The sequence below is a fragment of the Furipterus horrens genome, unplaced genomic scaffold, assembly GCF_987537825.1.
Source record: "Furipterus horrens unplaced genomic scaffold, mFurHor1.1.pri manual_scaffold_6, whole genome shotgun sequence".
In the NCBI taxonomy this organism is placed as follows: domain Eukaryota; kingdom Metazoa; phylum Chordata; class Mammalia; order Chiroptera; family Furipteridae; genus Furipterus; species Furipterus horrens.
In genome coordinates, this window is record NW_028327176.1 from 26,306,535 (window position 1) to 26,369,582 (window position 63,048).

The 63,048-nt window shown below is 48.7% G+C and overlaps 1 protein-coding gene across 2 annotated transcripts; it reads left to right on the top strand.

The window, feature by feature from the left end:
* The first annotated feature begins 38,277 nt into the window (after positions 1-38,277).
* On the top strand, positions 38,278-48,257 carry PKDCC (protein kinase domain containing, cytoplasmic). Of its 2 annotated transcripts, none has more exons than XM_090281207.1 (7): positions 38,278-39,072; positions 43,327-43,449; positions 44,117-44,388; positions 44,998-45,077; positions 45,327-45,434; positions 46,860-47,099; positions 47,325-48,257. In XM_090281207.1, the coding sequence occupies exons 1-7, from the start codon at positions 38,449-38,451 to the stop codon at positions 47,408-47,410; spliced, it is 1,533 nt and encodes a 510-aa protein (XP_090137333.1). In that variant the 5' UTR covers positions 38,278-38,448; the 3' UTR covers positions 47,411-48,257. The 2 variants fall into 2 exon arrangements, with proteins under 2 accessions (XP_090137333.1, XP_090137334.1); XM_090281208.1 differs by having other exon boundaries at positions 46,926-47,099.
* The last annotated feature ends 14,791 nt before the right edge of the window (positions 48,258-63,048 follow it).

Below are 63,048 nucleotides of genomic sequence, written 5' to 3' on the forward strand. Positions count from 1 at the left end.
CCAAATGCTTTCTCTGTGCCAGGCAATTTCAAATTGTTTTATGTGAACTATTTCATGGACTCTCCAATTTGCTAGTGTACTCTCCTTTTACAGATAAGGAAACTGAGATATACATAGGTTAAGCAACCTGTCCAAGGTCATGTGGCTAAAAGGAGATGGAGCCAGGATTCAAACCCAGGCAATCTGACTCAAGAGCCTACATCTTAATGGGGCTTTCAAAGAATTGGGTATGGGAGCACCCAAGGTCTTGGAAATTAAGGGGCATGAGTGTTAGAACCACTGGTAAAGCAAAACCAGCAAGGGCATCTCCATCACTTCCAGGAAACATGAGAAAGAGGAAATTGTCCTTCTCACACACATCCCACAAATGCATACCGCCACTTCATCCCAGCAGTTTCTCATGCACCTTAACATACAGAAACACATTTGAAAAAAGATGTCGTTCACTCATCTACTCACTTCCTAGGCGTGTGCTTCAGAAACACACATACATCATGGCACCAATGCTTTCACACAGATGCACCAACATTCAGACTCATATCTCGGCACCACACAAGTGCACAAGTACATGCATACACACACACTTGTACATGCCAAGGGGTATACCAAATGCAGTTATCTCTTGATGAGCCCTTGGAACTCAGTCATGCCAATGTTTTTCAAATGTCAACTGCTGTCTGTCCTGATGACACCAAGCATGCCACAGTTGGATTTTGAAGGATGAAGGATAATGCATATAGATCAGTCAGCCAGGAATATAAGATGATCCAAAGGCCCCCAGGACAAAGTAGTAATAAATAAGATCATCCACCCACCACTTCCAATCCCCTATCCTAAGATCCCTGAGCTCTCACCTTGAGAAACGTCAACAGATTTTGCCAGTAACCTTTGCCAGGTCAAGATTAAATGTCAAACCTGGGTCTTTGGTCACCAATAGCTATGTGAGCATCCAGGATGAAGGCTGTAGGCACAGGAGTTTGGATCACTCTTGTTAAGAAAACTCGATTGCTGGGTCCCAGGGAAAGAAGATTTTTGATGGAAAATGCCAGGTTTCCAGTGACTCTTCTAGTTCTGAAAAGCTAATATTTCTCATATGGAGGCTCAGATATTTTCACAGGGTTTTCCATTTCAAGGCCATTTTGGGTTTTTTTTTAATAGGGTTTGATGTTCCCTGCACACACATAAGTTTAATAATTGACAGAGTGCCAGGCTGCCCACTTTGGCACTTGTAGGCCTGTCAAGCAGGACAGCGAGGCCACTGAGCTCATATGGCCCAAAAAGCCGGGACATTCTACTCTCTGGCAGAGACCTTGCCAATTGCAGGAAGTTGGGAAATAAAAGAAATGTTTCAAATAAAAAGATGTCAATTTAACAGGGACCTGGAAACAGATGTTCCTTGCAGAGCCCCAGAGCCGCCCACCCGCCCGCCCATCCATCCTCCAGGTTTTCAAAGTCACTTCTTGTCAGGTGCCCTGGTTAAGAGGGAGAATTAATGAGCTGTGCTCCACTTTACGGCTGCCGTCTGATGTGGCAGCCCTGTGCGAGCAGAGCGCTCGGCGGACTGGCCAGCCTGGCCCCCAGCCCTTCCTCCAGCAGCTCAGCCTGGATCAAAGAAGAGAGCAGCTCAGCTTTTATAGCAAAATGATTAAAACCACGTGGGGCTTGTTTCCTCACACGTGACCTCCTGGCAAAGTGCAAAGGGGGAAGCAGAGGAAAGGTGAACCCAGGGGTCTCCAGGCTCAGGGAAGAGTAGGACCCCAGATGTAGACACCATAGAAAATAGCACAGACAAGCGTATGTGCATGTACACACACAAATAGTGCCTTCTCCCTGAAAGTTGAAACCTAACCAGAGAATGAGCACTTGAAGAACCTAATTACCCAGGTTAGCTAAGACCACATAGCACTAGATAGATAGATAGATAGATAGATAGATAGATAGATAGATAGCTGAAAGATAGCAAGTTATTTGATTACTCCTAGTTGTTGTAGAAAAGTACGACTACATTGTATGACAAAGTAAATCTCAAATGTCCCTGCTGCATCTGGACAAATCATTTTTCATCCATCTGTATTCTTTGGCAACTCCACCACACCTGAAAACCACAGCTTGCTGGTGGAAGGCAACCTCACTTCTGACCACCCAGGTGACTTCCCTCCCCTGGCATTCATGCATAATTTCCTTCTCCTCCAATGAGGACTGGATTTGGTGACTTGTTTCTAGAGAAAACAATGAAGCAGAGGTAATGAGATATCACTTCCAAGATTTAGTTATTCAAAGACAGTGGCTCTTTTCTCAGATACACTTTCTCTTGTTCTAAAGGAAGCCATCTTCCATGTTGTGAGCTGTACTACGAGAGATCCACCAGGCAAAGAACCGAGAGAGAACTCCCACCAGCAGCCAGTGAGGAACTGGGCCCACAAGAGTGAGTTTAGAAGCAGACCCGCCCCCAGTCAAGCCTTGAGATACCTGCAGCCACAGGCAACACTTTGATTACAGCCACCTGAGAGACCTAAGCTGTGCCCAGACTCCTGATCCACAAAAACTGTGGGATAGTTAAGTATTTATGTTTGAAGTTGCTAAGTTTGGGGGTAGTTTGTTAGCCAGCCATAGTTAAATCATACACCTGCAAACCTGAAAATCACAGCTCCTTCAGCCTTTTTTCTTCTCCTGAGATATTCCTCGGTGCCCAGGTATAATTTACAGCAATCTTTAAATGGGGTTTCTACCATCAGTCCCACTACTGCCTTTACCTCTCTGAGTTCACCCCAGCAACCCTGGCCCCCTTGCTGTGCCTTGAACACACCAGGTATGCACCCACCTCAGGGCCTTTGCACTTGCCCAGGGCTTCCTTCTTCCTTCACGTCTTTGCTTGAACATCTCCTATTCAGCAAGGCTTTTCCCGACCACCCTACTTTAAAAGTAAATCCCTTCTACTCTACCCCTGGTGCTCCTTATTTCCCTTCCCTTCTTAGCCTTTATTATCATCTAGCTTACAATATATCTTATTAATTTTGTTTTTTATTTGACCCCTCCCCTGGATCAAAGGACACGGATTTAAGAATTCTTGTCTATTTTGTTCACTGCTCCATTCCCAGAATCTAGCCTGGCACGTTGTAGGCATTTGACAAGTATTCACCGAATAAATTAACAAATGGATTTCTAGATCTCCCATTTTTTAAATACCTACAATTATGTACCAAATATATGTTGTCATTAGTTCTCAGAACATTGCCATTAATTTTCATAACAACTCTACAAGGTTGACATTGTTTCTTGTTTTACAGAATTTAAAACCTGAGACCAAGGAATGCTCTTTAAGTTCCCATAGCTAATACACAGAAGTGCTGGCATTTGAAAGTCCTACATTCTATTTTTTTTAATTAAATTTATCAGTATGAAATTGGTTAATTATATAATTTTCAGATGTACAAGGTCACAATTCGACATCTGTGTACCTACATCCTTATCTCCACATTTTTTCCATTGCATTGGGTAATTCTTTACAGTTAAAGTACTTTCCAAAGCAATGACATCATCTAACCTTAACAATAACCCTGTGAAAAAGGAATTGTAATTATTATCTCCATTTTGACAAAGGTGGAAATCAAAGCTCAAAGAGGTGAAAGCATTTGCCCAGGTTGACACAGCTGGTAAACAGCGGAGCCAGAATTTCTTTGGTTCATTCAACAGGCACTGGCTGAGCAGCCCCCAGATGCCAGACACCATAAATAATAGAACACGGGGCCCCCTTCAAGTCCTCGGGTTCCACTCCCCCAAGTCCTTGGGGCTTTGTGTTGGCCACTGCCATGTGCTGAGTGCTCTTCAGGTTAAACATAGATCTCATAAATGATACCTTGTGCTGGTCAGACATGGCTTGAAGGAGGCTGATCTTAAGGGAGAAGACAAACAAGGGCTGAGATCTTTGGGAAGGGACCTAGAAGTGATGACAGAGGACTTTTTAAAGATAGAGGCAGAAGGCATTAAGCAAGAGAAGGTTAAGGTATCAGAGCTTTTAAAAATCCCCTTTTGTCCCCATGCCTCACTCCCCACCCCCAAGGCAACCATCTTAATGAGCTGGATGTGTATGTATCTTTGGGTTGTTTGTCCTTTAGCAAAGTGCTTATCTTTCTTTTGTGCATAAGTGTTTTTAGTTTATGCAAATGGTATTATGTTGTAGATCTCCTTTTGTTTTTTACTTTTCTACTCAGAACTATGTTTCAAAGTACCATACATGTTACAGAGTGTATATATAATCTGTTGCTCCCAACTGTTACATAATACTACTGTATCTAACCCATCCACTCCTCGAGCAATGACACCCAGAGGCTCACCACCACCCCTGCAATGCTATGATGCCCATCACCATATCCCGTCTGAGTGAGACTGCTGGTAGAAAGGGTATAAACAGTCTTAATTCAGTGGTGCCTGCTTACTACCCTGATGGAGCATGCACATTATTATTACACCTTCCTATCCCAGCCAGCACTCTGTGTCATCCAGCTTTCTAATTTCTGTCAGTCCAATAGTTATAAAGTGACGTCTCATTATTTATTTAATTTACACCTCTCTAATTATTAATTTACATCTTTCTGATTATTATATATTATTCAGCAGATGCAGCAACTCTTCATACGCTTGTTGGTGTTGAGGTTCTTCTGAGTTAGTTAATCAGATTTAAAGTGGAAGAGAGAAGATTAGTTCACTCAATTCACCAAGATTCCTAAAAAAGGGGCATGGGTTGGGAGTTCTGCAGGCATGGGAACCAGGGGTGCTTGAGCAACAACACCCCCAAGTGGAAAAGGCTTCAAGGTGAACAGTTTGGGCCTGAACTGTGGGGTTCTCCTTGAAAACCATTTTTTATTTCCCCCAAAACACAAAGACAGAATATGGAAAACAGATGACTCAGAAGGGGAAAATGGAATTAGCCAGAAAGATAGAAGCTGGGTTCAACATGTCAAAACATATTTCCTGGAAACTTAAATAAATTGGATTCTACTAAAAGACTGAATTTCTGTTCTTAAAAAGACACAAGAGACTGGAGAGGCAATCCAAAGTGAGGGGGAAATATTTACAGAATATATATGGCAAAAGACTTGGATCTAGAATATATAAAGAATTTCTTCAAATCAATAAGAAAAAGACAAACTATTCAATAGAACTATAAGCAAAAGACTTGAACAAGCACTTCACAAAAGAAGCAAGTAATAATATGAAAACATGCTCAACTTCTTCAGTAATCAGAAATACAAACTGAAACATCAGGGACATAACCTTACACTTCCACTAGAAAGGCTGAAATGAAAAAGACACGCAATGCAAAATGTTGAGTGGAATGTAAATTGAAACATCTTCTTTGGAAAACTATTCAACCATATCTTCTAAAGCTGCCCTTTGGATAAGCATACCCTTTGACCCAGCAATTCCATCCTAGGCATTCACCAAACAGAAATGCATTCACCAAAGTATATGTACAGGCGTGTTCATAGCATCATACACATAAAAACCCATTGATATTAGAATAGATAAATAATTATGGTATAGTCACATAATGAAATACTACACAGCATTAAAATGAAAGAACTACTACTTCACAAAACAATATAGCAAATTCCACAAACATGATGCTGAGCAGAAAGTAGCCAGATACAAAAGAGTAGCTATATCTACTTATATACATTGGTATAAAGCACAAAAACAGGTGGAACTAATCTATGGTGAAGTGAAGACAATGATTAGCCTTGAGCAGATATCAGCTGGGAAAGGGTTGGGGCACGGGCATTCTGGAGTGTGGGGGAAATGTTCTGTTTCTTGATCAGGGTGCTGGTTACATGGATGTGTTCACTCAGAAATTTCACCAAGCTATATGCTGATGCTTTATATTCCTTTATGTATACATTTCATGGTTCAATAAAAAGTTCAAAAAGTATTTTCTGAGTCCCTATTGCCTCTCCTTAGCCCCATACTAGACAAATACGGGTGGGCTATGGCCTGGGCAGGGGACACAGACTCCGGAATCATCACGCACATGCAAGAACAGATGCTCACTCTTTCTTACTTTGTAGGCAGAGAACAAGTGAGCACACAGCCAATAACAAGACAGGAGTGTCTCAGATGTGGGTAAGGCTTTTTCAAGAACCAAGCACTTCTATGTGAAATCTAAAATACAAAATAAATGAACAAACAGAACAAACTAACTCATAGATACAGAGAATATTTTGATGGTGCCAGATGAGAGTGGGGTTGGCGGGGGTGAAAAAGGGGAAGGAATTAAGATATACAAATAGCTAGTTATAAAAACAGTCACAGGGATGTAAAGTACAGCATAGGAAATACAGTCAATAATATTGTAATAACTAAGCATGGTGTCAGATGGACACTCGTCGTCGTCGGCAGTCGTCCGTCTCGAGAGACGATGGTGTAGCTTCTCAAGAGTCTATCTGCACCGCCGAGAATGGCTGTGCAGTCCGACTCGGGAGTGACACGGTATCTGTCTCCTCCCGTGTTGAATCGACATCTTGCGATGACGCTGGAGTGTCCTCTCCAGTGGAGCTGAAGCTACAGAGCCTGGGCAGGGTGATATGGAGGGTCTGCTGTTGCCCATGCAGCAGACCCCCCCTCTCTTCGCAGCTGAAGGGTCCAAGGGAAAGACGGAGTCAATACAGCTTGGCTTCAGGTGCGCCGCAGGAGTTGCCGGTGTTGACTACAACGTCAAACCGCCTTAGGGACTCCGGCTCCGGATTTTCTGTCGGGGTTTACTCCCTTAGCCTTTCCCCTGAAGAGGTATGCCGCAAGGCAGCGGAGGTTTTTTGGAGTCAGAGTTTTCCTTCTCTGATGTGCCCTGACTGGAAGATCGAACCAGCGACACTTAGCTCGCAGGCCGACGCTCAATCCACTGAGCCAAACCAGCCAGGGCTCAGATGGACACTAGACTTACCTAATTAATATGTTGTATACCTGAAACTAATACAATATTGTATGTCTACTATAATTAAAAGGGTCTGCTGCATGGGCAACAGCAGACCCTCCATATCACCCTGCCCAGGCTCTGTAGCTTCAGCTTCACTGGAGAGGATACTCCAGCGTCATCGCAAGATGTCGATTCAACACGGGAGGAGACAGATACCGTGTCACTCCCGAGTTGGACTGCACAGCCATTCTCGGCGGTGCAGATAGTAAGAAGCTACACCATCGTCTCTCAAGACGGACGGCTGCCGACGACGACTATAATTAAAAAATTAAAAATTAAATTTAAAAAAAGGAACCAAGCACTTTTATGTATTTTATCCTGCAGCTGACTATACTGAGATCCCTAAAGGCAGCGTGACTTGCCTAAGACCACACTGCTACTAAATCCCAGAGCTAGATCTTGTCCTTGAGTCTCCTGGCTCAAGGATCTTTCTCTCAGGGAACACTACCAGCTCTGTCTGAGCTGGAGCAATCAGGGGAGGCTCCTTGGAGGAGGAACAAATTACCTAGGGTGTTGAAGGATGGAGGCAATTCATGAGCAACGGAGGAAGCCGGAGCATATGCTATGGCAAGAAAATGCCAGGAGCAGGAGCTTGTCTGTTTAAGGGGAGCTCGGCTTCCTGCAGAAGAGCTATTGGAGTTCTCTTGGGAGACAGGCAGAAAGAAGGGCCAAGGACGTACAGTGGCACCCCCAGCCCTCACCCTCACGCCCCTTCTTTGAAGCCCTTCAGAGTCTGTCCTCCCAACAGCTCTCTGTGCCCCCAGATTTATTTTGCTTTCTTTCGCTAAATCAAACTTTATCAGACAGTTTTACTGTCAGCCGTTAAACCAAAATGTGTTTGTGCAACAGTAAACACCTTGTTACTGCAGGGAAGGATTACATAAACAACAGCAGAGACAGGCCTGACTCACTGTACCCAGGAGCCCCCGGGGTGCTGAGGGGCCCTCTGGGGGGCTGGAGGAGAGCCTTCTGGGGCATCCCGGGTCCCGAGGGCCAGGCAACCGGCCTACACTCTGGCCTGGGCCACTTGCTTTCACCAGAATGAAATGGATGGCAGATATTCCTCCAGTCAGAGGTGGGGGAGCCATGTAGAGCAGGGGCCCCCAACCTCAGGACTGCAGATAACTACCCGTCCTGGTCTTTCACAACTGGGCTGCACAGCAGGAAGTGAGCTTGAATGCAATGCACTTGAATCATCCTAAACCGTACCCCCAATCCCGGTCCATGGAAAAATTGCCTTCCACGAAAATGGTCCCTGGTTCCAAAAAGTTGGGGACCGCTGCCCTAGAGCATTCCGGAGGGGTACACAAACCCTCACCACAGCCCTGGTGGAGGGAGCAGACAGGAGGGAGGGAAAAAAATGCTAGGCAAGGGTGAGAGGGGTCTGGATTAGAATCTGGTGAGATGGGGCGGACAGAAAGCTGTGTGAGGGTGGGAAAAAAGGTGAAGACAAGAAGGAGTAAAGCGGGGAGAGGGTAAGGGTCTGGCCGAGGAGACAAGCAGTGAGAAAGAATGTGGCAGCGGGCTCGCTGCTTGGGCCTGAATTGTTTGCCTTGGAGAGGAGATGTTAAAGCCTCTTTTGAGGTAGTTGGGAGCATGGAAGTGTAGATCAACCTGGGATGAATGGCAGTAGGGTCACTGCGGGGGGAGGGAAGGTTGACCAACTGCAGGGACCAGTGGGCAGCATAAGCCAGCTAGGCTGCTCCTCTCACTGGGCATCCCCCAGGTTTGCAGACCTGAAGGCCTCCTATCAGGGCACCCTCCCCCTCCCCTCCCTCACCCCACTCTTTCCTCCTCTCATCCACACTCAAGACTCTCTCCTCAGGGCTGCCTGCTGAGCCAGAGAGCCAGTTGATATAAATTTTCAAGGGGAGCTTGTAAGACGGGATGGAAGGCTGGAACACGGGGTAGCTGGAGGTCAGATGCATAAAGAGTTTACATTTTTGTCCCTCCTGGGCACGGGGCACCATGCTAGGCGCTTCAGTACCACAGACACTATTTCATTTTGAGTCTCACACCCACACTTTGGAATAGAAATTATGACCCACACACACCACACTGCCTGTTCACATCCTCTTATACCTCCTACTCTACTCACAGTTGTCATTTTATTGAGCACTTATTATGGGCCCGGTACTCTGGCTATATTTTTTCATTTAATCCTCACATCCAGTTTATGAGATGGGTGCTTTCATTAAACTCTTTTACAAACGAGGAAAGCAAGACTGGGAGCGGTAGAGTCACTTGGCTGGGGTCACACCGCTGGTAAGTGGCTGAGTCGGAACTGGAGCTCAGCTCTTGCAAATGCCAAAGCCTGTGCTCCTCTTGTCTGTGTCTGTACTAAGAAAGTCTGAAGGAAAGGGCAGTGTAATTGGGGGGAAAGGGAAGTGGAAGGCGTTGTGCATTCACAGAAGGGTTTGCCCTGGCTGGACACGGGGCATGCAGAGGCCCCCACTGAAGACAGAGCAGCCATGGCCCACTCATGGCTGAAAGGAGGGGGGCTGCTCCTGGGCTGGCATGGCCCTATGCTTCTTCCTCAGAGACTAGGACAGAAGCCCTGGAAGCCACTAGCCATTCCAGGGTGAGAGTCCCATAGGCACTGACAAAATAGCCTGTTCCCTGAAGTCCTGGCCTGAGGCAGGGCTGAGGGGATGCTTGAGATCTGGAGGGAAGAGGGAGATACAGCCTCAGCCCTCCAGGTATTTATCTTCCTTTCGCCACCCCCCATGCCATCCCCCACCTTCTACGTACACATTGACCCCATCAGCTAGGCCACACAGCCTTGAAGCCTGAGGCTCCACAAGAGAGGCCTAACATCTGAGGTTACAGTGACCTCAGAGCCTAAGATCACTGGGGCTCAGAGTAAAAATTAGGGACAGTGTAAGTAAGGAACAACTCCTCAAACACCTGCCACATGTCAAACATTGTATTAGATACATATCCCCTGGGAGGCCTCATTTAATTCCTAATGTCAGCCTGCAAGGTAGAGATGGAGGCTTAGAGAGCAGACCCTGCCCCAGGTTACAGAGCAGGTAAGAAGCAGCACTGAGGTTTGAAGCCCGGTCTGTGGAGCTCCGAGCCTTCTGGGTGCCATCACCTCTCCCCACCAGGCAGTGCGATGCTGAGCGAGGGATGTGTGTGCAGGTTTAGTCACACGGATGTGTCGGTGAGAAAAAGATTCCAAGCATAGATGACATCAAGGAGGTTCTTCCATGAACTATCATTTACAGTCTCTCTTTTGGAAAAGAAATTTTTTTCTAAAAGGAAAAGTATAATTAGAGACCATCCATGCTGTCTCCATGGAGCCTGCCCCACCTCCCCACCATCCGCCACCCTGTCCGAGACAAAATTGAATGGAAGCTACCATCACGTCTGGAGTGAAGGATGCTGGGATGCCCGCTAGCCACCCAGTCTCTCCCATAATCCCACTGTATTTAGTGGCTTTTTTATAATGTTTTATGGGTGTGTAATTTACATAGTAAAAGTGCAAAAATTGTTAAGCTTGTGGCTTGATAAATTTTCACAAATCAAACACACCCACATAACCAACACTAAGAAACAGAATATTCCCATCACCCCAGAAACTTCTCTGCTGTTCTCTGTGAATAACTACCCCACCCCACCTCTCAAGGGCTGACTTCCAACACCACTGACTAGTTTTACATATTTTAAAACTTTATATAAATGGAATCAAACAGTATGTGCTCTTGTGTCTGAGCTTTTTGTTCAATATTATGCTTGTGAATCATCTGTATTATTCCATGTACACAACTGCAGTTCATTCATTCACGTTGCTGTATAGTATTCCTTCGTATCAGTATGCCACAAGTTATCTATTCTGGGTATTTGAGTAGTTTCCAATCACTTAAAAGGTTTGTAATGTCTCATGATTCTCCGTGACTAAAGGTCAGGCTCTCCAAAAGACTGTAAAAAGTAAGTTATGTTTCATTACTGATGGATTTGAAAAAACAAAAGACAAAAAAACATAAAAAAGGATGGTGAAGATTTTCCTCTCTGAAGTGAAAACATCACAATCAATTTCTATGACAGTTTCACCTCCAATTGGAAGCCTAGAGAAATAATAACTCAAAAACTCACTAGAAACAAATACATGGATGAATTTTACAAGGATCTCAACGAACCTTCTCTTGGAACAAATTACAATTTCAAGAAAATGTTCAGCTTGTGAGGCAGCAACTTTTCTGATGCGAGAGCATGATAACAAAAAAGCTTTGCCTAAAATGTCCCTCATGCATAAGAAGGGCTGGGAAGATCCTTTCAGCTGGCAAATGCATGTCATTTTTCCCCAAAAATATGGGAGACACAAATGTGACTTAGTAATTTGCCCTGCCATGACTTTCTCCATGAACTTCTCAGTTGCTATAAATTAAAGTACTTATACTACTGAAAATGCCTGAGGACTCATTTGGCCCCAAAGTATCACTGAAAATTTTAATGCTTACTCCAGACTTTTTTTTTTTTCTTTTTGCACTAACTTTGCATTACAGGGGCTGACATTTTTAACTGTTATCATTGCTAAACAAGACGCGAAAGCAATGAAGGAGAATTTGGAGATGCGTCAGGGCTCAAGTTACACAGCTGAAAGCAAGAGGAGCTTGGATTCGCTCACCTGTGACTGTGGCCCAATTTCTACATGTTTAAAAGAAAAGTCAAGTTTTCAAATACATATTCAACTTCTCCAAGTCAGTTTGTTAGGCAAAAATACATTTTCCCCTCGTTGTTTAAATCATTGTGGTCTTTCAAGTGTAAGTTCAGCCTGCTGAAAGCTTGCCACAGAAGGACCCAAACCACTTTATAATTTTCTCCGTCTAATTAAAAACGATATCCAAGATGTTACCATTGGGAAAAACTGGGTGAAAGATGCATGAGTCTGCAACTTCCTGTGAATCTATAATTATTTCAAAAGTTTAAAGTTTAAAAATAATAGTAACATTTAAATAGTAAACAGCTCTGTTGGGTGCCAGTTTGATTCGTTTAACCCAACTTTGGGCAGCATCTCAGTGCTCAGATGGCATTTTGAAGACATTGAAGCTGAAAAACCTTTCCTTTTCACAGGTTTGTTATCATTCCAGAGAGCAATATAGAAATATAACCTCCAAAAATGACTCCAAATTACAGACATTTGCAGCCATTCAAGACTTAAGAGTTTATAAAAATGTCTACTTTCCTCCCATTTGGAATTTTGGGTGGGGGGATAAAAGCCTTTTGGAAACTTTTCTCCCCAAAAATGACTACACTGAACAGCCTGTCCTTGTTCTACAGTCTATGTTCATTTTTGGTTCAATTTACATCTGGGAGCAGTTTTTTTTTTTTTTTTCCATAACTACATTTAAAAGACAAGTATGGAGTTACGTTAACAATCGTTCATTTAGGCAGTCCCAGTTTGCAATTGACAAGAATAAAAATCTCTAAATATTAAAAATTTGCTAAAAATTGTCAAAAATAGTGTTATCATTTTGTTTGGGGGACCACTAGCAAGCTACTGCCTAGAGATCCCTTAGAGTCCCTGCGGCCGTGCCTCCACTTCAGCCGCTCAATAGAGTCCTGAGTGCCGTTTATGTGCTGGGCACTGCCAAGAGCAGCAATTACGTTCAGAGACCACATTCAAGTTGGTCCAGGCCTTTGAGAACAACAACGGGATGTTCTTCTCCAGCAGCAGACTCAGATTAGCAAAATGCACAGGAGCCTCTATGGAAACAAGACTTGCAATTTATTACATTAATATAGGATTGACTCCTCACTCCCTGCCCAGAATACTAAACCCTCAACTAAAACTACCCGCTAGGTCTGCCAGTGCAAAAAAGTAGTGAACAGTTGAGGACCTGAGAGCCTAGGTTTGAATTTCAGCTCTCTCACTATGTGACCTTGGGCAAGATAATTAACTTTCCTGTGCCTCAGAGATTCTATCATCTGTAATATGCAGACAATAATGGTAACATGTATCATTGGTTATCATGACGATTTAATGAGATAATCGTGTAAAGAGTTTAGAAGAGTGTTGTCTGTGTTGTTCTCTAAGTACTTAGAAAGTGTTCTCTATTATTATTAAGTTGAATTATTCACCAGAAGGCTGCTTGGTGAGCCCAGAATCATCAGCAAGGGCAGTTGAGGCGATGGTTACCCTTTAGTTTAGGAGACATCAGTTACACATCCCGTGCCCTGCTCCACCCCTGAAACAATGGACACCTTCTGGCCAATAGGCAGCCTATTTCCCTGCCCTGGGCCAGGCTGGAGAAGCTTGACATGTCTTACTTCTCTAAACTCCTTTTTCTATGTGAACCACCTCTTTCCTGCTGACCCATTTTTCCTTCTGTTTAAAGAACAGTGACTGGTCTTTCCACAGTCCTAGTAGATATCTCCACCCCACCCCCACCCTCCGGGTGTTGATTCAATTAGAACCACTCTCCAAGCTCTGCCTGGGCCGCCCAAGGTCAGAGCCCATGTGCAGAAATCACATTACCTTCTCTATGAATCACAACCCATCATTTCTTATTGGTGTCAGCAAGATTTAAATCTTTGAATAAGAGCTACACATGCATTTTACACTTGTATAGTTCCTGCTTTATTTTCTTAGCATAATTAAGTTTAGGGCACATGTGATTTTATTTTAGTTCCCATTGCTTTATTTGCCTCTCACAATGGAAACTATAAATGTTTGTGTATTTTTTTAACATGACGGATTAACATGCTGAGGTAGCCCACGTCAACTCCTTTGATCTCAGTTTTCTTGCTTAGCTGAAAGTTCACTACCATTCTGAGTACCATATTTTCAGATAACTGGCTTTGGGACATCTCCTGGCCCTGGAATATAACTGTTGATTTGACATTTTCCCTCCAAATGGCAAAAGCACCTTATATGCAATATATGTCAGGCTATACTCATAATCTCACCCCTCCAAACAAGGTCTTCTTCCAGGGTGCCTCATCTGAATGATGACACCTCCAGCTAAAGTGGCAATTGAGTAAAGACTTGAAGAAGGGGAGAGTGAGACAAGCCTGGAACCTAGAACTCACTCTTTTTTTTTTTTTTTTTTAATGTGTTTTATTGATTATAATGTTACATTTGTCCCAATTTCCCTTCCCTCTGCTCCCCTCCACCCGGTGGCCCCCCTCCCTCCAGTTGTCCCCCCCTTTTAGACCATGTCCATTAGTTGCGCATATAGTTCTTCTCAACCTCTCTGTCTATTCCATTCCCTCCTACCATGCTCCTTAATTCCTATATCATCTCCCTCCCTCCCCCCCTTCCCCCTCCCTGCTGACCTCCCCCCAATATGCTCCCCATACCTATAGTTCTTTTTCCACTCTCGTTGCCTACTTAGTTTGCCTTTGTTTCAATTCCCTAGCTTCTGTTGTTGTTTCTTGTGATGCAGTTTTCATTTTAGTGTTCATAGCTTTGATCCTCCTTTTTCTAAACCAGTCCCTTTAACATCTCATATAACAGTGGTTTGGATCTAATGAACTCTTTCAGTTTTATTTTGTCCTGGAAACACTTTCTCTGCCCTTCTATTCTGAGTGACAATTTCGCTGGATAGAGTATTCGTGGTTGTAGGTTTTGGGTTTTCATTACTTTGAATATTTCTTGCCAGTCCCTTCTTGCCTGCAGGGTCTCCCTTGAGAAGTCAGCTGATAGTCTAATTGGGGCCCCTTTGTACATGATTCTTTTCTTCTCTCTTGCTGCTTTTAAGATTCTCTCTTTATCTTTAACTTTTGACATTTTGATTATAATGTGTCTTGGAGTGGTTCTCCCTGGGTCCAGTTGTTTTGGAACTCCCTGTGCTTCCTGGACCTGTAAGTCTATTTCCTTCCCCAAGTTTGGGAAGTTCTGCTTTATTATATTTTCACTTAATTTTTCAATTTCTAGTTCATCTTCTTCGCCCTCTGGCAATCCGATCACCCGTATGTTGGATCTCTTATAGCTGTCCCAGAGGTTTCTGATCCTCTCATCATTTTCCTTGCTTCCCGTTTCCTCTCTCTGCACTGGTTGACTATTCCTTCTCTGTTTTCTGGTTTGTTGATTTGAACTTTGGATTTTATTTCCTCACCATCTGTCTCGTATGTGGTTTTGTTCCTTTCAGTATGAGTGTTTTTCAATTCTTTCTCATCTTCTTCCAGATCTTTTGTTAATTCTGTAAGCCACCTGATAACAATGGCCCTGAACTGAGCCTCTGACAGGTTTCTTATTTGTTCATCTGTCAGGTTCTTTATCTGTTGCCTGGTGAGCTGTGCCACCGGGATTTCTATAGTTGTCTGCCTCATTTTGACAGATGCGTTTTGTTTTCTTGGGCCGGCTATAGGGGGCAGTGCCTGTGTACTCGTCACAACCCAGTAACCAGCGTCGATCGCAACCTTTCTCGCCGGCGCTTTGTCGTCACTGCCCAGCAACCAGTGGCGATTCGCAACCTATTTCGCAGCGCTGTGGCGGTTTGTGTGGGGGCGGGGGTCCAAGATGGATTCACACAGTTATTCTGCTAGGAGACTGGGATCCATCCTCCCTCCCTCTGGGCCTCACTGTTCGAGGCGATGTGGTGGCTGCTTCTCCCAGCGTTGGGGTCGCGAACCGCCCGGGTTTGACTGCAGCCGGGATTGTCCTCCCTGCCGCTGGGATTGTTCTCCCTGCTGCTGTCCCTGGTGCAACCGCAAACAGCACCACCCACTTTTGCTCTTCCTACCTGCCCAAAGGGTGCCGCTGGTTTATAACTTCATACGTTGGGCTTCCGTGTAGTTTTATTTTCTGGAATTTCTAGTTATCTTTTGTTTTGAAGTAGTTGTATTCCTCTCTAGTTATAGAGGGAGGCTGAGCATGTCCGTCTAAGCCTCCATCTTGGCCGGAAGTCTAGAACTCACTCTTGATACCTTCTTTCCCTCGCCAGCCATACGAGACCCATCTCCGAGATTTTAGCTCCTGAACACCCCCTGAATCCAACCACTTCTGTCTGTCTCAAATACCTCAACCCTAGTCAATGTCATTCTTGTTATTGAGCTAGACTGTACCAGTGACCTCCTGATTGGTCTTTCTGTGACCCTTCCTGATGCTCCATTTTTTCACTGACCATTATGGTTGAAGGAGGCAGGTTTTCCAGATTGTCTAGCTGTTGTTTCTAACTTTGGTGCACATCAAATCACCAGGCATCCTTGTTAAAAATGCAGAATCCACCTGTGAAAATTCTAATTCATTTGGTTTTGAGGGGGATTGCAGAATCTGTATATGTAATATACACCCCAAAATGATTCTGATGCAGCTAGTCTGTAAATTAGCATTTGGGGAATTATTGGCTCCAGCTCACCAGGACGATACCTGACCCATTTTACAGCTGGCCAAATATGTCTCCTAAATGAATCAGGAATGAGCATCCATCCAACAAGTTATTTCTTGAGCCCCCACTATGTGCCAGGCTGTGCAGGCAGTAGGGACACAGTAGTGCATAACATGGACAGAAATCCCTCTTTTCACAGAGCTTAGATTCTGGTAGTAGGAGACAAACAAAACAAAAATAAAATAAAATATATGAACTGTTAGATGGCATTAAGTGCTACGGAGAAAAATAAAACAATTTGTAGGATGGGAAATAGAGCTGTGGAGGGAGGGGCAGGTTGCCCTTCAGAATAGGATGATCAGGGAAGGCCTCGCTGGAAAAGTAGCTATTGAGTAAAGACGTGAGTGAGGGGAGAGTGAGCCATTCTGAATGCTGGAGAAAAGGGCTTCCTAGACAAACTCTAAAAGGAGCAAGCACACTTCACTCTTCTAGCGTTCTCCATGAGAAATATAGTCTCTGCAGATCCCGTGTTCATTCTCCTAGTCCTCAACTCCAAACTAAAGAAGATATTCCCAGTAAAATGTGGTACTTCTCTCCTCTGTGTCATTGCTTGAGTATTGCATCTGCCTGAATACCTGCTCTGGACTGGACCCCTCAGTGTGGAAACTTGTCTAGCTCAATTCTTCTATACTCCACCCTATCTGGAAATCTTCTGCCACAGTACCTAAGATATTGGTTCACATGTTTGCCTCCTCCATTCCCAAGACCAGACTTCAGGCTGTCTTCATCTATTATGGTATCCTTACTGCACAGCAAAGTATTGGGCCAGAGTAGATTCTTGATAAGTGTTAAGCTCAGAAAAGAAAGAGGGAGAGAGGAGGGAGCATGACCTAACTTTGTGGTAAATTCCAAGATAGGTATTACTTTATAGAAGGTCGGCAAACCAGGACTCCTGCCAACCAGTCCTGTGGAGGTTACACCTTCATCCCTCTACCATCCCTTAGCAGTCTCTCTAGAAATGACTTCAGGTGCAGGTGAGTGATCATAAGATATGGAAATAATAATAATAGTTGTCACCTGTCAGCTGTATGCTATGTGCCAGGCACGGCACTAAGTCCTTTACATGCCTTACTACATTATCTCTTTTAATCCTCACAACAGCTCTGTGATTACCCCTATTTTAAAATTAAGGTGTCCGGTGTCTTGCCCAAGGTTTCCCAGCTGGTGAGTGATGGAGCGAGGATTCAAATCCAGGGAGTGTGACATCAGAGCCCAGATATTTAATTTCTGTTTCTGAATCAACTGAGCAGTAATTACAAGAGGATCCAAGTTCTGGGTCGAGAAGCTGGGGAGAGAGCAAGTGAAAAAGCGAGGATTAGAAGGATAGTCTGGGCCAGAAAAACAACCTGTTTGTGAAGACAGAGGGTAGGTCAGAGGTCCAAGGCTTCGGAACCGCCCAGTTCTAGAAGGAGCACTGCCCAGAGCAGAGAAAATGAGGCTGAGAATCCTCTGAAGAAATCTGAGGAGGATAGCTGGACTGGAAACTGTGTAGGGCAGGGATCTGGAAATCAGGAGGTTCTGAGGGAGAGATGTCTCCTGAGTTGGTCACAAATGGGCCAAAGGCTGCTTGACCCCTCTGGGGCTGCACACTGGTCAGGGTCTCCTAATTTCATGGTTCCAGGGTCAACATTCATAGCAGGCTGCAAGGGGTGCTTCTTTCCACTGGGTGAGCAGAACTGAAAGGAAGCATAGTTGGTCCCTGTGTCCACAGGACTTTCTTACCTATCCCATGGAGTTCCTTTCTCCACAGCTGCTCACTGTCCTGCATGCTCCCCATCCCCAAGAAAGTTTCCTTCCATTGGATTTTTCCACTTCCTGAAAAACAAAATTTTACTACAGGGCCTGGGTCAAAAGATAAAAAGACACACCAAAAAAAAAAGGGGGGGGGAATGGGGAGAGGTGAGGGGTCCAGCCTGAGCCCAGGCCAGGCCTCTAATTCTGGAAGCTCTAGAGAAACTTGACACCATGGCCAGGTCCTGAGCCAGGGCGGGGGAGGGAGTAAACCATCTTCCCGGAGCAGGAAGTGAGGGAGAGAGAGTGAGAGTGCGCTGGGGAAGCGCTCTGTTTTCTTTGGCCTCTGCCAGCCCGGGGAGGGAGAGGGAGAGAGGCCAGAGGGAGGAGGATGGGGCCGGTGGAAAGATCCGGCCTTTGTGTCCTACCCTCCCCCAGGAGGTGGAGGCTGGGAGAAGGCTGGGGGTGGGGGGTGGGTAGGCCACCATTTTCCCCTGTCTGCTCCCTGTGAGATGTGAAAGGGAGCTGGGGCCACAGAATCCCAGAATCAGAGGCCAGTCAGGTGAGAGTGTAGGGTGTGGTGAGCAGCGGGAGGTCTGGAGGTGGGAGGACCGAGCATTATTGTATTGGAGGGATGGGATGAGCCCCAAAGCTTAACCTAAAGGCTCCTGGAGGTGCTACATTATCTCTAGCCTTGCTCTGGAGGCCACCCCCCAAAAGGCCTTAACCTCAGGCACTGCTCTCTTCAGCAAACAGGTAGGGTCATCCTGGGAAAAGCTGCAGGCTTAGGCAGGCCAGGGCACCGCCTCAGGAAACCAGGCTTGCAGAACCCCAATGTATCTCTTGAGTTTATGCTAGGATGTAGTCAGATACAGTCATTTCTGTTCCTAAGAAAAAGACTTCCTTACGAGCACCTCGATCCATTCCTAATCCTAATTCTCCCAGTAACTTCCATCCCACATGTCAGCCTAACCCCACAACCCATCCCTCATAGGAACCCCAAACCAGTCTCAACCCAAACACTATTCAAAATAGCTGAATTTAACCCCACACCTTTATTCTCATCCAAAACCGTACCATAGCCCAGCCCAAACTCACCCTGAGCTATATAAATCATAAGCGGGACTGCCCAGAGGTGTCTTCTGTGGGGTGGGAACTAACAAGCAGTAAGAGTTAACATGTACTGAGCATTTAGGAGGTGTTAGGCACTCTTAATGGCTTTTTCCATTTATTGATGTATTAATACCAATGAGTCAGGCATTACTATTACTACCATCTTATAGAGGAGAAAACCAGACCCAGAAAGATTAGGTTAATTGCTCTGGCAAAGTGCCCCAGCCCTGGATGTGACTGGTCAATCACTGTTTCCCCTCATCAATAGCTCAAAGAGTGAGTGTGGGGAACGTAAGGCTGTTCTCAAAGCCAAACCAAGCCCTGTCATTTGAGATCCAGATGGGGCCTCCGCTCAGATGTTGAGTGAGAGTTGACTCTGGGGTCTCAGAGCCTACAAACCCACTGCAGAGTGACTCAAGAATCGCAGTATAGGTGGGAAGGATCTGATGCAGGATTAACGAGCCCAAACCTTGTTAATTTTCAGCTCTGCAAGACCCCACCACCACAGCCCCCTCTCCATGACTTTGGGGGTGTTCCTCCTGATCAACCAACCCTAATGTGAGCTCACCTAATATTCTGATTCCTCCTGGGGAATGCACCCAAAGCCTTCCAGAGCTTAGTGAGGGGAGTCCTCACTCAGCTTAGTGATCCATCACACACACTCACACACACACACACTCACACGATGCCCTGTTCAGGACCCCTCCAGTCTCTTTTCTCTGCCCCAAAGCTGATGTTTTCTCCAGTCCAGTGAGGGAAGCCATGGTGGGTGTACTTCATTCTAGAGGACCTCATCTGGGGAAACACTGGCCTACAAAGTTCCCCGAACATCAGCAGGTCTGGCCAGACCAAATGAAGGCGCTGGCTCTTCAGCGTCCTCTATTCCTTCCTGGGCTTGATGCCGTGTCAGGGTTTTTATGGCCAGGTGTCTGCCCAACCGTGAAGGGCTGCATCAAGAATGCTTGGTGCACCTCACCTCTACCACCACCATTCTCAACCAGCCATAAGAAGGCGACCCAGCCAGGGAACTCTGGCCACAAAGATGCCCGGTCAGATGCCAGCTGGGAGACCCAGTCTATGGCCCAAGGCACTTTGGCTTAAAGGCCAGAAAAGTCTTCTCATAGATATTTTAAGCTGATAAGCAAGGAGCATCTTGGCCACACAAACTTGGCTCCTAGTGTTGCATGTTGACATTACCTGGTGCCTTTCCAAACCAGTCTGGGGACCCCTGAAATAGCCCAAGGTGGCTCCCTGAAGCTGCATGTGCCCAGCCCCACCTTATTCTCCTTCCTCCCACACCCTACACTTACCTCTCTCTCACATTCAATATGAGTGTTCTTTCTCTTCTGCCACCACCCCCATTTGTCATTTGGGAGCCATAACCTGGAGTCAGTAACAGTAATAAGTATAATTAGCTTCTGGAGGAGAAGGGACGCATGGCATAGGTGAAGTCGGACTGGGGAAGGGAGAGGGCATGAGGAGGGAGGTGCAAGGCTCTGTCAGGATCGCTCCCAGCTGGAACCAATGAGCCAGGAATCTGTGCCTGCAGAGAGGCAACTAAAGCCCATCCCAGCAGCTCCCCTGGGCTGGGTGGCATGGAGTTCTTCCCAACCGTCCCCTGAAAAGTGACAGCTCCTGGGGCTGGGAACCCACCACCCACAGACCCCCTCCTGATTCCACAGATGCAGATAAAAGTCAGAATAGAAATAACCAGCACTAAGGGGGACAAGTGCAGATGTGGCCATGAGAGCCCCAGATGTGGCCTGCCCATGGCCACAGCCAGGCTGCTGGGGCTGCAAACAGGAGTGTAGGCCCAGATGGGACTGGGGCTGCAGGATGAGGGGAGGCACAATGCACAGAGCTGCTTTCCGGGGTCCAAGAGGAATGTAGCTCTGAGAAGAGAGGTCTAGCACACAATTACATAAAACGGCTCAGCCTGGTCCTGAGAAAGATAGATTCCTGCAAATAAGTACTTCACCCTCATCTACCCCAAGCCTAACCTCCCCTCCCCCACCCATGCTTCTCCAACTCCTGCTGCCCCTCCCCACCTCAGCCCCCAACCACAGAAGCAACTTCATTGGGACCCTTCTTGGCACGGGGTTCAGGGGTGCTGCTTGGGCACCTCCTGCCACAGATAGGAGGGCAGCAATGGTGCCTCTGCCTCCGGGAAGTGGAGGGAAATGTCAGTGTCAATCCGGCAGGCCGGCCTCTGTGCTAAGCCCCGCTAATACCCAGCATTCAGGGCACCCTAAAGATGAAGGGGTCTACGGCCTTGCTCAGGGACCCCTGCACATAAATACCCCAAATGATAAAGCTCCCCACACCGTCCCTCATGAGGCCCATTTACTTCCCACTTTGTTTTGAATTTTCATCTTGGGAGAAGTTTGCAAACCACTAACAATAGGAACTTTCCAGAAATCACAAAATATAATCAGTGTATTCTCAGCCCTGACATTCACTCTCAGACCCAGCACCCCTGGGTCACGATCTACCAATGAGTGGAGGAGGCTGGAGGCTGAAGGTGGTCAGCAGTCTGGAAGGGACAGGCTGTGGAGGCCTCCCTAGCCCAGCCCCCACCTCTGGATGAGCTTGGCCTACACCGCAGCCGCCCCGATCCCTGTCCTGTTGGTGAGAATAAGACCAGCCCACGCTCAGCTATTCAAGGAGGATTAGCTAGTTCAATACAGAACATCTTTCCTGGACAGGAAGTTTTTCTTTAAATACACCCTGAACCTCATTGCCTTTGGTAATGGCCCAGGAAAGGGGAGGTGGAAGAAGACAACTATCTCTGTCTTCTCTTAAGGAGCTGGAGTTCCAGCACTGGGATTGCCGAATCTGCCCTCACCCCCACCTTGGCACCCCACCCTGTCCTCTGCACTTCTCCTTCTCAGAGATCAGCTCCAGGATCTGTGTGGAGGTCCAAGGACTGGGCTTCTAAGCGTCACCCTGTTCTTTTGATGATCTCTAGGGATGGCCTACTGCATTACTGTGGAAACAAAACCTCTTTTAGAAAAATTCAGACTTCTGGCCAAGATAGAGGCGTAGACAGACACGCTGCATCTCCCTCCACAACTAAGAAGGAATACAACTACCTCAAAACTAGAAACAACCAGAAGTTCCAGAAAATCAAACTGCATGGAAGTCCAATAAACAAAGATATAAAGAAGAAATACTCATCCAGACAGGTAGGAGGGGCGGAGCCAGGGCGGAGAGAACCCGGTGTGGTGATGGCAGCAGCAGCGGTAGCGGCAGGCTGGCGGAAAGCACAGTTACACATTTTTAAAAGTCAGGAGGAACACCTGGGGAACATTCCCAGCTCTTCACCACACCACACAGCTCACAGTCCCAGTACCAGGGAAAATCAAGCCTCATTGCTTCTGACTGTGCAAATCAGTGGGGGTTGGGGCGGAGGCAGAAACTGCCAGTCTCTCAGCAGAGTCTGCTTGTTTAAAGGGCCCCCACAGTCCTAGAACATCCGCAGACCCATCCACTCTGGGAATGACAGCCAGGACAACAGCTAAAGAGGCACCAGTCCCATACAGAAGTGGGAGAAGAGCCTGGGAAAGGGGCGAGTGCTGGGCAAGCAGCATTATCCCCTCTCAGACCCCTCCCCCACATACAGCGCCACAACGTGGTGAAACGGGTCGCCCTGTACTGACAAATCCCTAAGGATCCACCCCTTACAACGTAACAGGAGCGACAGGTCTACCTAAGACACAGAGGCAAACACACACAGGAGACTTCTGGCCAAGATGGAGGCCTAGACTGACATGCTCCATCTCCCTCCACAATTAAGAAGGATACAACTACCACAAAACCAGAAATAACCAGAAGTTCCAGAAAATAAATGGAAGTCCAACATATAAAGTTATAAAGAAGTGGCGCTCAGAGGGATGGGTAGGAGGGTTGAAGCTGGGGCAGAGAAGTCAAGCTGTGCTGGTGGCGGCAGCTGTGGTGATTACAGCAGGACAGCGGTAAACACAGACACCCATATTTAAGGGGAGGCGAAGAGCGCCTGGGGAGCACCCCCAGCTGCAGACGAGACCCATCAGCTTGCGATTCCAATGCCAAGGAAGACAGACCCTCATTGCCTTGGACTGTGAGACCTGGAGGGGGTGGGGACGGAGGAGGAGGCTCTTGGTCTCTCAGCAGAGAATGAACATCAGGAATCCATCTTGGACCTCCATCCCCACAGAAAACGCCACAGCGTGGTGAGAAGGGTCGCCCAGTTGTGACGAGTCTACAGGGCTCCGCCACCTATACCGTAGGAGGTGTGACAGCCCCACCCAGGAAGCAAAGGTAAACACAAAACTGTCAGGATGGCACAGATCATGATAGAGATCCCGGTGACACAGCTGACCAGAGAGCAAATATCTAATCTAACGGCTCAGCAGATAGGAAATCTTTGTAAGGCACAGTTCAGAGCTTTGTTTATACAAATGCTTACAGACCTAACAGCAGATCTTAAACAAGACGGGGAAGGAATGAAGGCTAGTCCTGCAGAAATGAACGAAAACACATACAAAACCTGAGAAGGTGGGAAGCTGGACCGCAAGTGGGCAGAGGAAAGTGACAGAGAAGATGCATGCAGTAGGCACTTACCTTCTTTCCTCGAAGTCACACTCCAGCTGTGACTCACCTGACTGTCTTCTTGACAGGCAGGCATCCTGGCTTCACACCTGGACTCATCTTCCCACAGCCAAGCCTTGCTTGGATTTCCAGCAGCCAAGCAAGGCCGGGGGGTACCCAGAATCATATAATTCAGCCTGGAATTATAGATTGATAAGGATTATCAATGTCAGATGGCTTGCAATCAAGGCCGACTCCCAGGAAGAGGGGAGACCATGGCCAGTTTTTACAAAGAAATTCTTTGTACGGAAAGGAAAGAAAAGAAAGCCCCAGAGCAGAGAAGGGACTGATCAAAGGTTGGGGAAGTGGGCCCACTAACATGAGGCAGGGTGGGTGACACGAGAAATGACACACTATGTGGGTGGGGTTCAGTAGCCATCTGCAATTCTCCCCTCCAGAGCTCAGAATCCTGGATCCTAGGGGGGCTGCAGCAACCCTCCTCCTGCAGTCTACTCCACATTCCTCACATTCTTTATGCTCAATTAAGAAGAAATAATCAGGGGAGCAAGCAAGGCCACAGCAGGGCGGCCATGCCCCACGCTGGCGGCATCATGTGTGCGGAAACAGGCCCCCTGGGTCACGCCAGACCAGACCTGGGACCGAGGGGCCTTGGGGGCTTGAGAAAAGCAAGCAGTGGGGACAAGGGTGTCTCTAGGTACTCCACAGAGGCAGAACAGTGCAAAGGAAGCAGGGAGAACAGGCTGGGATCTGGAGGGAAAAGGAGAGAAGGCAAGCTTAGAGCAGAGGCAAGGTGCTCAGCCAGAAGACCTCAGCCATCCATTACTTAATCAGGTTATTGCTTTACCACCATCACAGCAGTATCACCATCCACTAACAGCATCAAATGCGCTTTGAGACGCTCCTGGATGCTTAGAGCATACTTGCCTTTACCAGTTAGTGGCGTGAGTTGATTAAGCATGTCATGAGAATAGTACCTGTCTGTGGTCTTCAAAATACACCCTCTATAGTTTGCAGGGGGATACTATTCTTGACCCCAGTGGAACATGGATAGTACTTCCTCCGCTTGGACACAACAGGCCTGATTAGCCAAGCGAACTCCTACTGCCTCAAACCTCCATCCAAGGGCTGCCTCCACTCCCACCCCCAACCTCCACCTTCACAAAAGCCTTTTCTGACATGCCCAGCAGACCCAGAGTCTCCCCTCAGCTCCCCTGGTGCATGGAAGCAAAACAGATCTTATGCTGTTTTGTAATTTTAGGTGTGTACGTATGTCTATATATCCACCAAAATGAATAATAACTAAATGAATGATTATTACTTATTGAGCATGTTCTATGTGCTGGGCACTGTGTTAGCACTTGATAGATTTCCTCATTTCATTCTTTTAACATCCCAAGAGGTCATTATTATTATTATCCCAAATTTACCCATGAGCAAAATGAGACTTGGAAAGGTTAAGTAACCTGTCCAAAGGGACCCAGCTAGTACATCAAGGAGGGGGAATTTGAATACAGGATCATAAAATTCCAAAACCTGTGCTATTAATCTAACACTGAGATGTTTGAGGAGAGTGTCTATATTTAACCTTGCTAGCCACCAACTATATGGCAAAGAATAGATGTTCCATGTAGGATGGATGGATGGATGGATGGATGGATGGATGGGTGTTGTGGGCTCTACAGAGTTTCAGCAGTGGAAGTAGGCCAAAATCTCTCTTCCTACCTTCCATTTCAATGGATCAAATTTGTGAGTTGATTTGTTAGAATAAAGACCTATTCTATGCTCTTTATTGGGTCTACTGTTAGGACACACTCTGTGACCATTTTGAAACTTCAGTCTATGACCATATCTGCACTCAGTCTGTGGTCAGAGGTAGTGGTCAGTTTACGATGAGGCTGGGAATCAATCTGGGCTTAGTGTAGAGAGTCAGTCGGTGGCCGGTCTATGTCGAAGGAAAAGAACACCTCTCTGCCAAGCTGACTTGCAGCTAAATAGAGAATGGACAGTTCTTACGCCAGAGTCTCCTGTTCCTGTGCATTTAAAGGTAGAGAGATATGTGTGAGTAACTAGGTATGTAAGACAGTACAAGATGAATTTATCTGGGAACAGGGTGAGGGGATTTACCCACTGAGTGAGCACCATGTCCTCTCTGTGAGTCCCACATTCGTGTGTGTGCTGTGGCACATGTGTGTGTGCTGTGTGTGGTGCGGCAGTAGGGGCTGGGTAGGGTGTGGGAGAGACAAGCACACACCTGTAATAACATTGGCTTCAGACGCTAGGAGAAAAGAAATTCCCTCAACTGTTTTATCAGAGCCAAACTTACCAAATTACATTGTTGTTTTAAATTTGAGCTTCTCTGCCTTCAAATGGGGGGTTAGGGGGGAGAATCTCAGGTTCAGGAGCTTAATGCTTGGCTGGGCCTGGAGCTCCACCTCCCCACCCAACCAGGCTCCCAAGAGCTCCCAGGCCCAAGGAACAAAAGTCTTCTCTCTCAGGGCTTTGAAGTGGAAACACTAACTGCTCCCTTTAATTAGAAAGAAACCCCCTATTGTTCCTGCTTTATTACTGATGGATGAAGACATGGGGAGGGCAGATTCTGAAGAACAGCAGTTGGGGGAGGAATGGAGAGGATACAAAATCTCTCTGGAGAATAGAGCATCTCCACACTCAGTCTCCGTGCAGCAAACCAGGCCTCTCTGTCCACCCAGTCAACCAAGATTTTACACGGCATACAGCCTTTGATTAGATGTCATAGGAAAGATAGAAGACAGAGTCCCAAGCCTCAAAGAGTTTATAATCTAGGTAAAGGAGGCAGGGCAGGGGGACAAGAAATGAAAGATAATTGATACAAAATCAGTGCTACCAATACAAGCTAGAAGAATTTAGAGCAAGAAGAGAGTCCCATGGACAACCTCCTGAGAAGATTCTGGGGTGGTATTTCGGGCCTTGAGTTGAATGCTGCAGACTGGAGAGAACTGACAGAGTAAGAAGAGGGGATTCCCACTCCAAGTCGGTGAGTGGCCTGCGCAAAGGCACAGGAGTCGAAATGGGCACAGCTTCTTTGGGGACAGCAAAGAAGCAGCTTTTATTGTAAAGGAGGGTGCGAAAACAGGAAGCCAAGCTGCACAGAGCAGAGGTAACAGGAGCGGAAGACTTCAGAAGCACATAGGGGAGACTGGCCTTGATACGGCCATTAGGAAGCCATTGGGCTTTCCCGAGCAGGAAAGTGACCTGATAAAAGGTGGCTCTTAAGGAGATAAATCTGGCAGCTCTGTGCAGGAAGGCATGGAGGGGAGAGAAAGACGGGGAGACCAGTTGGGGAGCTGCTGAGGAAACCCAGGTAATGATGGCTCAGACTAAGGTGAGGACAGCGGGGAAAGAAAAGGTGAGTCTGGGATAGATTTCAAAGGAAGAAATAAAATGTGTTGACAGAATAGATATAAGGGGATAAAAGAGTGGGAGCAAAGATACTTCCAAGGTCTCCAGTATGGGAGGGTAGGAGGGTGATGGAAGGTGGAAGAGAGCAGAAGCCCTCTGTGAGAAGTGGGGAGTTAATAAACAAACCTCCCCAAAGCATTATTCTCCCTTCCAGAGCCTAAAGATGTCTTGCACCCAGTAGTCAGAGAATAGCAACACCAGGGCAAGAAAGCCCTATTCCCTCAGACTGGGAACACCATGATGAAAAGTACTTTTGTACAATCTTCTTTCATGCCCTTCAAAGTGATTTTGTGCCCCTGCTGATCCTCAAAACAACTACAGCAGGTATCATTATCCCCATTATGGAGATGAAAAAACTGAGGCCTTGAAAGACTAAATAACTTCATCTAAGTCACACAACTAGTTAAGGGCATAGCCAGGAGAAGAAGCCTTCTGAATTTCAGCTCAGAACCCTTCCCAATGCCTGTTGGAAGCCCAGAGGAGGGGATGGGAGGGTCCTGGAGCTACATGTGCCCCGAGCCGCTGGGGCAAGGAGTCTGAGCCTCAGAGAGAGTCCACCCTGGACTTCAACAGCACCTCCAGCCTGCTCCTCACACTCACATAGGGCGTAAGTCGGAAGCCCAGGGTTGGAAACGCCAAGTCTAATCAGACCTCACAAGCCCACAGATGGTTTGAATCAACGTGCTACCTTGATAGGAATAATGAGGAATCCTGAAGACAGTCTTATGCCAGCTCCATCCGTCTGGTCAGAGAACCACATCTTCCACAAGAATTTCCCCATCCGGGGTCTCACCACCCTATGAGCTGGGCAAACCCTTCATGAGGAAGTCCCTTGGTCCCACATCACAGCTGTTCCCCAGCCCCCACCAGTAGAACCACCCCACAGGTTTTCCAAAAACTCTGGCCTCAGTTTCCAATTTGACTTCGTAGGCCTTTCTTGAGTTGAAAATGGTTCCTAGGGAGAAATAGATGCCCACAGGTCACAAGGCCGGAGGAAGGGGTTGGGAGGCAATATGGGCGGTGGACAGCCCTGGAACCAGACAAATGCCTCTCCCCCTCTTCCTGGCAGAATAAGTATTCCCAATGTTCATTGTTTCATTCGTTCAACATGACAAATGTCATCATGACATCTCCTTTGATGGGACACCTGACCTAGGGCACCCAAATCTCATGAAGGCTGGGGTTAATCAATCTATGAGGTCACAGAGTCCCAGGAACAGAACCAAACTATGGTTTAGAAAAAACTCACCTCTTAACTGGGTAGCCCCTTACAGCCAGGCCCCAGAATGGCAGCAATGGCCTTTTCACAGGAAAAGCTCCAGCTTAGGATTTCAACCTGCTCCCCCCTCCCAGGGTGGCTTTGTGGGCAAAAACCTACTTTAATAAAAATTTGGCCTGCCCACCCCCTTGCCTAGCAAAGCTTAATTTGAAGCTTAAAAAACAATGAAGTTAATTTTTAAAAACCTTTCATTGAGTTCCATGAGACCCCTATTAATTTTATTGTTTCAATAAAGCATTTATTTAATTGTCTCCAGAAGGGCCCTGTTAAATGCACAGATGTTACCTGAGTCAGAAGGAAGGGAGCTGGAAGCCTTTTTTTTTTTTTTTCCCCTCTCCCGTTAGCACATTAGCAGGATTCTGTTATTGGATTAACTGATTGTCACCTTTAAAGTCACAAAATAGAGCCCTGAAGGAATTAGACACAAGACAGGTAAATTCTGGGGAGCAGTTCAGGTCACAGTTGCAGGGAGCCCAAAGCCAGACTCATGCTAAAGAGGCTGGGTTTAGTTAAGAGGAAGAAAAGGATTTTTTTTTTTTTTCTGCTGATGAGGAGACATTTGTTATTTAGCCTCTGGCACAAAGCTGATATTCCTAAAAACAGGACAAGCGCATTTTTAAATGTATGTTGTCCATACCATAGGAGGTGAAGCGCTCAGCTTGCATTGGCAGAAAGTCTCTGGAATGCCATGTTTAGTCCTTCCACAATTATTTACTGAGAACCTACTATGTGCTGCCACTACTTGGAGCTTTAAGTATACAGCAGTGAACAAAACAAGACCCTGCCCTCATGGTGCTTGCATTGTAATGAGGGGAGGCTAACAACAAAATAAGAAAAATATAATTGACATATCAAGATTATGCCAGAGAGTAAGTGCTCAAAGGACAGAACAGTAATGTGTTAGAGAGCAGTCAGATGAGACCTTCTGATGAGGTGACATTTGAAGGACCCAGGCACAACTGCAAAGATCCTGGGGCCCCATTTTGAGAGGAACATTATCAAATAACTGAATAATCAGAGGAGCATGACCTGGGGAGAGGCCCAGGGGACTCTCTTACATCAAGAATATTTCAAGAACTACCTCAGGACAGAGACTCCATCATTTATCTTTGTGCCCCTGCTTATGTGCTTGGTGTCTAGCACAGGTGATCAACAAAAATAGGATTGAAAGGAGGGAAGGAAATTAGAGGAAGGGGAAGATTGAACACTTAGAGGAAACTTCATTGAATCAAATTATTTTTTAATTCAACAACCAATTAAAACAGAGGAATGAGGAGGCTCAGTCAATATACTAGATCATTCATTACCAAGCTAAGGGGGGCCCCAGTAGAAGGAGGGCATGAGGGATATACATCTAGATCCATCTAGGAGATCAAAATGTAATTGAAAAAACAGCAATAGTAATTAGTTCTAAAATTATTATAGGTTCTGATTCAGAGCTTATAAAATGCTTGTGCATACAGTTATTCTTTCTAACCACCTTGTGAAATAGAAAATAACAATATTAGTCAATATTAACTAATTGTTTATAGGCCTTGGCACTATGCTAGGTGGTGGGGATATAACGAGAGCAGAAATCAAACAAGGCTTTGCTTTCATAAAGTATATAGTCTAGAATAGAGAGACTTCAACCAAAGGACACAATGAGAGAAATTAGTCACAACGAATATTGTAATGAAGAGGTACATAAGGCTGCAGGAACCCCTACTAAGAGTGATCAGGAAAGACTTCCTAGAGGATGTGTCTTAGGAATTGAGCTCCAGGATGAATGAAATAACTAGGCAAAGAGAAGAGACAAGAGTGTTCCAAGCAAAGGGAACAGTAACTCAACTTGAGGGGGTGTCAGAGAGCAGGGTGCAAAGGAGGAGCAGGGGAGGGTAATGGGTCTATAGCAGAGAAAGGGAGGCAGGGCAGTGTTAAGGGGGAAGTGGAAGAGGTAAACAAGGTTATAGTATGTGGGGCCTCAGAGAACATGGAAACCAGAAGCCAATGAAGATTTTATCTTCAAATACACAAACAGCTGTCTTGAGGAAAATGGAGTAAATTTGCTACAATCAACTAATGTCTTGGCTACCTCTGAGAAAGTGCACTTGCCCATCACAAGGGTGGGAGATAAGGGTGAGTGGGCTGTTTGAATGTCAGGGAGGAGTCCTACTTTGGTCAGGAGATTAGGCAGGATCAATGACTAACTTTTTCATCATCAAGGATCTCTTTTATTCATTCTGCTCCCCCACCAACTATAGGTTCTTTAAAGAATCTTCCAACTAGGGCATATTTACACAACATTCTTATTTAAAAATAATCAATGTCATTCATGAGCACAAGAGACCCAGTGCATGATGTAATTCCAGCCACAAGCAAAGAAAGTCAATGTTTTTCTTGATTAGGCAAACTAATCAAGAAATATGTATCATTTCCTATAGGCTTTCTAAAATATTGACACAACTCTTCTTCTTCCCCAGCACATTGGACATATTTGGGCTCCAGGCTGGGAACTGCTATTCTATGGTCAGACCCAATATCTCTTCCAACCAGGGGACTCTGAACCATGAGGTACAGGCTCCTTGTGTTCAGGTATTTGGTGAAGAAGCAATGGATGTGAACTTAAGCAGTCAGGGAAGGATTTCAGGGGGATGGGGGCGGTCGTGAGAAGGACCTTGAAGGATGGGCATGCTTTGGATAGATGAGGAAAGGGTGTGGTCAGGAAAGAGTAGAAAAGCGTGCTTTAAAATGGGTGAAGCAACCAGCCAGGCTGCAATAGTCAGGAAGTACTTGCGGATACAAGAATAGAATGGCTAAGTTGTGACTGACTTGAAATGCCAAGCTAAATTATCCTCCAAATGACGGGGAATCATCAAAGATTTTAGAACAGGAAAACGATGTGTTGGAAGCGGTGTTCTTGGCAGATGAATCTGGTGCCCACACATGCTTTGAGGTGGGAGAAGAGCATGGAGGGGACCCAATCAACAGACCAGATGTGAGAGCAAGAGCCTGGACTGGGGAGGACGGCAGTGAGGAAATACAGGAGCAAAGCCAAGAGACAGTTTTTTAAAAGCACAGGACTTGAATTGAGTTTGGAAGCATCAAAGGGACTCTGAGGTGTCTTGGAGCTTGCTGGTACAGAAATGAGACAGTCACCCAGGGAAGCCGGTAGGGGAAAGGAAATGCTGAATTCACAGGGCATCTTAGGGAGTCTTTACACAGTAAATCCTTCACAGTGGTTACCTCTGCAGGTGGGGCTGGAGGGGCAAGCAAGGTGGCTTTCATATCTTATGATATGTAATCTCTTTTAATGGAGGGATTTTGTGTAATTTTTACTTCCTTTTTTGTACTTTTTAGAATTTTTCAAATAATAATTTTAATTCCATGCAGACTCCTGGAGTTTCGTTAACCCTTTGTAAAGCATCCCTCCTGATTTGTTCCCTCTCCCCTGCAATGAAGGAAAAAGAAGAAATGATTTACAAGGTCTGCTAGAGTCTCTGAAAAACCTTTCCTAGGGCTTTTGTCTCTGCTCCTGAGTCTGTGGTCTTCCCTATAGTGGTGGTGATAGGGGGTTTCCTCAATGTCTCTCTGTCTCCCTCCTTCTCTCCCTACTGCCCCCAACCCCCACAGGGCCTGCCTCTGTCCTCAAAGACTCAAACATCATCAGATCCTCATCTCTGAAGCCAGATTGCAGTGCTGGGCTTGGAAAGAAAGACTGACCTTGGGATTTTTATAGCTGACATCAGCCCAGCCCATAAACTGCAGGCGGCAGGACAGACCGTGCAAGAGCCCATGCTCTGATGTCAAAGGCATCTGTATCCAAATCCAGCTCTGCCACACGTTATTTACCTCCCTATGTCAATTTTCTCATCTTGAAAATTGGAGATAATAATAGTATTTATCTGCTAGGAGTATTAAATGGATTAAATGATGATGAAAGGCATTTAATAAGTGTGCTCTGTCATTAGTGTTATTAACAACGATAAAATAATAAATCTATGACCAAATTTTGTTGCTTAAAGACAAAAATAACCTTTAATACACTTCTCTCTTGGTTCCCATTGGTGGCGTTTCTTTGCATCTCTGTCTCTCCCTTTGATTGGATTTTTTTCCCCCTAAAACCAACAAAGAGTTGAGAGAAGAGCCGAATTAGGGCCTGAGTTGCTGCTTTCTGATTCTTGGTGGTCTACCCTGCCACTTATAATTTGTATGACATTTGACAGATTCCTTAAACTCATAAGCCTCAATTCCTTCATCTATAAAACGGGTGTAAGGATGCTGACCTCACAATCTGTGTCAAGAGGTTCAACAGTTCCTGGCACACAGCAGGCTTTCAGTACATGGTAGTTCCCCATCAGGGTTCCAGGTAGGGGCCAGCCCTTTCCTGCCTGCCCCCCAACCCCCAGGCCCCCCATAATCTCCTTTGTGTTAGTTAGTAGGCCTTGATGGTTTTGGGTGAATCTTCCCAATTATCCTATAAGCTCCTGAGGGCAGAGGCAAGGCCAAGGCCTCCTTAACTGTATGCAGCAGCCTTCCTCCAGGACCTGGCTCTAGTCCAGCCTCCGGGGGCAACCAGGGGAGAGGGAGAGAACTGAGAGCCCTCTCGAGGCCCAGAACCAGATGCACAAACTCAACAGCCCTTCTTTCTTCCTCTCTTCTCTGCACCTTCCAAACCACAGCCCTGAGGCTGCTCAGAGAGAACTGGTTCTTTCTGTTTGACCATGGTCTAGAAGAAAAGTTGCCCCATTAACTCAGGGCACATTTGGCTTGGTCAGAGAAGGTGTGATATGTTCAATCCAATTACCTGGTCCTATCCCCCCGCCACCCCACCCCGGTCCCATCACTCCCATGCAAAGACCTCTGGACAAAAGCAAAAGCTTCCTTTCCACCACCCTCTCTACCTGACTCCATCTGTCTAGATGAACACAGACCCTGGAATGCAGCCCTCCCTGTCCCCTTAAGTGTCTTCAGGACAGAGTCTCTATTCTGGGCTAGGTCCAATGCTATGCGATGGCTCTAAGCAGGTACCTCTCAGCCTTCTCTGTCCTCAGTCCTCTAATCAAAGGAAAATGGGAAGGAGACAGGGAACCCATCTTAAGAGAGCCAGGAAAGGGAGAGAAGAGCAGCTGTCACAGAGCATCTTTCTGGGCTGGCGGGTGAGGCTGAGCAGGAGGAAGGAGGAGGAGGAGGGAGGTAGAGAAAGCCAGGCCCAGGGAGGGAAACTGAGAGACACACTGGACCACAGACCTAGAGGCCCAGACAGACAGAGAGATCAGCCCAGGCAGTGGGAGCTCTGAGAGCCCACGGAGCCTTCTGGTTTCTGGGGTCCTGGAGGCCTCACCCTCTGCTACGGTCATGGAAGCAAAATGGCTCATGTTCTCACCTTGAGACCCACAGAGAGGAACTAAGCTCTTTTCCAGAAGCGGGTGTAAAGAGCTCTCCTGAGCCAGGGCTTTGTGCTCTATCTTTGTCTGACTATCCTTTTCAAGATTCAGGGGCTTTTGTCTGTCTCCATGTTTCTGCATCTTTGTCTATCTTGTCTCCTCTCTCTTTTGCACGCTGCCGCCTTGTCTCAGATAATTTCTTGGGGACTCTGCCTTGGGGCTCCCGCTCTCCAGTGTGTAGGAAACCTGACCTTCATCATCTGTTTTTTATATTTGGGAAACGGCCGCTTGACTTCCTACCTGAGGGAAGTGGGGGTAGGGGAGCAGGCTGCCTGGCTCCACCCCTTTACCTCCCCCATCCTTTTCTGAATCTGTCCCCTCCTGCTATTCCTTGCCCCCAGAGCGCAGCGCTGAGGCCGTCCCTGCTCAGGGTCACGGTGGCATCAGGGATCAGGCTCTGATTCATGATCTTCCCTCTACAGCTCACCGCAGGCAGGGAGGCCTCCTCTCATCCACTGCCGGTTTGCTGATTTGGGAAAAAGTGAAAATTCCAGGCACAGAAAGAGCCCAGGAGGCTGAGACTTCACCAGTAAAAACCAAGACAGAAAGTAAAGTCATTTCTGCCTCAAGGCAGAGTTACAGCCAACCAGGTTGCCTAACACATCGTCACAGATGTTTGTTTAATATTATTATTTATACTAGCCATCAATTACACACACTGAGGGCAGATCCTGTGTCAGGCACTCTGTATACCTTTGCATATCATCCACTCGACAACTTTATATGGTAGATACTATTATTATCTCCCATTTTCTTAGCGAGAAAACTAATACTGCATAGAGAGAGGTTAACTGACTTGCCCAAAGTAACCCAGCTAATAAGACCTGAACATATCTTTCTCTGACTCCAAGTCCTAAACTCTGTATTCCAAATTTTTTAAGACCTGAGAAACTTATTTTGTACATTTCCTTTTCAAGGAAATAAATCCACAGAACCCAGAATAAACCTGCATGATCCCAGGGACACATGTATCCCAGTTGGACAGGCATTGTCTGGAACTCACTACTTTCTGGGAGACCTTGAAGAATGAGCTAGCAAAGTTTATGCGCAAAGGCTAGAAGAGGACATTTCAGGAAGGAAGAAGCAGGAGGACAATGTGAAAAAACGCAAATGATGGCTGTGAGCCTGGAGCCAGTGAGAGCACCAGGCTGGTGGAGTCTGACTCTGTGAAAGGAAATGCAAGGGGTGTGGGGCTGGACAGAGCTGGGTGGAGGGCTGCGGCCAGCTCACAGAGGTCTGAAGTTCAGTTTATGCTCCAGGTTTATGAACAGGAGAGGAATACAGTGGGCCTTCCATATCTGCAGGTTCCACATCTGCAGGTTCCACAGGGGAGGATTCAACCAACCATGGATAGAAAATAGTTGGGGAGAAAAAAAAGTCACATTGTTGCTGACATGTACTATGTAATTAGGCTCACAATGGTTGTATCTGTACCGAACATGCACAGATTTTGTTTTTGTCATTATTCCCTAAACAATAGTGTATCAACTATTTACATTATATTAGATAAGTAATCTAAGGATGATTTAAAGTATATAGGAGGATGTGCATAGATTACATGCAAATACTATGCCAGTTTTTAATGAGGAACTTGGGCATTCTCAAACTTTGGTACCCATGCGATTCCTAGAACCAATCCCCCCATGAATAGCAAGGGACAACTGTTCTCCCAAAGAAGTGTTTGAGACCTACACTAGCGGGAAAAGATAGACAATGAAGGGGGCTGATGAGAGGTTAGTATTACAATCCAGGCAGCTTCGGACAATCTGACAAAACATGTAGAAATTGTTTATCTAAAATACATTTCCAAAGATATTTAGCAGCTTGGAGTCTCGGCCATCTGCTTCCTTCTCAAGGATTGCAAAAAAAAAAAAAAAAAAGCAAACAAGCAAAATTTGGTTAAGAACTCAAGAACTGCCAATTCAGAAACTCTAATCTGTTCAAAAAGTTAAGTCCTTTTTTTCAGAGGCCAAAAACCTATTTCCATCAAAGATTGTATACGTCTGCGTGTCTGAGAGCTGGTGAGGGAGACAGAGTGAGTGTGAGGAGGTGCGAGTTGATATGCCTTTGTTCCTGTGTGTGAGGCTGCTGCTCCGTGGGCTTATGTGTGCACATTGTACGTACATTTGTGCCTGTTTCTCAGGCCCCTGTGTATATTGAACTTTCAAACCATAACAGAAACACTGAAGCTTGGCAAAGAATAATTATCTAATTTTGGAACATGTTATTATAATACCTACATGATGTGTAACGAACTTAACAATGTTCGTGTTATATTCACCAACTCTGAGTTATAGACCCACATTGCCAAGTCCTACCTACATCAGAGGCTTCTCCAAGACCCAAGAGCACAGCAGGCCCCGAAGAAAGCTCTTTAAGGAACACCCCCCACACAATGGCTTCCTCATGGATTGGAAGGCTTGGCAGGAAGGTGGGCAGAGCTTATCTTGGGATCCCCGTTCCTCCCCAGTAGGGGAACCTCTGGAACTGGAAAGAAAACAGCTTTTGGGGTTCACAGGGGCAAATAGGCTTTCCCTAACTCAGCTGTGGGCCAGGGGGCCTCATGATCAGCAAGGCTCTCCTCTTCCCCAGGGGTCTGGATTGAACTGAAGCTGAGTGTGAGGGGAATGTTTGCTGTTTGCTGCTGCTCCCTGTTGACTTTAGCCAGTAGCTCTGTTTACAAACCCAGGTTGGTTCTCCCAGCACAGTTAATTAGACCAAAGACATCTGGTGTGAGGGCTGGGGAGGGCATCTGCTCAGAGCCTTCCCCCCACACCCAGCAGCCATGGGCCAGCACAGGGCAGAATAGCTGAACAGAACCAGATCGAATTCCAGCAAACCCAAGGTTCTCAGGTGAGTCATAGCTTCTCTAATTCTGCCTCTCCCATGCTTGCTGAGTTAGACTGGACCCCAGCCTTCTGCCTCTTCAGGACCTGGGGAATCAGGGCAGGGTGCCCCTACCCCAGTGGGATCACAGGCTGGAGATCAAGGACTCAATCCTCTCCTCTGCTCATCCATGTCCAAAAGCACTGGGCAGAGATTCCTGTCCCCTCTCTCATCACAGTGGCTCTGCATTCTGTAGGAGGGGCCCTGCAGGAAAACCTCCTCTCCCCAGACACCCCCATAGACAGCCGGCTCTAGCCCTCCACCTCCTCCCTGACTCCCCTTTAGGTAATCTCTGACACTACGGGGAGGAAAGAGATTAATCAGTCCAAGATCAGGAGGGGCAGGAAGGTGAGAGGATGTAGGTGGACAGTTCCCGGGCGGCGGGGAAGTGGAAGGCTGTGAGGGGGAGGGGCAGCGGCTTATCTCTCCCAGGAGGGGGGAGTTCACTCCAAACAGCTAACGCACTGGCGTGTGAAAGCCCCTCAATTAGCACTAATGATGCAATCAGGGAGGGAGGAGGAGGGACCAGAAAAGTTCTGGTGGAGTCAGCACCAACTTACACACAAAGTACCCACTCGCTTCCTCTGACATAGTGGCCTCTTCAGACACACCAATGCACACACTCCACCGACAGTCTGGACCACGCACGTCCGTGGGTAAAAAGGCACTCTTTGCAGAAACTACGAGCATGCATATGGTTCGTGATCCGCTGCTGACCGCGTCGGACTGCGGGGATACCGAAGTAGGGGACAGGGTTAGGACAAGGAATATCAGAAATCAGAAAGTCTTGGTAGAGGAGGTTGGACAGGGCATCTCTGAAAACCTCATGATTATTCCTCTGGTCCTAGAGTTCCCGTCCCACGCGCGCTCACAGGTGCAAGCCCCTCTGCTTCCCTCTCCCCACCCCACCCCCCCCGCGAATCCAGGGCTGGGCAGGGAGCCGCCACCTCCAGCCCCACCAGCTGGAAGCGCGACCCACGAGCATTCCCTGCGCCCCGTCGGCCCCCCAGACCACGGGTCCCAGGAAGGGCGCTCTGGGATCACTTATCTGCAGCACCCTGGACCCTGTTGTTCGTCCCCTCTGGAGTCCGTTAGCTGCGCCCTCGCCCCTTTTCTACTACCACACCCCGCCTGCCCGGCTCCGTTATCCGCCTCCAGGTCCCGTTATCCAGCAACCATGGCCCCGTTATCCTCCCTCGTTGTGGGCCTGGAGCGCCCGCGCCTCGCGGGGCCGCCACCGGCCCCTCCCCCTCTCCCCGCCAGAGTTCAGGGGGCCTCGGTCTGGGTTGGGCCGAAGCCGCCTCCGCGCCGCTTCCCAGGCCGGGACGGCTGCGGGAGGAGGTCCCGCTGTCAGTCAGCGGGGAAGGCCGGGCCGGGAGGCCGGAGGAGGCGGTGCCGAGGACGCTCTCGGGCCGGGAGCTGGGAGGTGGAGGCGGAGGGGGCGGAGGCGGGGGCGGCTCCGGGTCTTATAAGCGGCGGGGGCAGGGCGGGACGGAGGCAAGTGTCAGGCCGATGTGCTGCCCGCGAGGGGCCGGGGTCGGGGCCGTCAGGGCCATGCGCACGAGCTGGGCAGGGGGCCGGTGGGGCGCAGAGCGGAGCCGCCTCGGAGCCTGATCCTCCCGGGGCCGGGGCCGGGGCTGGGGAGCCGCGCGGGGCCGGCCCGCCGGGGGGAGGGGAGCGATGCGGCGCCGGCGGGTGGCGGTGGCCGCGGGTTTCTGCGCCTCCTTCCTGCTGGGCTCCGTCCTCAACGTGCTCTTCGCACCGGGCTCGGAGCCTCCGCGGCCGGGCCAGTCCCCAGGGCCCTCGCCAGCCCCGGGCCCGGGCCGTCGCGGGGGCCGCGGGGAGTTGGCCCGGCAGATCCGAGCGCGCTACGAGGAGGTGCAGCGCTATTCCCGCGGGGGCCCCGCGCCCGGGGCCGGCCGGCCGGAGCGGCGGCGCTTGATGGACCTGGCTCCGGGCGGGCCGGGCCTGCAGCGTACCCGGCCCCCGCGGGCCCGGCCCCTGCCCGACGGTGCCCCGGGCTGGCCCCCGGCTCCCGGCCCGGGCCTGCGCCTGGGCTGCGCCGCGCTCCGCAACGTGTCCGGCACACAGTACGTGGGCTCCGGCTATACCAAGGCCGTGTACCGGGTCCGCCTGCCCGGCGGCGCCGCGGTGGCGCTCAAGGCGGTGGACTTCAGCGGCCACGATCTGGGTAGCTGCGTGCGCGAGTTCGGGGCACGGAGGGGCTGCTATCGGCTGGCGGCCCACAAGCTGCTCAAGGAGATGGTGCTGCTGGAGCGGCTGCGGCACCCCAACGTGCTGCAGGTACGAGGGTGGGGTGCGGGGGTAAGGGTGCTGGCCGGACGTGCTCAGGCCCGGTCACTCCGGCTGGAAGAGAATCCTTGGTTTCATAGAGAAAACAAAAACGGACCCCCAATGACTGTGCCCAGATTAAGCTAGGAGCAGAACCTGGACCGTGGCTGCTTCCCTACTACACCACCCTACCTCTCAGTCCTGGGTGGGCGTCCGTTTTACGGCGGGACTCCTGGGTTTTTCAGCTTCCCCATTATAGCCCTGGAAGACAGAGGGTCCAAACCTTGGGGTGGGGGGTCGTGAAGACTTGGGACCCTGCTTCTGACTAGAGCTAGTCTGTTGAGCACCAGGGAAATGACCCTAAGCCACAACACGGGACAGCAGCCATCCCTGAGTCAGGATCCCAACTGCACTGCTAGGGTCCCCTTTCTTGATGGAATTTGAACCTCACTTCTCTCGAATTCCAAACAGTGGCTTCTCTGGCTTTGAAGGTGGGGTGGGACAGCAATGTGTTTGGGAAGGGCTAGAAAGAGACCTTGTGTCCAGCTTGATTCCCAGAGACTATTCCAACCCTTTACTACCTCCAGAAATCTCTGGAGGGACTGAAGGGGATTGAGTAGTAGGCCAGAAGGTGCACAGCCCTTCCCAGAAGTGACCCTGGGGTTCTCCAGGCCTTAAAATGGGCTCTTGAACCATTGGGGAAACCTTAGCATCTTAGCTCAGTGTTCAGAGGACAGGCTGAGGGCCTGAGGTCTGAGGATCACATTATCTGAGCGTTTGCTGAGAAGGCCAGGTGCCCAGGTTTCAATTAAATGGGACTGTGTCTCTCCTGTTCACTGAGGGCAGAGGGGAAAGATGAGACACCCCACCACCACCACCTTGTCCCCTCCAGGCCAGACTAAGAGAGTGGGCCTCTCATAGTCCCAGCACTGTCCTAACACAACCACTTCCTCCTCTCCCCCAGCTCTCTGGCCTTGAGTCGGCCCTAGGATTAGACAAACTGTTCCCTTTGCACGTGTCTGAGCAGACTGAGAAGGGAATCCCCTGACTGCTCTTGGCCCACAAAACTGTGGTGTGTGCAAACTCCGCAGCGGAGGAACCTTGCCCACACCTTTCACCTCCTAGCCCACTCAGATTAACTTTCTGCACCCAGCAGTACTGATCAGAAACCCAGGAGTCCCTCCCCCTTTCCTCAGGAATGAGATGAACCCCAGGCCTAAATGGGCATTGCAGAATAGGATAGATGGTCCAGAGAGCTGTGTATAGTCCTGCTGGTTCTCAGTCTCCCCAGCCCTGATCAGACACTGAGTTCTCGGCTCTGAACTAGTTGCTGGGTGGCTATGCCTGGTTGCATGGCTAACACTGAGTCTGGAGCTTAAGGGCTGGTTACGTGGCCATTCTAACTGGGAGGATCTTGTTCTCTTTGCTTCCCAGGGGCTCTTGGAAAGCCCCTACTTTTTGGAACCACTGGGGTGTCAGCCAGATTCTGAATCAGTGGAGAAGGTCTTGAGTGACTTAGCAGGACATTAGTGTTAATTGACTTAGGGCTCCCTACCTCCTTTGGACAGGTTCGAAGTTTGATGTGCTTTCTTGTCACTTAAGGAACTTTTCCATTCCTCAGTTAACCCCACCCAAACGTCCTGACAAGCATCCAATTAACCACCCCCACACATATCACGGGACGGGCCTCCACTGTAATAGCGGACCCCCAGCCCAATTCTCAAGGCGCCAAAGAAAAAATATTACAACTGAATAGTTTTCATCCATCCCCTCACTAAACCAATATTGGTTCTGTCTGGGGTTGGCTGGGTGACTCTCAGAGGGTCAGAGACTGGGGTTAGTTGCCCTAGGGCACATGTTATAAGGTGGGTAAGGTCCCAGGTCCTTTCTGTTGGAGGATGGATGAAAACTACCGTCACAGGGAAACAGTGGTCCCTTAGCGTGAATTTAGGGACTGCTTTGGGAGTGGGTCTTCCCCATTTATTGCCCTACCCCCAGTCCAGTGCCCCTCTGGCTTCTTCAGCAGTGCCACCTCTGCTGCCAGGGAAGCATGCCATGGGATCTTCTTGCTCAGGAGGCTTCAGTGAGGGTGTGCAGGGAACTAGCAATAATGTTATTTTAATACTTCTTAATCATTTAAAATTTCAAAACCATTTGACTGTTTGCTGAACTTGGGAGGAGCCAGAGAACGTTTCTTAGAGTTCCCGCTCCCGCAGGCCGCCAGAGTCCCTCTCCCGCTCTATGGCAGCCCCGAAGTGGGTGCTTTGGGTTCTAATAAAAAATGCCCAGGGTAGCATGTCCCTCCCACAGGGCACCTTCCAGCACCTTCCTGTGGTCTCCAGAGACTGCCTGAGGGAGATTTCTCTATCCATCTTCTGGGACCCCTGCCTCTCTCTCTCTCTCTCTCTCTCTCTCTCTCTCTCTCTCTCTCTCTCTCTCTCTCTCCCTCCCTCCCTCCCCCACCTCCCCTGCCACTCCCTCGTGTAATAGATGCTTCTGTAGCCCAGGGTCAAAGAGCACAAGGATCTTCCCTAACCCTCACTCCCTCGCCCCATGACACCCCCTCCCCGCCCTGTTGTCCAGGGAGGCCCCAGGCCTGCCTGGACCCAGATTCTAGCCCCGCTGGAGTATATTTATTCTCCCAAATGAACAAAAGATGCTACGCCTCACGCTTCCTGGGGGTAGTTAATGGTGTCTTTTTATTTTTTCCTGAGGGGTGTTGATTAATACCTCGTTAACAGCGCATTTAATGACCTCCGGGTGTTTAATAACCTTCAGAAGTTTCCCACAAAGGCTCAGACTCTGGGCAAGAAAATGAGAACCAGGCCCTAGGGCTGCTCCCCTTACCTTCCCCCTCCCCACCAGGGTCTGAGGCCTCCCTGGGCTGCTTGGGGAGGGAGGGAGGGGGTGGAAAGAGAGGGAAGAAGAGGTGCCTGGGACTGCCCCCACATCCCCCAAGCCACAGCCCTAATGATCTGATGGCAGACACTGAGTGGTGCCTTCCCCCGTGCCAGCGGGACTCGGACAGCTGGCTCCGTGGACAGGGAGCTGAGAGGGCACTCCTGGGATGGAAGGGGGCATGCGAGGGCCTGGAGTGGAGCTGGGAAGGGTGTGACTGATGCATGAAGGATGACAATATGCAGGGACTTATAGTGCATGGGCTTGGTTCCCCTGCCACCCCCCACCCCCATTGTGCAGCTCTCCCTTTTCCCTACTCTAGCCTGGACAACTCGGCCTTTGTGTTCCTACCCCACAGGGTGCTGGTTGTTTAGAGCACAGTCTGACCCCAGCTGATGTGCAGTGTGGTGGGAGAGGCCGGGAGAAGCAGTGTTCTCTGTGGATGCTGGCTTAGGTGTTAGTGACAAAGTCAGGCTGGGCTTCCCAGAAGCCCCTTACCAGCTGAGCTATACCAAGCTCCTCCCCAGATCATATGGAGTGGTCAGGCTTTGTAACCATGCCCCCAAAGAACTGACCTTTTCCAGGAACTACCTCTTACTACCACCCCCACTGATGTATGTGGCCCCCACCCACCAGTGTATGCAGAGAACACCCAAGGACATGCCATTTAGATTCTTTGTTCTCAGTGCTTGTTACCAATCTTGAGGGAGCTTGTTTTTCCTCCCCTGAGACCTGGGCAGAGAACAAAGTGAAACTGCCAAAAAAAAAGAAGTGGAAATGATGAGAAATAGACAAGGATTGGAGCAGGGAAGGAGGTATAATAACCAATAGACAAGGATTGGAGCAGGGAAGGAGGTGTAATAACCATTTGCTGGCTTGTCGATTAGCAAATGGTATTCTTGGAAAGAACCAGGCTGTAGAATCAGTTGAATACACTTGAATCCTGGTTCCTGCATTCGTTAGCTGTGTGACCTTGTGCAAGTAACTTAACCTCTCTGAGTTTCTTTCCTTACCCGTAAATTGGAGATAATAATAGTACCTACTATGCTCCTTTGAGGTTATTATAAGAATTGAGTTAGGCCTGTAGAACATTTAGCTCATAGTGAACACATGGTGGCCAGACCAGCCCATTTGCCTGAGTGGCAAGAGGTAAGCGACCCATGTTGTCAATAGGAACTCTGGCTACAGGGACAGACGGCAGGCTTCCCAGGCAGGGCTTCTATTCTCTTCGCACCCCAGCTGAAGCAAGAGCCTAGGAATGGCTGAGGAGGAGGACTGGTGGTAGAGGGAGGGGCGTATGATAGCCCATCCCTCCTCTGCCCCACCCCCCACCCCGGGACCTAATGACCCACCCTGGGCCTCCCTCAGCTCTATGGCTACTGCTACCAGGACAGCGAGGACATCCCGGACACCCTGACCACCATCACGGAGCTGGGCGCCCCTGTGGAGATGATCCAGCTGCTACAGACTTCCTGGGAGGATCGATTCCGAGTGAGCAGGAAGGAGGGTCAGGCCCTGGGCTCTGCTGGGATGCTTCTCCCTTAGAAGGCCAGCCCTCCAGAGCAGCTTCGACTCCTCTTCAGCAGAGGGAGCGAGAGGGAGGGATGGAGCAAAGCTGACTCGGCTGTCAGCCAAAGGGTTAAAAAAAGAAGTAAGACATAGAGGACCCAAACGGGTTTTGTGCTCCAGCTACACACACACACACACAGACACACACACACACACACACACACACACCCCTTCTCCACGTACACTTTTAGGTTGGTTGCAGAAGGGTCAGTGTCTTAGGACTAGAAAAGACCTTAAAGCCACCTGGACCCTCCTTCTCTTTCCACACACTGGACTAAAACGACACTCAGGATGCAGCTTCGGGGAGGAAATCCATTTCCCCAGATATCCCTGCTGCCCACTTCCCACTTACTCCATGTTACTTTCAGGGTCAGGCCAGCCAAGAGTTAATAGAAAATCTCTGGCTTGCTCTATAAGGGCCCTGGCCTCAGTCCTTGGTGAGCACTGGGGCCTTTAAAAGAAAGGTTACCCCACCCCCACCTCCACCCACTTCCCGAGCTAAGTCCGGAGTTCCAAAGGAGGGAGCCCTGGAGTCCCCAGGTCCCCTCCCAGGAGAGAAGCAGTGAGCAGTCTCATGTCTGCCCCACAGATCTGCCTGAGCCTGGGCCGCCTTCTCCACCACCTGGCCCACTCTCCACTGGGCTCGGTCACTCTGCTGGACTTCCGCCCTCGACAGTTTGTGTTGGTGAATGGGGAGCTGAAGGTGACGGATCTGGATGATGCACGCGTGGAGGAGACACCGTGTGCAAGCAGCGCCAACTGTATACTCGAGTTTCCAGCCAGGAACTTCACCTTGCCCTGCTCAGCCCAGGGCTGGTGCGAGGGCATGAATGAGAAGCGCAACCTCTACAATGCCTACAGGTGACCTCTATCCCCTACTCAGGAAAGCCAGTGAGGGAGAGCAGGCCGGGGTGGCATGGCCAGGAGACAGCCCACACAAGGTCCAGGAGGCCAGCCAGAGTGGGAGGCTCCGCCTTGGCCAATGGAGGAACAGGGAGGGGAAAGGCTTCCACCCAGCAAGAAGGGAACATTCAGGCTCCTGATGGTGAGGCTAAAAATAGCCAGCTCCAAGGAGAATCTGGGTTGGAGGTTTCTTAAAATAGTGTCAGACTCAGCTTAGGGCTGGTGACACAGCCTCCCTCCTCTCCTGACCCTTCACCTCTGGAAGCTCCTCCCTCGACCCCAGCCATGGGGTTGCTCTGACACTGGTCAGTCAGGGCATAGTGTGGGGTTGAGAGGTGGGGAAAATAGACCTCAGGTTTGTTTGGTAGGTTAATGGTGGCCTTAGCATGTGCACAGACCCAAACACTGAGTATGAGTACACTCCATGTGCACACCAGGAATATGCCTGGTTGGTAGGCCTGAGGGATCAGGCTCTCTGGAGAGATCGGGGTTCTCTCCCATGTTGGCCTAGAGGAAGGATGTGTCCACTGACTGGACCACTGAGCCCCTGGTTTCTCTCTACCCCAGGTTTTTCTTCACATACCTCCTCCCCCACAGTGCCCCACCCTCACTACGGCCTCTGCTGGACAGCATTGTCAATGCTACAGGTGAGCTCTCCAGGGCCTATCTGCTCACCATCACCCTGCGCCTCCCCCAGCAGGTGTGGGTACAAGAGTGACCAGGCCATGGTCCAGAAACCACTTCCCAAAGTGGCATTCTGTGGCAAACCTCTTCCCCAGTCCACTGGTCATCTGGGCCCAGGCTCCAGAGGGAGACAGGGAAAGGCAGCCGGCTACCTGCAGGGATGGGGGAGGATGAGCCCACGTCCCCTTTCATAGCCACACTGCACCCTGCAGGGGAGCTCACGTGGGGAGTGGACGAGACCCTGGCCCAGCTGGAGAAGGTGCTTCACCTATACCGGAGCGGGCAGTATCTGCAGAACTCCACTGCAGGCAGCAGAGCTGGTGAGTAGCCCCCTCAGGGATCCAAAGACTGGGGAGATGGGAAACACATGGACTAAGTGGCTCATGCCCCGTCTAAGACCCACTTGGCATGATACAGAGACTGCTGGCTGTGTAGCCTTCAGTTGGAGTCTCATCTCTGGCTGGACTAGAACTAGAACTTGGCCTTCAACTGGGGGGTTGACATTGACACCCTTTCTCTGAGTGGCTCCAGATTGTACTATGTACAGTCTGTGTGACTTTAAGTTATACCTTGAGCTTCACTTTCCTCATCTATGAATTGGGTTCAATATTACCTGCCTCACAAAATTCTTATGGGGCTTAAAGACCAGGTGAAGTGTGTGAAAGCAATTATCCCAGTTCCTACTCCACAGCTGGAACACAACATGTTTGCTTCTCTTTCCTTCCTCTATGCTTCTGGAGCTAGGAGGGCGGCTGGGGGTGGAGGGAGGCTCCACACTGAAACCAGTAAGGAAAACCTGGAGCAAGGGGAGGATTCTAGTCACTGTTTAAGGCTGTGGTCCCTTGCTGAGGCCCTGGGGTCTAGCATGTTGGCTGGGGGGCAAGAGGTGGGCAGCCTCTGAATTTGAGGAGCTCGGCCAGTCTTAAGGGTGGGGGAGCCCTCGTTAGCCCTGTAAATAAAGTTTAACGAGGTGAACAATGGCTGGCTCTGTCCCTGAGGACGCCGTTTATGGGGCTGTAAATCACAGCCAGCTCTGGACTTTGGTCTAGCCCCTGGTAGAAGGAGGCAGGAGGGCGGGGTGGCCAGAGGCCCAGGGCTTCTGCATTATCAGTCCAGAGCAAGGCTCCCCAGGCAGTGGGAAAGGCCCAGGGAAGGCTGACAGTCTGCAGCTGAGCCAAGCCTGCTTCCTGATTGAGCAGATTTCAGAGGCTGTTTCTGTGTAATGGGGAGATCTCAGAATCTTCCTCCCCCCTGCCCCAAAACTCAGGTTGTGGATTCCCAAATGGTAATTTCTGTATATTACATTGCATGCCTTTTAACTTCAAAAAACCCTGACTCTGCCCCCTTTTCTGAAGAGCTTGCCTAACCTCTCCCCCAAGGCCACTTCAGATCTTCTGAATCAGAATCTGCATTTTAACAATAGTTCCTGGAGATTCACAGGCAGTGTGAGAAACCCACACTAAATGTCCCAAATGTCCTGACCTCAGCAACCAGCCAGGACAGCCAGTGACTCTGAGTGTACGTTTATCCCTCACATGTGCCCATCACCATGTGCTGCCTGAGCCAACTGCATGTTCTTAGCTTTGAGAAGTTATGTGTCCCCCCAAAACTAAATTTGAGCGCTGCCTTTACTGAATGAAGGGTCAGCCTAGTTTCAGAGTGCTGGCTACCTTCACCTCCATGCTCGGGGGACTGGGCTGGGTTTCAGCTTTCTCCTAGGAAATGAATCTTCCTGCTCTTTTCAGAAAGCAGCCAAGCCCTCACCCCTGGGCACACAACGTTCTCACTTGAGCTTCATGCCCAACCCACAGAGTACCAGCGCCTGCCAGCCAGCACCATCCCCCAGGAAGACTACAGCTGCTGGCCGTCCTACCGCCACGGGAGCTGCCTCCTCTCCGTGTTCAGCCTGGCTGAGGCCGTGGATGTCTGTGAAAGCCATACCCAGTGCCGGGCCTTTGTGGTCACCAACCAGACTACCTGGACAGGTGAGTCAGTAGGAAAGGACATCATGAGGGAGGTGACTGGACTTACCCAGAAGCTACTGATATGTAGTGGTCCCCCCATGAGAAGCCAGAGAGGAGGAGAAGACAAGAGGCTGAGATGATAAGAGACAAGTATATGTGTCCCCAAGGCAGGCACGTTAGGGAGGGTGGCCCTGCCTCCTGGGAGAGAAACATCCAGACCTTTTTACCTCTCACCTCTGCCCCCAGGTCGGCAACTGGTCTTTTTCAAGATGGGATGGAGCCGTGTGGTCCCCGATCTCAACAAGACCACGTATGTGAGGGCCTCTGGCTGACCTGTCTGAGGGCTCAGCTGACCAGCTGACCATCCCCGCCGGCTGGGCTTGCCTGTGGAGGGAGTGACTTGCACTAGCAGCACTGCATGTCACCTGGGAGGCGCTGCAGACAAGGCTGACATCTCAGACAGACCAAGGTGACCAGGACAATGTGCAATAATGCCAAATGTTAAAATGTGAGTGTACCAGTCTAGGTATGGGACTGCTGGCTCCAGGGCTAGGAGTCCTGGTGGGCGGGGGGGGCCGTCTGCCTCTGCCTCTCTAACCCTCTGGGCTGCCAGCAAAGCTCAGGCTGGTCTTCCCTCAGGGGCTCCGCCCCTCATGGGACAGTTCCGTAGGCAGCTCCATCACTGTGTTCGTAGTGTGAGAATGTAGCCAAGCCCCCGGCTGCTGCTGCTGCTGCTGTTGCTACCGGTGCCATGGCCTAGCGGGGGCTGCGTGGGGACAATCGGTCACAGAGTGTTCTCTCAGCTAAGCTCCAGACAGGAGACTTGACAGGATGCTCCAGAAAGTCAATGATTCTGTACCCGGGGAGGCCACCTCCGGCCACCTGACCAGGGTCTCTCGCAGGCCAGCCCAGGGATAGGGCCTGAGGAGCACACATGGTATGAGCCAAGATGTGGGGTCGTGGAGCAGGTTGCGTTTTGAGCCAGGACCTGGGGTGGGGGTGGGGCCGGGGCCTTTCTGCCTCATTTGCTTTCAGTGAAAGCCGCAAAACAGCCAAAACCAGCCTCTCCCTCCTCCTGGAGTTTGTATATCCAGAAGCTTTTGTACTTCTTGTTCATTAAAATGTTTATTTTTGTAAAAAAAAAAAACAATCAATTAATAAAATGACATTTCACAGAAAGGCCTCTTCCTAAGCCACAGTTGCTTTTATTTTATTATTTTTTAAGACTTTATTTATTTTCAGAGTGAGCAGAAGGAAGGGAGAAAGAGAGGGAGACACACATTGATGTGAGAGAGATGCATCAGTTGACTGCCTCTCACAGGCTCACGACCCAGGCACGTGTTCTGACTGGGAATCAAACCAGTGACCCTTATGGTTCACCGGCCAGCACTCAATCCACTGAGCCACACCAGCCAAAGCCTAAGCCATAGTTTCTTGGGCTGACTTACTCATCCTCAGTTATGTCTTTGGTGTATGTTTGGGAGAACGGGTAACATGTCATGAAGGGTGACCTTTGAGGCAGTGAAATCTCCATCGCAAACACTGAAGTCTCCAAAATGTGTTTTCAGGCCCTGCTCTTAGGGCCCACCTGCCTTCTTGGCTATCCATACCCACATCCCAACAAAAGACACACGGGACTCCTTCCCCTAAAGAGGTTCGCATTTTAACACACACCGGCTTCTTATATTCAGACCTTTACCCAAAGATGTGATGTCCCAATGTCAGCCATCTCCTGGGATGCCAAGCAACCTCCAGTCAAGTCAGCTCTGCCTCTGTACAGGGTTGGGGCCTGGCCATCTCCACCACTGCCCTCCACAAGGTAATGGGCATTTTTCCTTTTCATAGACTTTTTCCACGCAAGAAATTTATGGAAAGTAGAGAGAAAGGCAGGCCCAGGAAAAGATGGCCCCCTCTTTGGGGTTTTAGGCAGGGAGGGGCTGGCAGAGGAAGACCCCAGTGTTTGGGAGCCCAGAGCAAAAAGACATAAGCATTCGGGGTCACACAGAGGCCAGGGAGAGCCCCAGCATGGATGCAAGTCTTCTAACTGAAACCCCACCTCTTCTCTCCTGGACACTTCTGCTTCTAGACCATTGTCAAAGTGCACAAACCTTTGAGAGCTTTAAAAAGAATACCCGAACTTTCACTTAGCCCAGTTTCTTCTCAAGAGATGTGGTTGGTGTAATTTCTCAAATGCAAAATGTCATTCTCAGTGATGGAGGATCTGGTGTTAGCTCTGGAGTCCTTCTCATGGATGCCACTTGGACCCTCAAGGTTGCACCTCGCCACCACCACTACACCTGACCCACACACCCCACATCTTGCCTCTGGCTACCTGGGCTTGATGATAGTGCTGGAAAAAGGGTCAGAGCCTCCACGGTCCCCACCTCTCCAAAGAGGACCTCAGCTGTCATCAGCTTCCAGACCTCTCCCCTCCGTTGAATTCATGCACAATAACGCGTGTAGCCTGCCCCATGCCCTCTGTTATTCTCCAACTGCCAAGCAGTCTGCAGGGCTCTGAGAACAGGAGACACGTCTCCACACTGGGCCTAAGGAGGTGCCACTGGGCAGTGCCACAGTCCAGAGGGAAACAAAAATCCTGGTTAGAGTCAGCAGAGAGGGCCACAGGGCCCAGGGACCGTGTGACTCTATGAGGAGAGAGAAAGCTGAAGATGAACCAAGTGCTACCTTCTGGGATTCTAGGAGTTTCTAGGCAGGGGGGGTTCACTGGTCTAAGAAGAGTGGCAGTCTCTGGCCCGCGTGAGGAATGGTTATCATGCCAGTTTTACAGACCTGAAAACTAAAGCCCAGGTCATGGAGGGGCATTAAAATCCAGCCCTCACTTCTAAGCTGGTGCGGTAGGGAGATGGCAGCCAGAAGTGAGTTAGGGACCTCACACTTACTCTGAGTGTGTGACCAACTGAAAAGGAGGTCCCAAGCACATTAAGCCTTCTTAGAATGCCTCGCCCACAGGTGGCTGAAGGGGTGGTACATAGCTTCTTCCTCCATGGGTGAGTCACAGCTCAGAGCCTATATCTGGGGGTGCCATTGTCCAGGGTCAGTCCTACAGAGGAGAGAGAGAGGCATTTGCAGCTGGGAATGGAGAGGTGACAGAGGGCCCTGAAAGGAAGGGTACAGTGAGTGAAAGTCTGAGGCAAGGATCATTCCTACGCCCAGATAGTCACTTATATGTAGCCACCTGTCTCCCTGGGTACATTCTGTCCCCTTCCTGCAGAAGTCAGAACCATCCCCCACCCACCCACCCACCTCCCCAAAGTCCAGGTCCTTTCCACTCTGCTGCACAGCCAGCCATACCAAGGTGTAGTGCATGGAAGTAATACATTCACTCACTGAAGCCTCAGTTATGGTGCTGGAGGAGGGTCCTTTCCGGGGTTCTCACTGGTCCCCCACAGGACTGTGCAGGAATTCTGGCCAGTCCTGTGTGACCAGGCTGTAACAGATCCCTGAGCCTCCACGTCATCATCTGTAAATTTTAGATTAATAATATCTGCTTCACAGAAATGTTACGGTAATTGAATGAAATCATGACGTAAAGGTCTTAGCCAGTGTCTGCAAACAGTGAGTGCTTAGGAAATACTGGCTGATGCTGTCATGGTTATTGTTGAGTCAGCTGAGCCCTCAATGTTCATCTGCTGCCCAGCCTGGAGGAGTATCCAGGTCGCCTGGGGAGGACCAAAGCCCAGCCAGACTGACCCCATGCCCCACCTCTACTAGGCCCAACAGGGAACCCTGCCACTGCCTGGAAGGGTGGAGCCCAGCTCTCCGGGTCAGTGCCCTGGGAGCTGAGTGTGCAACAGACAGAAGGAGGAAGAGGATTAACATGAAAGCAGAAAATGGGATTAGGAGGCTTTAGTATAATGTGCCCCCCCTACACTCCCCCATCTATGACAACAGCTTCTTGCTTTCACTTTACAGCTTCTGGAGTCTGGAGCAGAGCATGTAAGGCTTGGTCTCCCTTTGCTCCCAGGGGCAGAGCCCGGAAGAGGCATGGTAGACACAGAGCGTGAGACTGCTCAGTCTGCTAGAAGGAGAGGGCTGCCACCACCCTTTCCCCTGTAATCCTCATGGCAGCAGAGCACAATGAGCATAAGATATATTTTCAAACGTGACAAGGGAGCATTTCTGTAACTTGGGGCTAGTAGCAGTACAGCCATTACTGTCTCTATCCAAGGGAAGGGGAGCAATCTGTTACCAGAACCCAGAGAAGGCACCAGAAGGAGTCAAATACCAAGGGACACAGCCAGGCAGGGCGACCTCACAAGGAGGGAGCCGGAAGACTTGTGCTCTCAGGCACTCTCCTTCCTCCCGCTACCCCATCTCCTGGGGACCTCTTCACTGGTCAAACCTGCCTGGAACCGGGAGGGAGCTGGATGTGATGTCTGTAATTGTCAGGCCACTAAGAGAGCAAGAAAGAAGGGGAAAGAGCAGATCAAAGGCATGTAGCCGGCATGCCGCCTCACTTCTCATTTGGACTCGAGGGAAAAGCAAGGGAAACTTTCATTTTTTATGCCGTTCTTAGATGTTCAGCTACTTGTTGTTCTGTTTGGATAAAGTAACGTATTTGATCCAAACCTTCAGGAAGTTCTCCGTGGCACATATTCTCATCCCAGGCGTGATCATCTCCTAGGAGACAAAACTTGGTTCTTGGGAGATGGAAAACTCTCAGCGATCACAATGGTTTCTCGTCCTCCAAAGGACCACAGTACATAAACATGAACAGACATACAGTGTATGTGTACTATTAAAATTTCATGAAGGTGGTGGCAATTAGGAAGGAAAAAAAAAATCCACAAGCACTTGGTAGGGGAGGGGACAACAATAAAAAACAGGTTAAGAAGCACTGGATTATAGTGACTCATAACTCTTGGGCTGTCACTGAGAGCTTCAAATCCGTCACCCTCAAAAACACGGTTTATACAATAATTCTCTAAACTGAAATGCACCTTTAGAGGTACTCTCTGTGCAGTTCATAATAAAAAGAAAATGTAATCTGAACTATTTGTCACTTAGTGCTTTAGTCGATCTGCCCTTGGGCCACTCCTGAGCCTACTGCACCTCCCTGCAGCTTACACACTTCAGTTATTTCCCTACACGGATGAGCTCAGGGTCGTTGGCAAGACAGGGGATTCAATGTGCATTCACTCTGTTCTCAACTGCTCAAACCACAAAATATTTGAGTGTTAGTCTCTGTAATGAATACCGAAATATCAGACATGCCCCCTGCCTTTCAGGAGCTCACAATGTCACTGGAGATGTCACAAAGTGGGCAAATTCAACAAAGCAATGTACGAGCTGTGGTCGTAAGGGCAATGAAGCCAATTTCCACGTGTGGCTTGTGAAAGCAAAGGGCTTGTTGGTCACATCTCAAATCACTGAGAGTCAGTTAAATTTGTCCCCTAAGAGCATCAATTCCCCACCAGACACCCCACCATTAACTTTTCCATCCAGAGAAAGGTTGTTTATCCTTACTCTGTATTTCTTATCTGTAAGCCAGTTAGTTCCCTATTGTCAGCCAGGCATTCCCCTCATTCCCATGGCGACTCAACAGACTTTGGTGTGAAGCCTGTCAGAGGCTTCTTGAAAGTGTAAATAGAGTGTGTCTACTGTTTCCCCCCTTATCCATACACTTGTTTGGCCCTTCAAAGAGCTCTAGTAGATTAGGGAGGCACGATTTTTTCTCTACCCAAGACAGGCTGCCTTTCCACCAGAGGCGGAGTTTGCTCAAGTGCTCCATAATCCTGCCCTTAGAGGTTCTGCTGACTTGCCTGGCGTGGAAACAAAACTTGTGGGCCATTTCCCAGAAGCCCCTCTGGCTCCCTCTGTTCTTTAGCACAGAGGTCAGTCTCAAGAAAAGGCTCTCATTTTGTCCTGCCCTTCCATAATATCAATCTGCTTATTTATTTGAGGAAAGACATGCAGGCAAAATAAAAATTAAATGCACAGTATGCTTTGCTTTCCATTGCTTGGAGATTTAAGGCACTGTTATTAATCCGAACTCATACAAAACATAATAGGTTATCTGTATCACATTTCATTTTATTACATATCACCTTGTTTACACTGCTCTTTAGGTTGTTTATAGGATACAGATTATCTTTAAATGCTCTGGTCTTGTTCAGTCATTTTTTTCCTCCTGTCAATAAAAAATTTTAAAGGCAGCCATTGTTCTAAGAAATGACTAAGGTGCTTAGGGCACAAAGATGCTTTAAGCGAGAAAGACAGTTTGTCTTGTATCTTGGGCTCTTGTATCTTTCTGAACCAGGCTTTGATGCTATGTGAAGTTTTGTGACTCCATCGTTGAGCTATGCAGCATTTTGCTGTTATTAAGAGCAAATGAGTTTCTTCTTTAAACATAGGCCTCTGCTTAACACATTTAGTACTATTTGACTTGGGTCTCAGGATAGTGCTATTCCTGGAATGGACTTCACATGCTGAAAAAAAACTTTATTTTAATTACCCACAATCCTATCACATATGCTAAAATGACCTTTTCTTTCCTATAGTCTCTCCAACAATTTGCTGAGGTGAAGAGATTTATATAGGGTACTTTTGAGTTAGGAATTTACAGGTTAACTCTTTAATGAACAAGTCATCATATAAATCATTTGTGCTACTTCTGAAAATATATTCTGAACAAATAATTCAAAATATGGAAAGAGTCAAATGCCCACAGACATTCCTTGCAACATTATTTAAGATAACAAAAAAATGAAGATTATATCGCCATATAAGATATATAAATTAGACTTCAGATGAAAAAAGCAGGATACAAACCCACATATGCAATTATCCAAAAATGGACGTGAAAAAAAGACTGGAAAGAACACACATTTAGCAAGGGTGATAAACTAATTAGTATTTTTGTAAATTTTCTAAACTTTTCTTGTATGTTGGGAGGTTGCTTGATTTTAATTTTAAAAATGGTTTTAATTCGATAATGATTTCATTAAAGGGGTAGTTCAATCTTTTTACCTAATGTGGGACCAAAATCTCTCTCCCAGTTTCTAATATAACCTTTATTTAAATTGGACTTCTGGAAAGTAGGCCCCACTCACCCCATGATCCATAAAAAGTGCTTGATGCGGGAGCTGACATCACAAAGTGCTGCAGGAGCCAGTGGCGAAGGCAGTCCCGGTGCCTGCCGCCATCTGGAGAACTTCGGCCTGAGTGCATAGGCATTTCAAGGGAATCAAGAGTTTTTTTGTGATTTCCCCTAATTTATGCATTTTTGCCACTAATTCAAATTCCAAAATTAAATAAAGACATTTGTGGGCCAAATAGAACATGTCTCAAGTGGGATTCAGCCAGCTGGCCGCCAGTTTGTGACCTGCAGCCTAAAACCCATTCCTGACGTTACAGCCAACTGCCTGATTTCCGCGCGCTCAGGCAAGGCACCTTCCCCGGGCTCCCCCGTTCGCTCTTCCTCGGGGAGCCCAGCACCACTTCCGGCTGTTTGATGAGGGTGATGAAGGATATTAGTCCTCAGAATTATGAAAGCTTGTAAATCTGTCCCTAGTTGGAAGCATTTCTCTTGCCAGAACGTGAAAGCTGGCGACATTTTTAATATTAATCTGCTTCTTTGTCTGTCGCTTGCATTTAATGTGTCTGTGAGGAATGGGTTTGATGCTGTTCAAATATGCTCAGTTTCATCCTCGAGCCTCTTCACAGTTGTCAGATGGTGCCAGCTGGGCCTGGGCTGTTTCCAGCTTGTTGTCAACCAGACCTGAGCAATATGTTCATCATTGTTTCTTCCAATGCCACTTCCCTGGCACCTCTTGCTGCCTTCAGAGGGCTGAAATCAAGATGTAGCCACCTCTTCTGCTCCATCTCCACACTCTCTCCGTCTCTCTCTCCCTCTCTTCCCTGAAGCACCAACAACCACTGAGGATCCTACCTGCTTCTACACTGACATCTGCTTCTGATGTCTCATGAAGGAGCCCAGGTAACCTCCACTTCTGGAAAATGAGCCTTTACCCTGAAGGAACCCCGCTGGGTTTGCCATACAGATCTTCCCACTGTTCTCAGGCCCTTGGATGTTTGACCCTGGACTTTATGAAAGGCGCAGCTGACATGCCAGGACTTACCATCATTCCCCACCCCTGTTGTACCACCTTGCCCCACAAAGTCAGTGTGATGGCCCTGCTGCACGGGGGCCGTGGCAAACTACACCAGCAGGATCTTTGGGAAGCTTGTGCATTGATCAGTTAATTAACCACCCATCAATAAACAAGTTGAGGCTCCCCAAGGAGCAAGCCTTGGCTTCTATAGAGCAGACCGCCCTTCCTTTCTCATCCAGAACCTATTGTGCGTACAAATGCCTCCTATTAGTTCTTGGTTTATTTTGGGCACTGCATTTGCTACCAGATGTTTACTTTTAACATAAGGAGAGTTAACACTGCTTCTGTGGGTGGCAGGTAGTGGGGGGCTCAGGGCTATAGGCAGAGCTGGCAAGCCCCTCCACAGCCCAGTCATTCGGAGCTCCTTCCCTCTCCTCTCCAGATGTGGACCAGCCCCCACCCCATTTTGCCAAGTCAGCAGATCCAGACTATTCCAAGCATGAAGGGCCCTGAAGGCTCCAGAGCCCAGGCAGGAGCACACATGGCCCGCCATGTGGGGCGCACGTGTGTAACTGAGGTCAGGCCTGGGCTCCACGAGCCCTGGTGGCAATCTCAGAGTGGGACTCCTCACCACAGAGTCTCCTTCTCACCTTGACTCCCCTTTGAAACAGTTCCCTCCTTGGCAAGATCAAAAGGCAGAATGCCCTTTTGAGTAATCTGGGCTATGTGAAAATGACATTTTTGTCAGTTAGTGCCGTGGTAGGACACCAAAGACTATACTTGGAACCCCACAAAGCTTGACTTATTTTGTAGCTACCACCCTGTCACAGCTTGTGGGGTTCGGTAGGATTTGTGGGGTTTTGTGATCCTAAGGGGAGATGAGGCTAATGGCAGAGGCTAGCACAGATACAGGTGCTTCCCACCAGGTTCCAAAGTCTTCCAAAGATAGGGCAGGCAATTACCTACAATCCACACCCTTGCAAGGGAAGTCCCTAATCCCCTATCACCTGTGCCACCATTATCTCTGCTGCTAGACGGGGAGGGATAGCCTACTCCTTTGTCCCTCCATCAACACATCAGGTCCATCCTCTCTCTTCCTCCAATCTTCTTGGGCTCTAATAACGTAGAGGCTAAAAATATCTTTTTCTTTTTTTCTTGCTGGAGCAGGTCCAAAAAGCAGAAGCTCATAACTAGCCTGTACTCCTAAACATAAACGGGTCTGGGAGGAGAGCAGAGTGAGCAGCAGCGCCCAGCCATCCAGAGGAGAAGCCTAGGGTAGAGCCACACGTTTTTATTGAGAACTTGTTATATGACATCATACAAGTAGGACTGTGACTGAGTTGGCTATAACCCACATGCTGGATTCCTCTTAAAAGTCCTAGGAACTATACCCCTCCTATTTTTGAGCCATTTATCTTTAACTCAGCAATGAGTAGGAGGAGGGGAGACTACCTTGATAGCTTTCTCAAGAACTTGTTTTTCCAAGAATAAATGGGAGGCAGAATCACAAAGTGATGTTTGAATATGAAACTGTGACCTTACCCAATTCATACCTGTATCCAGCCCCCTCTAAACCCCCATCCTCCACCATCTCCATCCCCTGCACCCCTCCACAGTATATAATTATTCAAGTAGAAATTGAAGTACTTCCAGTCTGGTGCTCATCCTTCCTTCTCCTCTTCCCAAAGCTACTCTGTGGCAAGGCTAAAGCCACAGCCTCCTCCAGGAGGTCCCTCTATCTTTTTCCTCAAAGGCTCTGCTTTGCTTTTCTGCTTGTCCTCATGGAGTCTCTGACCCTAATGAAAAGATAGATCCATCATTTAACAATTTACTCATACACCCCTGTTCTATTTTTCAGCTTTATTTAATAACACTACTGCCAGGTGACTCCCCCCGAAAACTTTAAGGAGCCCAAGGGAGGGAGCACAAGGGAAGAAGGGCTTTGGGAGGACTGGGAAATATGTGACTCTGGTGGCCCCCTTCTGAAGGTGACCGGGAGTGAGCTTATCCTATCACTCTTCTTGAAGAGAAGCAGGAATTATCCAAAGGCTTGACTGAGGCTGTGGCTTGAACCTCCATCCTACGCCTGTGGGTCAGTTGATCTCAGTGCAGGGAGACACAGTCGGAGACAACAGAAAATGTTGCTGAGGTCTTTAGCCAGAGGTCATGGGGTCACTAAGGAGGTCCTCTGGTTATGAACTTGAGCTCAGAAGTCAAGCACTTGATTCTGGATCCCAGCTCCATAAGTTATGCTTTGTGGAACCTTATGCAGATTTATTCATATCATGTAGCCTTGGGTTCATCATCTATGAAAAGGGGATATAACAGCATTTACATTGTAGGGTAATTGTGAGAAATGTTGGTAAATTGTGGAACCTGTCACATCATAAATCCTCAATAAACATTAAGAATTAGTATCTTACTGTCCTTTATTATTGAGTTCAGACCTGACCCTCTCCAAGAGGTACTGAGGGAAGATGGCCATCTTTCTGGGGGTCAGCGTGTCAGGGTCCCATACTGGCTGCTGCAGCTCAGTGTTCAGCCAGATGTGGCTCAGTATGTGCAGCGGATGAGGCAGGCCAGGGGGCCTGGGACGGAACGGGACCACCCATCTGGCTGGGGAAGGTGCTGGCAGGACGGCCTCAGCTGCAGCTGCTGGGCAGCCATCCAGGGTGACAGGCAGAAAGCAGTGTGCAGGGGTGTGGAAACAGACAACAGGTGGCAGCTCAGCAACAGTTGGCAGCACAGTGGGCAGGGGAGTGACAGCTCTTCTAGCATTTGGTGATAGGGTGTCCCTACCAGCGGGTGGGCCACAGCAATGGGCAATTCCAGAGTGGTATTCCAAAGACAAGTAGGCAGGCAGCATCAGGAAAGTCTGCCAACAGATCTCAGCTCCCAGCAAAGGCTAGAGCTGGTGGAGAAGAGATCACAATGGGCAAAGCAGGGCCCCAGGCCTAGAAGGACAGACAGGTTATCAAGACAAGGCTGCAGGCCCAGGACACGGAGATAGTGACATTGCTGGAACACAGCCTCTAACCTGCAGGAGGGGCTGACAATGGGACAGAGCCTGATGGGGCACAGCCTGACCGCACCCGGAGCCCAGGCCAGGCTAATTGCCAGGGCAATTGGGGCAGGACTGAGACTGTGCTGTCCCCACGATGAGGGTACAAGAGAGGAAAGCTGGAGGTCATTGCAGGACAACTCCTCTCCTCTCTCTCTGTCTCTCTATCACACAGAGACACAGACACACAGATATTTTCTCCAGCTACTATGCTTTTCCTCATTCTTGCCCTTTGGCCAATTTTTCCCTTCCCTAGATCCTACTTGTTGGTAAGAAAGAACCAAAATAGGTAGGATCAACTTTTTTTAAGTGAAAAGCCCAGCCTATCAGGCTCATAATAGTCCCCCTGGTGGTCATCTGGCAAGTGACATGTCGCTAGGCTTCTGCTTTGTGCCCCAGGAGAAGCATTCTGTAGTGATAAACACTGCTGGAAGGAGCTGGACCCCAATTAAGGAAGAAGAATGAGGGCCTCATAGCCCCTGAGTTGGGTTCAGCTCCCACATGTCTCTTCCTTAGGTTCAGCTAACAACTCCTCCCAAACCACTCAGGACCCATGTCTTGCCAATGACCCCAAATTAGGCTTTTTGTCTTAGAGACCAAGTGACCTTGAAAGCAAGGCTCAAGTTTCATCTACTCTAGACCCAGAGCCTTACAGAATGGAAACCTAACCCATATTCATCCATGTAGGCCATTAAGCCTCACACTTTTGTATCTAAACTAGTCCCTAAAATTTATACACACACATAGTTCTACTGTTTCTTAACCCCACATACATTCTGAATCACTGGCCTCCAAAACATAAAAGTACAAGCAATAAGAGTGGGAACCATATCAGGGATCTCATAAGGGCAGAAAGCAGTCACTAGAAACCCTCCAGCTTCTGGGCACATGCGCCACACTGTCCCTTTACCTGCCCTGGCTGAGCCTCTTGCTCCTTTGCAAGGTGGTCTGTGAAGCTAGTGACCTGGACAGGCCAGGCTGCCTTCTCAGTTTGCTCTCAGCTCTAGAATAAGGTTACCAGTGTGCATACCATATGGATCTACCTGGACCTGAGCTCTGAGGATCCATCTGGAGCCAGGGTCACAGGACCCTTCCTCACAGCCATGGCTTCCTGGGTACATTAAAGGCAGATAACCAATGGTATCAGCCAAAGGAAATTTAACAGAGAGAAGAGGTTATCTGGGAGATGCATGAGCTAAGAAGCCACATAAGGGATGATAACAACCCAGACTTGAACAACAGCAGGGAGCCACTTCTGCCCAAGGGCTGGAGGGAGAAAGGAAAGAAAGTAGAGTTAGCAGAGTCCAAAGCTGGGCCTAGAGCCATGATGAGATCCAGATTCTGCCAAAGACATCATAGGAAGCAGTAAGAAATGCCCCAACTTTCTTCCTCCTACCGCCTCTCAATGTTCTGCCAACACCTCCTGCCCCACCTTGGGTGACCTTACCTGGAGGGCAAAGAGCAAAGAGACTGGGGAATGTAGTCGTGCAGAGCAGCCTTTAAAGGTCAAGAAAGCAGTCTGAGAGCAAATAGGCAACTGACCAGCACCAGCCAAGAATGGTGACCCATTTGGCTTTGGATGGGCCAGTTACAAGTTGTCTCTATTTTAGAGAAATACTAGAACCAGCTCTACAGGGGGCGGCATCCTCCTTAGTCCTCTGCCTCTGATGCCTACTAAAGTGCAGAATCAGAAGGTTATTTTGCACATTTGGCTTTGTGCCCCAGTTAGGGGCTGGGCTGGGCTGGGTCTAGGCACTAGGGGGCCCTGGAAGCCATTTAGAAGAAGGCATGCCCTGTGCCTCTGGGCAAGGGGACTAGGAGAAGACATTGTCCAGGGCACCAGAGCACTCAGCATACTCTTTAAAGGTCAGAGAGGCCCCCCTTCTTACCTCCCTCTAATCCTCTCCCCCAAACCCAGACCATGTTTGCCCCAGCTTCCTTCAGGCCTCTGCCAATGGCTTACCCAAGATCTTCAGCCTGAGCTGGGCATTAGGTACATGTGCCTCTACATCTGCCTCCCCCACCGCACATCTACCCCAAGAATAGTCCTGACATGGGAAGCCCCTCCCTGCAAGATCTTAAGCACAAGGGTCCTGGGAATAACAGTAAGAGAGGAGGTAGGGTGAGGAGAGGAAAAGGACATTTATATGATTTCTGAGAGCTTTTCTAGCCCCAGAGAAAGAAGGCTTTGCCCAGCATGGGTTGTGAGTCTGAATATGAGACCAAGACAACAAGCAAAGTGAGAGACTCTTTCCCACCCCACCTTGGCCTTCGTAATCTCAGCCTAACTTCTGCTAAGACATTGTCATTTACTAGCTTCAGTCTTTGCCATAAGTGTTGTGTCCACAGCTGGTCTGCAAGTTCTTCATAAGCAGGAGTCCCATCTGCAGAGCACAGAGTGCAGCATGAGCCCCAGCCCTCACTATTCCGCACAAATCCTTCACAACCGGTCCTGTGCAGCACCAGTTATAAATTTTGCAAAGCCCGGTGCAAAATGAAAATATGGGCTCCTTGTTAAAAATTATTTAAAATTTCAAAATAAAGACAATAGAGCATTAAACCAAGCACAGGACCCTTCTAAGCGTGGGGCCCCATGGGACTGTACTGTTCACAAACCCATGGAGCCACCCCTGGCCCTGGGTGGTGTTGAGGGGTAGCTTGCCCCCAAAGATGCCACCATCAATTTCTTACCTCCCCGTGCCTGCAAGCCATTTCCACATCAAGAGATGGAATGTAATTCTCCTCCATTGGGCCTGGACGTGACCAGTAGAACACAATGGAAATGACATTCTTGCACCTTAGATTAGGTCATAAGAAACCTTGCAGGTTCTTCCTGGCCCTTGTGAAAGCTTGCTCTCAGGACCTGCCCTCCCAGAACCCAGCCACCATGTTCTGAGAAACCCAAGCCACCTGGAGAAACCAGGGGCAAGTCAATGGCCTGGATGAACTCCAACATAGCAGTCAGTCATGTGAATGAACCACCTTATTCTCCAGCCCCATTAAGCCATCCATGTCACTACAGCCCCAGTGACATCTAACCGCAACAATATTAGAAACCTCTAGCAAGAACCACCTAGCTGAACCTAGGCAACCACAGAACAATGAAAAATAACCATCAGTTGTTGTTGTAAACCACTAAGTTTTGTAGTGGTTTGTCATACAACAATAAATAACTGGGACATGCTCCAAGGAGTGCCAATGTAAATTGTCTGGGTTATATGTCATGACACTACTGGCTGAGCACACAGTAGGACCTCAAGAAAGGCTGGCTGCCCTTCTTGATCACCAGTATGTTGGCACCAGCCATGTGGACCCCCTGACCCAGGACGTGCCCTCCCACTGATGATGCCTTTTTTAATAAAATAGTTGCCATCTGGTTTCAACCTGACATCTTGGCTGATGAGGATTTGGATGCTGCTGTCTCCAGAGATTCATGACCACTTCCTCCCGCCCAATTCCTACCCTTCCTATCTCAGGAAATGAAAAAGCAATTTTTCCCCGGGGCCTGTTTACCCATAGCAACATAACAGGATTTCCAAAACCAATCTCACAGCCAGTTCCAATATCTGTCTTCACTCTAATAATAATACAGATGCTGCACCTGCCTCCAGATCCCATCTTCTGCTCTTGTGTTTGCTCATTTGTTTCTCCAGGATCTTTAAACATCTGATTAAATGTCATGCTTCAAATGAAAAGTTCTGAAGATGGAAGATTATCAGACTTTGTAACTTTCATCAGCCTTCCTCTCTGCTCGGCAGCTTTCTGCAACCCCTGTTTTCTCTCCCCTCACTCTCTGCCTCCCAGAAGTCCTCTGTGCTCCTTGAGTTCCTCTCCTAGTTGCTGGTCACACTGTCCTCTTCCCAAGAACCCTGACAGGGGCAGCAGTAAGAGGCAGATCTCACATCAGCATGCAGCCGGAGGCTGAGCAAAGGTGCAGGGGACAAGGCTCCCTCTATGTCACCGGACAAAGAGGACTCTGAGATTGAAGGCTAGCGTGACACTCCCTCCCTATTAAGCCTCTGACTATGTGGGCCCACTCCTTATAATACCAACTCCCCTAAAATTCACTACCACCCCTGAAGTGGGCAGACCATGCAGGCAAAACCAAGTGACCAGAGACCCAAGACACTAAGGCTGAGATGGGTAACCACCAGGAGTCCAAAGCTTGAGTCTCCCACTAACCCACTGTCCCTTGGGAAAACGAAAGCAAGCAGGGGGACCCAGGCCATGCTCAGCCTGCACAACCTGATCCTTATTTTCATTTTGTGAACATAAATCGTCTCTTGAGAGATCCTGGTTGCAAGATAGGTACCCAGGTAGTCCTCATGGACTACATTGCTTGCAATAGCATGTTCACCTGCCAGGTGGGTAGTGGTCTCAAGGTCAACAACTATATTGTGGCAGGAAACATTTTTTTAGATAATAACCAATTTTTTTCCTCCCAAGAGCTTCCCTCTGTCCTCCCAACCCTCCACCTCACCCCCATCTCATATTCAAGCCAGGAGGCTGTTCTGTGCTTTCGGCCTCAAGGAAAGGATGTGTTAGGGAGAAAAAGGAAAACACAAGCTTTGATGTCTGGGCAAGAGTCAGCTACTTAAGAGAAACATCTTGCGTGAGAGCAGGGCCTCTCTCCACCTGTCCTCTGTTCTCCCCCAAAATAAACAGTGAAGACTCCTCTGAAGTAGTGAGGGGAGGACAGGAGGGAAGGTGATGGGAACAGAGAGGCTGGTGGGCCCCTGACCTGAAGGGTGCACACATATGAGGCAAAGAACATGCTGGCAAAGGGCCTCTATGAGGGATACTGCTGGCACCCTGAACCCTGGGCAATGCCCAT

What these genes read in the sequence shown, in the direction of transcription:
- PKDCC (XM_090281207.1), top strand. Translation starts at nt 38,449, where the DNA reads ATGCGGCGCCGGCGGGTGGCGGTGGCCGCGGGTTTCTGCGCCTCCTTC. An exon ending in GGCACCCCAACGTGCTGCAG is followed by an intron (nt 39,073 to 43,326) that starts GTACGAGGGTGG and finishes GGCCTCCCTCAG; the next exon opens with CTCTATGGCTACTGCTACCA. An exon ending in CACTGCAGGCAGCAGAGCTG is followed by an intron (nt 45,435 to 46,859) that starts GTGAGTAGCCCC and finishes TGCTCTTTTCAG; the next exon opens with AAAGCAGCCAAGCCCTCACC.